Below are 70243 nucleotides of genomic sequence, written 5' to 3'. Positions count from 1 at the left end.
CGCTGTGCCCAGGGCTGCTCCCATCTCCAGATCCGTGTCTCCTGCTGTTCTCTCTCCCCCTCCCCCCCTCCCACGGGGCTCCACCAGCTCTCCTTAGTCCTGTCCCCCACGCCCATCCAAGGTCCGGGTCATCTCTCGGGAAACACGGGCTCTGCTGAGCCACAGAGTCCTCAACCCACCTCCTACCTCCCCCCGGCCGCTGCCCAGGGCTGCCCGGGCTGCCTGCACCGCCAGGCACGCTCTGAGCACCCCAGCCCGCGGGCCAGCCTTGCTGCCGCCCCTGTGGTCTCCGGCCAGTAGGAGCTGGTGAGTGAGAAGCACTTTGGTGACCGCTTCCCTTGGGGCCTCCCTCCACGAGGGTCCCTGGGGAGCCTCAGCCCCCCGGGAGGTTTAGGTGCCCTCCCACAGAGCAGGCCCAGCACCCCTTCCCCACCCAGATGGCGCACCTCGGAGCCATGCATTTGGAGCCCACAGAACATCAGGCCACCTTCGTGCCGGTGATAAATCCAGCCTGGAATCACTCGGGTGGGGGGCAGCGTGGAGCAGACCCACAGCTGCTGCCATGAAGCCCCGTCCACCACGGCCAGCTGGGGCCCCACGCTCCGACCCCTCTGTGTCACTGGACAGGACCCCACACTCCGACCCCTGTGTGTCACTGGACGGGACCCCACGCTCCGACCCCTCTGTGTCACTGGACGGGACCCCACGCTCCGACTCCTCTGTGTCACTGGACGGGACCCCACGCTCCGACCCCTCTGTGTCACTGGACGGGACCCCACGCTCCGACCCCTGTGTGTCACTGGACGGGACCCCACGCTCCGACCCCTGTGTGACACTGGACGGGACCCCACGCTCCGACCCCTCTGTGTCACTGGACGGGACCCCACGCTCCGACCCCTCTGTGTCACTGGACGGGACCCCACGCTCCGACCCCTGTGTGTCACTGGACGGGGCCCCACGCTCCGACCCCTGTGTGTCACTGGACGGGACCCCACGCTCCGACCCCTCTGTGTCACTGGACGGGACCCCACGCTCCGACCCCTGTGTGACACTGGACGGGACCCCACGCTCCGACCCCTGTGTGACACTGGACGGGACCCCACGCTCCGACCCCTGTGTGACACTGGACGGGACCCCACGCTCCGACCCCTCTGTGTCACTGGACAGGACCCCACGCTCCGACCCCTCTGTGTCACTGGACGGGACCCCACGCTCCGACCCCTCTGTGTCACCCGGACCAGCGTCTATGTGTGTCCCTGGTGTGATCACAGCTTCTGAGCAGCTGCTGAACCAAGGCAAAAGTTGCCTCCCTGGGTCTCCAGGAGACAGCCCCAGGGTCCGTCCTCCATCCTCGGGCACAGGCCCCCTTCTGACTGCCCCGCCCGGTCCAGCCCACCGCAAGTGCCAGCCTGGCCTGCCTCCCACCTGGGACCCCAGCGTCCCTGGCCACTAACTGCGGCAGTGGCTTGCTGGGACCTTCCCAGATTGTTAAGATTCATAGCCGCTCCCTGACAGCTCTGGCCACACCAGGCAGCCAATCACCAGCCCCTCAGCCCCGTCAGGAGGGGACCTGTGGTGCAGTCCTGCTGAGACTTCTGTCATGGTCAGGAAGAAGGGTCCGGAAGATCTGTTCTCCAAAAGCACCCTGCAGCCCGTCATCAAATATTGATGAAAGGCGGGGGAGAGCGCTATGCAAATGACATCGCTGTTCCCTGGGCTCAGGCAAGAAAGGGGGGCGGCGGGGGGGGGGGGCCTCCCCTGCCTGCCCTGGCCTGGACGTCCCACAGGAGCTGGGAAGTGACCAGTGGAGACACAGTGACCTGGTCCAGTCCGCTGGCTCCGCTGCTCGGAGACTGAGGGCCGGGCATTGTTTTTAAATAAAAGCATTGGGACTTACTTTCGCTATAGAACAGTTTGTGTCGTAAATGCTTAAAACTTGGCAGCCACGTGCATGCTATTGAAAAATACCCTTTGTGAAAAACACCACACAGAACTGAATTTCTGTCTATTTAAGGAGCAGCAGTGCTGGAGCTTTCTGGAATAAATGGCCTCTCCCCCCGTGAGGACAGCGGCCCCCGAGCCCAGCCGCCGGGCGGAGAGGAGCCACTGAGGGGCCAGGATGGCAGCGGAGGGCAGGCTGCCAAGATGGAGTCTTCTAAGGGATCCCTGCCCACGCCCCCACACTGTCTCGTAATCCTCAACGCGTCCCACGCCAGCCCCGACTCACGGCTCAGCGGAGTCTGGACCCCTCCTCAAGCCCATGTGTGTTGACGCGCATCCCCTCCTGCAAGAGAGAACCCCTCAAGTGGGGCCACGCTGCCTTCCAGACTGCACGCCGGGCCAATGTCCTGGTCCCGCAGAGGACGCTGGCCCGCTGGACATCCAGGCCTGAGCTGTGGAGAACACAAAAAGCCACACCGCATGCCCACACCGCACCCCCACACCCCCACACTGCACACCCCAACACCCCCCCGCACCCACACCCCACACCCCAACACACCCACACTGCACACCCCAATACCCCCCACACCCCCACCCCACAGCCACACAGCCACACCCCAACACACCCACACTGCACACCCCAACACCCCCCCGCACCCCCACCTCACACCCCAACACACCCACACTGCACACCCCAACACCCCCCACACCCCTACCTCACAGCCACACCCCCACACCCCACACTGCACACCCCGCACCCACACCCCTGCACCCACACCCCACAGCCACACCCATACCCCCACACTGCACACCCCAACACCCCCCCGCACCCACACCCCACACCCCAACACACCCACACTGCACACCCCAATACCCCCCACACCCCTACCCCACAGCCACACCCCCACACCCCACACTGCACACCCCGCACCCACACCCCTGCACCCACACCCCACACCCCACACCCATACCCCCACACTGCACACCCCAACACCCCCCCGCACCCCCACACCCCACACCCCACAGCCACACCCACACCCCCACACTGCATGCCCCAACACACCCCGCACCCCCACCCCACACCCCACACCACACAGCCACACCCAACACACCCCCACACCTCCACACCGCACCCCACACCCCACAGCCACACCCACACCCCCACACCCCACACCCCAACACACTCCCGCACCCACACCCCACACCCCACACCCCACAGCCACACCCACACCCCCACACTGCCACCCCAACACCCCCGCACCCACATTGCACACCCCAACACACCCCCGCGCCCACACCCCACACCACACAGCCACACCCCAACACACCCCCGCACCCCCACCCCACACCCCACACCCCACAGCCACACCCCCACCCCCACACTGCACGCCCCAACACACCCCACACCCCACACCACACAGCCACACCCCAACACACCCCCACACGGCACACCCCAACATACCCCCACACCTCCACACCGCACCCCACACCCCACAGCCACACCCACACCCCCACACCCCACACCCCAACACACCCCCACACCCCCACCCCACACCCACACCCCACAGCCACACCCACACCCCCACACTGCACACCCCAACACACCCCGCACCCCCACCCCACACCCACACCCCACACCCACACCCACACCCCCACACTGCACACCCCAACACACCCCGCACCCCCACCCCACACCCCACACCCCACAGCCACACCCACACCCCCACACTGCACACCCCAACACACCCCGCACCCACACCCCACACCACACAGCCACACCCACACCCCCACACTGCACACCTCAACACACCCCCACACCTCCACACCGCACCCCACAGCCACACCCCCACACCCCCACACTGCATACCCCAACACACCCCACACCCCCACCCCACACCCCACACCACACAGCCATACCCCCACACTCCCACACTGCACACCCCAACACACCCCACACCCACACCCCACACCACACAGCCACACCCCCACACTCCCACACTGCACACCCCAACACACCCCACACCCACACCCCACACCACACAGCCACACCCCCACACCCCCACACTGCATACCCCAACACACCCCACACCACATAACCACACTGCACACCCCACAGCCACACCCCCACCCCCACACCACACGTCTATACCCCAACACACCCCACACCCACACCACACACCCACACCACATACATCCCCATACCGCACCTCCACACCCCCACACCACACAGCCACACCCCCACACCCACACATACAGCGCCCCCCCCTTCTCCAGGCCGGGGTCCAGCCTTAGTCCCACTCCCAAGATCTCTGGGGGAGACATGGCTAACACAAAGCCCGAGCAGAGGCAGCAGAGGTACAGATGGCTACGACCTGCCGAGCCCTGCACCCAAACAGAGTGGCCAGAAGATCAGGTTCCAGAGACTGCAGCCAGAGCAGAGCCAGAGAGAAGAAAGCGGGAAGGAGGGACGGTGCCACGCAGAGAACCGATAGAGGCTGACTGCCAGGAGCCCGTCCACAGGTGACTGAGCCTCGGACCCAGGGCCGGAAAGGCCGGCGAAGCCCGAGCCCGGCCACGCGGCCCGCGGGCGGTGGGGAGTGAGCTCACGGCACAGGGCAGCCCGCTGGGGAACCAGAGCGACACGTCCGGAGGGAGGCGCTGGTGCTGCCAGGCCCGAGGCTGGGCGGAAGCTGCTAGGCTTTCTGCGGGCTGGGGCTCGCCGTGGCCTTGCTCTCGGCCGGGACCCTGGCTGACTCCACAGTCTGGAGTCTAGGGCCGTGCGTGCTGTCACTTGAGCCTCAAAGCTTGTGCTGTTGGCACCGGGGGTCTCCAGTCCTCCTCTGGAGAAGTGAGTTGCGGTCTGGAGCTGTGTGACCGACAGACATCGCAAAGACCCCCGGGCAGGGCCTCCATCGCGCGCCCTGCCTCGGCCCTGGGACGGCCTGGGGACACGCGGGCTGCCCTGAGGTTCTGATGCCCCCTTCGGGCTCCCGGTAAGGAACGGCCCCCATTGGGCCCAGACATCGAGCTGGGTTCTCGGCCCGGTGTGCACAGCTGTAGCTAAGGTGCCTGGAAACTGGTGTGGGCTCCCACGGAGAGCCTTTCCCTACAACAGGAATGCTGCCGTCCGCCCCTGCGCCCAGGGCACCGCACTGGCCGCCGCTGCCGGCCGCCCTCCCCCTCCCTCCCTCCCTCGGCCTTGACAGGCCCGGGATGCCCACTGTGCCGCGGGGAGGCCGGGGTGAGGCTTCCTAGGAGGGGTCCCAGAGCCCCCTCTCCTGAGGAACCCCATGCAGCCTCTGAAGGGGGGCTAGCCACGTGGGGAGGGCCGGGGAGGGCCTAGGCTCAGAGCGCCCACCCCCAAGCTGGCTGACCTCCACCCGGTCCCAGCACGCAGCCAGGCCCAGCCTCTCTCCTTGACTCATAGCTCCGTCTTGGGCAGACAGATGGGCAGTGCAGGCCCCCAGAGGAGCCCAGGCTGACCCCGGTCCATCCCCTGTGTTGTGCAGCCCCCATACGGCCTGACACTCATAAGCAGGGGCTGGGCAGCGCAGGGACAGCCTCCCGCTCTGCAGACCAGGAAACGGAGGCAGGGCCCGGCAGAGGACTGGAGCTGAGCACGGCCGCCCGGTCCCAGAGGCCAGCTCCCCAGCCAGGCAGCGCAGGGGCTGGGAGGCAGAGAGCAGAGGGCACCGTGGGGTTTGGAGGCACAGTCCAGGAGCAGGGCCAAGCGCAGGTGAGGACGGTTCATGCTGGGCCCCGGCCTGCCTGCCAGGGTGGACGGGCAGAAGGCAGGAGATGGACGGGCAGAAGGCGGGAGGCGTCCCCCACCTCCAGCTCCCAGGCAGCAGCTGCAGAGGCCAGCAGGGCTGGGGAGGAAGGCGCTTCGCGGACCCCAGTCGGATGCCCAGGCTCTGTCCCCAGCTTCCACGCACTACGGTGGCAGAGAGGCAAACCATCGGCGCACGTGGCGGGCAGTGCGGGGCTGCGGGCGCTGCTCACCAGCAAGGACACCGGTAAGGCAGCACACAGCTCGACGCTGGACCAGAAGGGGTGGGGCCTCCAGGCTGGAAGACCCCTGCGTCTGAGCTAGGCACCACAAGAGGCAGGATGCAGGCTGTGCGCCAGAGCACGCTGGCAGACACACCTCTGCCAGGCCAGCCGGCCACACCTGCGCCCCTAGGCCTGTGCCTTCCACACTCGGCACACTCCACCCTGACAGAGCACAAACAGCCCTCCTCAGAGGACCCCAGGCCCGAGCCACAGCTCAGCCACAGCCTGGGCGGGTCTACTGCTCGGTCTCCAGCCCCTCCCCCAGGGCTGTGCCAAGGGCCTGTGGCCACCCCACATGAGCAGGTGGCCTCACAAGAACTCTGCTCCTCATCCAGCATGAATGGGGATCCTTCTCCCAAGTGAGCAGCAGCCTTGCACCCAAGTACAAACACGCATGCACACTCATGCATACCTGCATGCACGCACACATGCAAAAATACACTGCACACTCGTGCATACCTGCATGCACGCACACATGTACAAACACATGTGCACACTCCTGCATACCTGCATGCACACACACATGTACAAACACACGTGCACACTTGTGCATACCTACATGTATGTACACATGTACAAACACACGTGCATACTCATGCATACCTGCATGCACGCACACATGTACACTGGTGCACAGGCACACTCATACACAGATACCCACATACACACACACTCATACATCATGCACGCACACCACATTGCACGCTCACAGTACATGGGCGCACATATGTGCAAACACACAAAGGAGCTCATTAGGAGCAGCCAGAGATGGGCTAATTGCTGAATTTACATTAGGCCACCATCCACCCCAGTTAGACTCATAATTGGGCTTGGCGCTGCCGGCGGCCAGGATGGCGTTTGATCCTGGGCTGGGCCAGGGCTGCCTGGGGATCTGCGCTCGGCGGTAATTGGCGTCTCCTCCCTCACACTTGGCCTGCCGGGCTCCCTTTCATCTGGAGAGGGGCGGCCTCTCTCCTCTCCCCCGCAGGCCCGGACATCACAAGGAACAGACCAGCCCCCCCCCAACACACACACATCAGGGAGCAGAGGGCCCGGGAGCCCGCGCTACTCCCCGCGCCAGGCCCCAGGCGCCCCTGCTGCGCGCCTCAACCCACGCTGGCCCGAGTTCCTGTGCAGAAGCGGAGCCGTGGGCCTCTCTGGTGTGGTGGTTGGCGTTCACCACTGCCGTCCACGCCGCAGCATGGGGTCGGTTCCCGGACAGTCACGAGCTAGAGCCCGCAGCACACCTGTGCAGATGCGTGAATACGTGACCATGCGCAGACCAGTCCTGAGCGGCTCCCTCGGCCGAGCGCTGCTGACACCCCTAAAGCAGAGCCTCCGGCTGCACAGACAGGGCCGGAGGCGCCCCCGCCCCAGCACGGACCACCCCTGCCCAGAACCGCCAGCACCAAGTCGGAGGAGAGAGCCAAGGCCTCCAGCTTCGGCACCGGGCTCAGAAGAGGCGTGACCTCAGAGCGGCTCGGAAGGCGTGACCTCAGAGCGAAGGCGTGACCTCAGAGCGAAGGCGTGACCTCAGAGCGAAGGCGTGACCTCAGAGCGGCTCGGAAGGCGTGACCTCAGAGCGAAGGCGTGACCTCAGAGCGGCTCGGAAGGCGTGACCTCAGGGCGGCTCGGAAGGCGTGACCTCAGAGCGGCTCAGGGACAGCTGAGGCATCAGGCACCCCCAGGGTCTCCTCAGAAGTCTCCAACAGGTGCAAAGATTTCAGGGGAAGACAGGTGTCTGTCTGTCTGTCTGTCTGTCAGCCTGCCTGCCTGCACACCAGTGCTGAGTCCTGGTGCAGCTGAAGTCCTCTGGGACAGCAGCTGGGAGCCCTTGCCCGCTTTCCATCCCTGCCAAGGAGTAAAGGCTAGGACGAGCAACAGAGGAAGGTGGAAGGAGAGCAGGAAGGGCGCGGCCTCCCCAGGACCCACAGCCCTGCAGGCTCTCCCGGGAGGGGGACCACCAGCCCCTAGAACTTCACAGGACGGCCAGCTCAGGACAGAGCCACGGCCTCGCTGGGCTCACCCGGCTGCTTCAGGACCAAGAGCCCCCCAGCGTCTTCAGGATCCTGCCCCAGGTGGTCCCCATCCAGAAGAGGAAGGCGGCCCGGCAGGAAGCCCTGCACCGCTATCGGCTGGGGACGCTCAGGCCTGAGGCCCGTGTGTCCAGGATCGGCAGCCCAATCCAAGGTGAGCAGAGCCCCAGCCTTCACAGAGGGCGTGGCCAGGCAACACAAGCAGCCTCCCCCAGCCCTGCCAGCCCCCTCGCACTGGGCACGCCTCCCCAGCCCCTCCTCCCCGAGCCCTCCCAGCTCACTGCCCATGGCACCCAGTGCCTAGTCCAGCCCTTGCTACATGCCCCGCACATGGGGCAGACCTGGGCTTCAGGCCACACCAGGGCCGTCTCTAATCCTCCTGGCCCTCGACCTCCCTTTCTAAAGACCCCAGGACTCTGACCTGAGCCAGTCCAAGTGGGTTCCCATAGGCTAGGACCAGAGCTGGGAAGCTGTGTTGGAAGAGCTGCTAGGGGGAGGGGGAGAGGAAGGAGGGAAGGGGGAGAGGGAAGCCAAGGGGGAGGGGGAAGGAGGGAAGGGGGAGGGAAGCCTGGGGGAGGGGGAGGGAGGGAAGGGGGAGAGGGAAGCCTGGGGGAGGGGGAGGGAGGGAAGGGGGAGAGGGAAGCCAAGGGGGAGGGGAAGGGAAGCCAAGGGGGAGGGGGAAGGAGGGGAGGGGGAGGGGAGGGAGGGAAGGGGAGAGGGAAGCCGAGGGGGAGGGAAGTGCGCACCAGCTTCCTCACTGGTGCTGCCAGCAGCAGTACTAGGTGCTGGGTACACTTCCACAGACACAGGTGCGGAGTCACATGGCTGGTGGCCTTCTTGTAACAGTCAGTCCCCACGCAGCTCTGGGAATCACATGGCAAGAGACAGGCTGCGGCACGTCTCCTGGTCCTCTCTTCCCATAAAGCCAGCAATCTCAAGGCTCAACCCTGAGGCCCCCCAATTCCACCAGCCCCGGCTTCCACCCTCCCAACACCTCAGAAGCCTTGGGAGTCAGGCAGACCATCAACCACACAGAGGCCGGCAGGCAGGCAGGCTGGCAGGATGGATGGATGGATGAGGAGATGGGCAGATGGATGGATGGATGGATGGATGGATGGATGGGCGGGTGGGTGGATGGGTGGGTGGATGGATGGGTGGATGGATGGATGGATGGATGGATGGATGGATGGATGGATGGATAGATGGATGGATGGTTGGGGGATGGATGGATGGATGGACGGGTGGATGGATTGATGGGTGGATGGGTGGATGGATGGGTGGGTGGGTGGGTGGGTGGATGGGTGGATGGGTGGGTGGGTGGGTGGGTGGATGGATGAATGGATGGATGGATGAATGGGTGGGTGGGTAGGTGGTGGGTGGATGAATGGATGGATGGGTGGGTGGGTGGGTGGATGGATGGATATAATGAAGGAAACAAGAAAGAAGGGAGGGAGGGAGGGAGGGAGGGAAGGAGGGAGGATAAAGAGGCAGAGGCTCCTGGGAGAATGCCTGCAGGAGCCGGGAGCCTCGGCTTCCTGACCATCTCATCGTTGCCACCTCGGGTGCCCACACCCCTCCCCTCCAGCCACCCTTGGCTGCCGGCTCTCCTATACTGAGCACCAGGCAGCCCTCCTTGCCTGAGGCCTCAGGAATAGCTCCCGAGATGGGGAGAGCCCCCCTTGCCCGCACCAGCAGGTGCCCTGTGGCTAGGACCCATGGCTCAGTGCCGGGCAGAGCCAGAGAGCCCCCAAAAGCAGGTGTGCTTTCTACAGCTTGGACTTCATCCGATGCTCTGGACAGACAGAAAGCAGGTGTTCTGGGAAGAGCCAGGTGTGGGCAGAGGAAGGGAGCCACGGTGGGGGGGCGGGGCAGAGCCAGCGCCAGGCTGCGAGGAGAGCGCCCACCCCTCCCCCCCTCGGGCCTGTGGGCACCGCCCTTGGCCAATGCTCCCAGAAGCCCCAGATGAGAAATTCGGAGGCCTCCTGAGCACAGAGCACCCAAGGATGGATCCCTGGGTCAAGCAGGACTGCTCCTCCCTGACGCCCTCCAGGTCCTCTTCCCTCCCTTTGCCCAGAGGGTCTCTCCCCCCCCCCCCCTGCCCACCAGCCCTGAACCTCACCACCCCGGTTTTCTCCTGTTGTCAGCCCCACCCAGGGCTGTGTCCACAGCCTGTCCCAAGGCAGGATGGGCAGACAAGATGCCCCTGGCAAGCCCACACTTAGAGATGACCACAGACCACCTGACCAGCAGCCGTCTGTCCCTTTGTTCAACCCACACCTTAGCCCTGACGCCATCCCATGAACGCCGGGCGAGGGGGAGCAACTGGCTGGCGCTCAGCTGGCTGGTGTCGGCTGGCTGGTGTTCAGTGGCTGGTGCTCGGTGGCTGGCACTCAGCTGGCTGGCGCTCGGTGGCTGGCACTCGGCTGGCTGGTGCTCGGCTGGCTGGTGTTCGGTGGTTGGTGCTCGGTGGCTGGCACTCGGCTAGCTGGTGCTCAGTGGCTGGCACTCGGCTGGCTGGTGCTCAGCTGGCTGGCGCTTGGTGGCTGGCGCTCAGCTGGCTGGTGCTCGGTGGCTGGCGCTCGGTGGCTGGAGCTCAGTGGCTGGCACTCAGCTGTTGCCCATCTGGCTGGCGCTCGGCTGGCTGGTGCTCGGCTGGCTGGCGCTCGGCTGGCTGGCACTCAACTGGCTGGCGCTCGGCTGGCACTCGGCTGGCTGGCGCTCGGCTGGTTGGCACTCGGCTGGCTGGCACTTGGCTGGTGCTCGGTGGCTGGCGCTCGGTGGCTGGCACTCAGTGGCTGGTGCTCGGTGGCTGGCGCTCAGCTGGTGCTCGGTGGCTGGTGCTCGGTGGCTGGCGCTCGGCTGGTGCTCAGTGGCTGGCGCTCGGTGGCTGGCGCTCGGTGGCTGGCGCTCAGTGGCTGGTGCTCGGTGGCTGGCGCTCAGCTGGTGCTCGGTGGCTGGCGCTCGGTGGCTGGCGCTCGGTGGCTGGTGCTCGGTGGCTGGCGCTCGGCTGGCACTCGGTGGCTGGCACTCAGCTGCAGACAGTGCAGATCCCGTCTTTCATGATCAGACCGGGTCAGCGGCCGCCTTGAGTTCAGCAGGCGACCCACGGCGGCAGGAGCTGCCCGGCCAGCCGGTACCCAGTGCATGGGGTTCTCCCGCGGCTCGCCCCGTGGGGCCAAGGTGCCGCGTAGCTGTGTGTGGGCACAGCATGCCCGGGCCAAGGGGCGCGTGGGCCAGCCTCAGGGACCCGGAGAGCTGTCCACACCCTCCCGAGCCCGCAGGCCGGCCCGGCATGGGGTCCGGTCCACTCCCCCAGCCCTCCGCCATGCCCGTCTCTCGGGGGTTATTGGCTGAGGGGGCCCTGGGTGCCCGTGGGAGGTGGCAGAGGGGTCACACTCGAGAGGACAGGACACGTGTCTCACACCACCTGGAAGAGGAATCTGCAGACGCCCGAGGACAGAGCCACCCGGCTCTGCAGAGGGCTGTCGCCGCTGTCACCTCCTCAGGGCCCACCCCCACCCATGCCAGCAGGGTACAGCAGGGGAGCCTGGGGGGCTCTCCCAAGCCCCCACCCGGCTGCCCCTATCCCAGGGCATGTAATTGGGTGTCCAGAACTGAGCGGCCATGCTGCAGGGACACAAAGCACCCACCAGCTGATCCCCAACAAAGACGTCCCTGCCCCTGGGGGTGCCCAGGTGCCCAGGCTGGGCTGGGCCCCACTAAGAGGCCCTAATTGGGAGTTCCGGACCAGAGTAGGTCCGCGGGGAGTTCTTGTGGGGTCACTGCAACCCGGAGCACAGGTGCGGGGAGGAGGGGGGAGGCGGGCAGAGCCGGCGGGCCTGGCAGCTCCCATCCCCATCCTCCCAGCCCCCAGCCCCCCAGCCTCCATTCCCCACTCCCAGCCCCCTTCCCCCATCCTCCCACCCCTCCATCGACCCTCCCCCACCTCCCCTCCCAACTCCCCACCGCTCTGGACCTGCGCGCCTGCGGCCCCCCATGCACCTGCGCCTGTCGACCAGAAACAGGGCCACCCACCCTCACAAAGCGTGAGACACGGCCTGGAGCCCCTTGCTGGGGAGCGGCCGGCCCCGGTGTCCTGGGCTCCCCACAGCTGCCATGGGCAGGGAGGGCCTGCTTCCACGCCGGCCGCCTGTCACACACCGTCTACCCCTGTGCGACTCTGCGCATGACCGCCGTGCCCAGGCCCACTGTGGAGGCCCGGCCTGGCCTCTTGTCTTGACCCCCTCATCCAGGCCGCCCCAAGAACAGCAGAGCCCATTCCCTAGTCCTCCTGGTCCTGAATTCAAGCCCCCCTTCCCCCGCCCCAGTTCTGCTTGGCCCATGGCCTTGAGAACACACCAGCCCACACCCATCCCAGGGCGGAGACCCAGCCCCGCTGCCCATGGTGGCGGTGCCGGGGCAGGAAAATGGGAAACACCAGCGTACACCCCACGCGCCAGCACGGGAGCGGATCCCCCACCCCCCGCCTCCACAGGGCGGGGGCAGCTGTGCAGAGTCCTCACTACCCTGCAGGGGGCGACTCTCCAAGCAAGACACCCCCTGGGAAACTGAGGCAGGCCTGAGCCTGTGCCCAGCGCTCACCCAGGGCCCCAAACCGCCAGGCAGAGGCCGCGTGGCTCCCTCGCAGGGTCAGTGAAGCTCCACGGTGCTTGCGACAATCTGACACATGAAACCTTTCCCAACAGAATCTCACAAGAAAGGGGGCTCACGCCGGCCCCAAAGATTTAAACCTCCACACAGGAGTGTCCCGCCCTGGCCCAGGGCGTCGGGAGCCTGGGGTCACGCGTGGGGTTAGGAGGGAAGGAGGGCCTTAACACGCGCGTCCCCCACAGGGCCTTCCCATCTGCGGCACACAGACAGGCCACAAATAGGATTAGGGCACCATTTCCTGAGGAGGAAATGAACCGGGCTTAATGGGAAACCCTAAGGATGGTCCAAGACCCATTTTCTTTAAAGATTTTTCTAGCCAGAAAGTTCTCCCGAATCACATCCCAGGATATGCTCACAGAACACCTGCCCCCATCCCCGCAGGACAAAAGCCAGAAGAGCCCGGGGACCCAGATGAGAGGCGGGCTGGGGGAGGGGGCCAGCACCAATTACACCATTGATCCACCAGCAAAATTCACTTAGCAGCTTCGCTGGGGGCTTGATTACTGCGAACAACTTAATCCTTCACCCTGGAAGTCCATCCGGGGCCCCGGGGGACCGCCCTCCCCGCCGGGCCCCGGAATGAGCCAGCTGGGCACACCGGAGGCACCGGCTCCTCCGCCCGGCCCTCTCCCGGCACTCGGGGGCGAATCGCCCCTTGGCTACCAGCAGTGGCCGCGGTGTGGCCATCGGTGCCTCACCCCTGAGTGCGGAGGATGGGCAGGCTGGCACCGCGTCTGCGGCATTTCCGGAGCTCGGGCTTCATGGACTACCTGGCAGCCAGGCTGGCGGTGCGCTCTGTGCCCAGCACCAGGCGGGGGCAGGGGGAGGAATGAGGGGAAGGGAGGCGGGGCTGGGACCGCTTGAGCACCACCGGGAGCCATAGAAGGCGTGTGAGCAGAGGTGGGGGAAGGCCATTCCCCCAGCACAGGCCGGAGGGGGGCAGGGGTGCGGGCCCACCGTCCGCATGCCCCATGCCACCCCACCGCCGTCTGGCAGCTCTGCTTCTGCGTTCCCTCCCACCACTGCAGACGGATGGGGGAGGGCTGAGCCACACCACCGGGCCGAGCAAAAGCAGCACAGAGGCCCAGGGCCGAGCAGGCGCTGGAGCTGAGCACAGCTGCCTGACCCCAGAATGCGCAGGGGAGAGGTGTGACCAGCCAGACCGCCCCCCCCCCCCCCGCCCTGCCTCTCCAGCACACCCGGTGTTTACATCATTACCATCTCACAAACATTTCTCAGCCTGGGCAGCTTCTGCACTGCAATGTGCCACACACGCGCACACGCACGCGCGCGTGTGCACACACACACACACAGAACACTTGCCCCGCCCGGCCTGGCCTCCGGGGCTTCCCGAGCCACGAGGCTCCCAGTGCTCCAAGGCCTGGAGTAGACGTGGCTTCCCCTTCTGACACCGCAGGAGGAAGCAGGTGAGCTCCCTGCCACCATCCACCAGCTTCTTCTAAGAGCAACTCAGATCTCTAAGACACCAGGGTTTGAGCTGCAGTGGCACCAGAAAGGAAGCTCCCCCCTGACCCCCTGCAGGAGGAAGGGGCCCAGGCCGGTCCTCAGGCCAGGCCCTGGCCTCTGCCCCACCCTTGATGAGGCCAGGAGGCTGAGCCCCAGGTCTCAGGCCCCCCACACACACACTCTCTGAGGCCAGCAGGTAAATGGGGGGCCTCAGCCACCCCCCCTCTCCTCGGGGCCTTGGGCGGCCTTGGGGAGGTCCAGACAGCCTCCCAGGAGAGACTGCGGCCCTGCCCGGTGCCAGCAGAGCCCTGCCCAGTACAAGCCGAGCCCTGCCAATGCAGACTCATTATGGAAGCGATTAGTGCTAACAGCTTTGAGCCGGGGCAGAGCAGCTCCAGGAGAAATTAACCCTAATTACGGCAATCACCGCCAAGGCTGCCCAGCCCTCCGCCCCGGGAGGGCTGCCCAGAGCCCCGGGGCGACCCCCAGAGGCCCGGCTCTGGCCTCAGCCTTCCGACCTCAGGGGCCCTCTCTGGGGGGTGAAGCACCCCTTGTCCCAAGGGCTCTGGCTGGCTGTCCCCTGCCGACCTTCGTGCTCCCTCAACCCTGCCACCCACATCCCCCTGTTGGGGGTACAGCCCTCCCTCGTCTCCTCACTTCTGCCCCAGCCGTACTCTGCATGGCAGAGGCCTTTCTACACCCTCGCTGGCCTTGGACACACACCCCATAGAGACAGCTGCACCCCATAGAGGCTGCCCCTCACCCAGGCCCGGCCTCCCAGCCGCTGGCCCGGCCTGGCAGCGATGGCCCGCGGGTAGGGCCCTAACTGCCGCCCTCCCCTCCACACAGCTCGCAAGGTTTGGAGCGGCATGACAGCAACAGAGGCCCGAGCATGAGTAGCGGGGCCCCGTCTCCTGACGTGTGCCGGTGAATGGCTGGGTCAGGACAGGGCGCGGGGCGGGCGGGCAGGGACGGGTTCCCGCTGGGACGTGCTGCCATCGGCCCCCACAGCAAGCCCGAGGCCCCCACAGCAAGCCCGAGGCCCCCGGGCTAGCCGAGGCAGGGCAGGGGCGGGGAGGAGCGGCCCAGGCCAGGGAGGCAGGCAGCAGGGATGGCAGCTCCCTTCTGAGCAGGAGCTACAGGCTGGAGGAGCAGGGTGCTGGATGGGGGACGGGGGACCGGGAGGAGTCTGGGAGGCCCCAGGACGTCTGAGGAGGCTGGATCTGGAGGGGACGGCTGGGCCCAATGCCGCCCACCGCCGGTCAGAGGGCCACGCCGGCCATCCTGGGGCCCAGGCTGAATGATTGACCCTCCCAAAATGGGTGCATTCACGCTCTAACCCCAAAACCTCCCAATGCAACTGTCTTCAGAGACAGGGTGACTGAGGTACGGTGAGGCCACGGGGCGCGGCTACTCCGACATAGCCGGCGTCCCAGGCACAGAGATCGGGCACCGACACGCACAGGAGACAGACCCACAGCCCATGGGGATGCAGGAAGCCAGGCCCAGAGAGGGGCCAGGGGCCGCCCAAGGCCGCCCCAATCTGCAATCCTGAGACATCAATTGCTGTGGTGTCTTGCCAGGGAGACTGAAGCGGGTTTGGGTACAAAGACCGGAAGCTCAGGCTGAGGCCAGCAGGTGAACGGACAGACAGACGGAGACAGAGGCAGGGTGACAGTACTTGACTCCTCGCTCTTGCTGGGAACCTAGCCATACTGCCCAAATGGCCGCCGCTCCCTTCCTGCTGTCCTGACACTTCCCCGCGCCATTCCTGCTCCAACAAGCCTCTCGGGGCTCACTCTCGCTGTCTGTGCACCCCACAGCCCACAGCCCACAGCGGCCGGCCGCAGCTCAGGCCCCGGCCCAGGCCTAGGCCACAGGCCCGCGATGTGGGGCAGAGCCCTGGCCTCCCTCGGCCCGCCCCAAACCCGGCTTTTGCCAAACAGTCAATAAATTATTCAGTTTGCAAAATGCCATTATGTGTGAGTTTACTTAATTGAATAGAATAATTTATGGTAAAACCTGGGGAAAGAAAGATCGATGAGGAAGGGCACAGAAGAATGATTGAGCGGGTGTCAGCGGAGGCAATTTGATTTTTATCCCTCATTATAATAATGTTAAGGGGAAAACATCAACTTGGGTCAGAATCAATATTTGCAGAGTGGCTGGACCATGAATTTTAACGGGAGGTGGCAAGGAGGTGGCTGGGCGTCAATAATTAATGTCGCGTCTGCCGCCACGAGTAACGGCTGGGTTTGGGTACAAATGCCCGCTACCCACACATTTGCCGGCGATCATAAAAGATAATTTAGGAACAGTCTGTTGGTGAGGCTCGTGCAACACGCCCAGCATGATTCAGGACACGGTTACACGGCGGCTGTCCCACAAATCACTCGAGACAGATGAGGCAAACCGCCCCCCCACTTCCTGCCCAGCCTGACTTGAATCACAGCCATTGGGCCCGCTCTGCCCTGGACTGCCCTGCACCCAGCCTCCAGAGGGCGGCAGAGGGGCGGCAGGAGAGTCACAGGGCCACCCACCTGCCTGGGACAGTGTGCTGAGGAGAGCCAGGGCCTGGCTGGCTGGTGGGAAGCGGCTTCCTCCTCTCCCGACTTGCTCTGCACAGCACGGCACCCCGCTGTGCAGTAGTCCTGCCCACAGCTCTGGGGAGGAGCAGAATGGCTAAGGCCCCTGAGGCCCCCAAAGTTCCCAGCCCAGCTTTCTGCACCCACTGCCAGAGCCCTGCCAAGCCCCCCAAGCAACCTGCGTACACACACACACACACGTACACACACACTCACATGGGCATGCAAACACACACACATGCATGTGCACAGATGTATGGGCGTACACACACATACACAAACTCACACAGGTGTGCAAACTCACATGCACACACAAACTCACACGGGCATGCAAACTCACATGTGCACACACGCACATGCAAACACGCACATGCAAACACACACATGCACATGAACAGATGTGTGTGCACACGCACAAACACACTGACATCCAAACTCATATGCACACACACGCACACAAACTCATGGGCATGAAACACACATGCTCAGATGTGTGCACACGCACACACACACACACACACACACACACTGTCAGCCCTGGGAGTGGGACTATTTGAATGCAGACTTCTCATAAGTGAGAAAGCTGGGTCATAGGAGATTGAGGGTCTGGCTGCCAGGTGACAGAGCCAACCCCAGGTCTTCTGGGCTCTGCCCCACCTCTAGATGACCTGAGTCCTTCCGGAGCAGGGTCCTTCCAGAGCAGGGCTGGGCAAGGTGGGCAAAGTGGACGCCCATGCCCCAGGCGCCCGGCAGAGTCCAAGTAGTCCAGTGCAGACCTCTGGGGCACCAGGGCGCGCGAGCTCTGAACGCAAGGTGGTCACGGCTGTGGGTCCTCCAGGGGAGAGGCCGCCCGACGGAGCTCACCACCTGCCCTCACCGCCCTGGCCCACCCAGTCCGGGCTCCACCGCCATCAGAGCAGCCTGACACACTCAGACCATCACCATTCCCGTGATGCCTCTCTGACTGACTGAGGGCCCCAACCACCAAGAACCAGAGACCCCACCACAGCCTTGGGTCCCGAATGAAGTAAGGTTTGATGCTCTCTTGATGGGCGGGTGGGCGGCCGATGCCCAGATGGTGGAGAGAAGGAAGGATGACAGGCACATGATAATGGTGGAAGGTGAATGGATGACGGGAGTGTGGAAATGGATGGGTGAACCGCTGACAGTGGGCGGGAGGAAGGGGAGATGGGGAGGTGGAAGAAAGAGGCTCCAGGGGAACAAGGACCAGGACCAAGCAGACACCAGAGTCTACTTCTCCATGAGCAGGTGCGTGTACCTGGGTGGAGAGCGTCTGCCACAAATCCAATGCTCCGGTTCCATCCACAGCTCCAAACACAAACAAGAGCATGCTGGAGGCTGAAGGCTGGAGGCTGTAACCGCCTCCCTCCTCCCCTACCAGGCTGCTGTAACCGCCTCCCTCCTCCCCTACCATGCTGCTGGATGGCTGCGAGGGAGACATGGAGACAGTCCTCAGGGCCTGGGCCCCGGAGCCCCCTCCATGACAGGGGCCCAAGGGGGCAGGTCTGAGCAGGACCCCTGCCACGCCCTGCCGCTCTGGTCTACATTGGCGCAACATGCTCCTCAGCCTCCCTCCTCAGCCTCCCTCCTCAGCCTCCATCTGACCCCAGGCAAGTAGACTGTGCAGCCTTGGAGGAAGCCTGGAGACGGGCTGGCCTGCACACACCCACGATGCCCCTGCAGCTTCCTGCTCCCACCCAGCGCCCCCCAGCAGCTTCTCAGCAAGCACCTACCATCGGGGGCAAGAAAAGGCAGGCTCTGGTGCCAGGTGGTAATGCAGAGGGGCTGACCCTGCCACTGGGGTCACAATGGAAGGGACACAAAATTGGCTTGCAGGGAAATTGGAGGGAGCCCCTGACGCTGCCTCCCCTCCCCTCCCCCTTCCCACCCCCGCCACAGCACCCTCCCTCTCCTGGCTTTGGCCCTGTCTTTAGTGAGCTCTGTCTTTATAATGCCCATCCTTCGGGGCTGGGAAGGTGGCTCAGTGGTAGAGCGCTAGCCTTGAGCTGAAGAGCTGAGGGACAGCCCAGGCCCAGAGTTCAGGCCCCATGACCGGACCCAAAATAATAATAATAATGCCCATCCTTCCCTGTGCCGCCCTCGACCTCCCCCCGTGCCCGCCGCCTTCTTCCACCCCTGAGTGCATCCAAACATGCTCACCTGCCTGGCAGACTTCCTCCAGGAAGCACCCAACAACAGAACCCCACCCAGGCAAGCGTGGCCTGCGCACTACTGCTCCATGAGACGGGCGTGCAACACACAACGATCAAGAGCACATACAAGGCTGCACTGTGAGTTCCACCCGGCCCCGTCTCCCACCGAGGGCTCCTCTGACTGGCAGCCAACCCCACGGCTCCCGTTCACTGCACCGGAGGGAACTGTCATTGTCATTAAACGTAAGGTGTGACCCGCTGTTCAACCGGCTCTCGCTCTCACACAAATTCAATTCACTCAACAGAGTCTGCCAGCGCCCCGGTGCCAACCCACAGACTCGAGTTAGTTTTCCTAACATGGCAGGATTGAGACATGATTTGATTCTTCATTATTTAATGACAAATATGTTTAGCAATTGGCTCTAAAAACTAAAAACTTAGCAACTGTGACTTGGCAGGCAGTAGGAGCTGGTGCCCGCACCGTCTGCCAAGCAGGAGCTATGGGCAGACAATGGCTAGGTGGATGGGTGGATAGACGGATGGGTAGATGGATGTCTCAACAGATGGATGGATGGACTAATGGACGGATGGATGGATCGGATAGGTAGATAGATGGGTAGATGGGTGGATGGGTGGATGGGTGGGTTGGTTTGTAGGTGGGTGGGTGGTGGTGGGAGGGTGGGTTTGTAGATGCATGGATGGATGGTGAATGGACAGATGGATGGATAAGAGGACAGACAGAGTCTTTTCCACCACAGGACACTGCCCTGAACCACATAAGGTGCATCAGGCTGAGGCTGAGTAGGCCAGGTCCCTCCTGCTGTCCCAAGCAGCTAAACCAAAACCACCGCGGCATGCAAGACCCCGGCCTCCTTCTCCCCCTCGCCACACTGGCCTGGCCCCCCAAGACGGTGCAGCCCACTGGACAGTCACCGTCTGATACCTCCTCTGTCACCTCCTGACACACAGCAGTGCTGAGCTAGCTTTGAGGAATTCAAGAAAACCTCAGGACCACTGCACACCCAGGACCACCCCACACCCAATCTGCAGGTGATCTTCTATTTACAGAAGAAATGGCTCCCCAGCTACGATGAGGCGAAAGCCCAGCCCAACCCGTCTCCCCCAGAGCCCGGGCACCCCAGGCACTCTACCCAGCCTGGCAACGCGAGACCTGCATCTGCCTTCACCCCTGCCAGCTCCGCTCCTCACCCATCCCCTGACAGATGCCAGGCCTCATCCAGAGGCCTCCCGGGACCACACAGAAACCAGGACAAACATTTGCTTCCTTAAAAGAAAAGACTCCCCACACATTCACGAAGACATACATCGGACAGACCACAACCTAGCACTTGGGCTGGTCTGCAGCAGGAAGCGGCTCAGATCAGACAGACCGGCGGTGCCCAGGGCTGCACTGCACGGGCAGGGTCAGAGTCCAGGGCCAAGAAGGCCTGTTGGTCTTTGTGAATGAAATGCTCAACTTTCAGCAAAGAGGACCAGACTGAGGGTTCACAGAAAGATACTCCCCAATCCTGTGCTACTACAGCCCCTCCTCTCGGCACTGGGCCTCCTCTGGGCTGCCCTGAGAGCCTGAAGCCCACCCCCCCACAACGGTGCTGGGGTGAGGTTGGGGTCTGAGAGGCTCTGTGGGGAGGGGACCGCCGAGCAGGGGCCCCAGAGGCCTGGGTGGGCCTGCTGTCTCTCATCTCTGAGGATGGCCAGCCTGCTGGGCTGGCCCAAATCAGAGCTGGAGAGGGAGACAGAGGGAGGTGGACCGTTGAGCCCCGCCCTCCCAGGTCCTCCAGGGCCTGGCCGTAGTCCACCTCCCTCCTCCCTGTCTGGGGAACAGCTCCCTCCAAGGGCAGGAATGCAGCCTGAAGAGGCCGCCTGACCCTTACCCCCATGGAAGTGGGTGGGAACAAACACTCCTCCACTACCTCAGGCTCAGGCTCCCTGTCTTGGCGGCAGGGTCTGGGGCCCGGCTCAGTTCCTGGGCTCCCCTCAGATGTGGGATTTTGGGGTTCATCCTTGGCCTAGCAGAACCACCCCAATATTCCCCAGGTACATCCTGCCCTTGGGAAATCTCTGGCCACCCATACCCAGTGGGGACGGGAAAGGAAAGGGATCTGGGGCATAGCAGTGACCTGTTCAAGGAGAGAATTGAGAGCTACAACACTGAGGTGCGCCCCAGAAACCCTCTAGGGCAAGGATGCCAGCCCACAGCTGCTACAACAGGCCTGAAGTCCTGGCTGACGGAGGCCACTGGGCCTCAGAAGGATGGCACCTCATCCACGCACCACCCTCCAAACAACACACAGCCCACTGAGGACGCGCACATTCCCACGGCCCGGGCAGGCTCGGGGAGGCCCGGTGGTTCCTCAGCATCACCCACAGTAGAAGGAGAGAGGTCACACACCTGCTCTGCGGGGCTTGGACCGTCTTGCCTGGACAACCCGGCCTTTTCCGCAACATTCTGCTGAGCCTATCGAAAGGCTGGATCTCAGGCACACCAGGAAGAGAGATCCCATCAATGTCCACACCCGGAGGTTGAAGCCAGCTCCCCTCTCTGCAGGGTGGTGCCTTGGGGACCAGGCCGATGAACACCTAGATGGGGGTACACTGGGTGTGTGTACAGAGACCCAAGCGCCTGGGAGGAGCACCCAGCAGGCCTGGCGGAGTAGACCCTGGTCAGGGACCTTCTTGAAGCTGGTACAGGCAACCAACCACAGCGTAGCCAATGGGCTGAGGCTCTTCCCGCCCCCGCTGCACCATAGCCAATGGGCTGAGACCCCCACTGCACTGTAGCCAATGGGCTGAGGCTCTTCCCGCCCCCACTGCACCGTAGCCAATGGGCTGAGGACCCCGCTGCACTGTAGCCAATGGGCTGAGGCTCTTCCCACCCCCCGCTGCATGGTAGCCAATGAGCTGAGCACCCCCCCCCATTCCCACCACACCATAGCCAATGACCCAAGGCCCCAGCCACACCATAGCCAATGGGCTGAGGTCCCCGCTGCACTGTAGCCAATGGGCTGAGGCTCTTCCCGCCCCCACCACACCATAGCCAATGAGCTGAGTCTCCACCCACCCCCGCCGCACTAGAGCCAATGAGCCGAGGCCCCAGCCACACCATAGCCAATGGGATGAGCTCCACCCCACTGTGCAATAGCCAATGAGCCGAGGCCCCAGCCGCACTGTGGCAAATGGACTGAGGCTCCATGTAGGTCAGAGGTGAAGGGCTCAGTGGGGCCCCAATAGGCATGGGTGGGGCTGGCAGTGAGACCACCAATGTCACTGGTGCATGACAGCACCAGCAAGGACACAGTGCCACGCAGTGGGGGCCGGCGCCCGCGCCAAAGCTACCGCCCATCAGAGGGCTGGCTGCTCCCGGGGGCTCCACCTTGCCCTGCCCACACCTTCAGGAGGCCGCTCTGCCGAAGGGCCACTCGGCCAACAGCCTCAACATGACCAGCACTGACGCAGGCCTGCTTGGGACCAGCCCTCATTGCACTGGGCTCCGGAATCCAATCCGACCAGAACTGCATCGGACTGGTCCATTCCAGGAGGCTCTCAGAGGACAGCACTTTGTTCAATTTGTACCACATCTGGGGAAACCAAGTCCCTGGCAGGTGATCGATTGCCAGAAACAGGAGCCCGGACCTTCCACCCAGGAGAGATCCACAGGCTTCCCTGGGAACGGCCACCTGCTGCCTGGGGGTGGAGGGTGTGGGCCGAGACAGCAGCACTGGGCCTGCAGGGAAAAAGGGAAGCTGGGGCCGGGCGTGGTGGCTCACGCCTGTCATCCTAGCTACTCAGGAGGCTGAGATCTCAGGATCGCGGTTCAAAGCCACCTCGGGCAGGAAAGTCCGGCCAATAAACCACCAGAAAACTGGAAGTGGTGCTGTAGCTCAAGTGGTAGAGTGCTAGCCTTGAGCTGAAGCGCTGAGGGACAGCGCCCAGGCCCAGAGTTCAAGCACCACGACCTACAAACAAACAAACAAACAAAACAAAACGGAGGGGGGAAGCTGGGCAAGGTGAAGTACCAGCCGAGGCTGAAATGCCTCCGCTCCTGCTGCTGGGGCCCAGAGCTACAGCCACGCTCCTGACAGTGCAGAAGCACAGGACACCTCTCCAGCCAGCCGGCCCAGGCCAGCACTGATCCAACCTTCTTCCTTAGCAGAGACACCTCCTCCCTGATCCCAGCAAGAATGGCTTCCCTGGGGACAAGACCCAGCCTCTGCCACCTGCCCTCTCGGCTTGTCCAGGAAGCCCACACTGCACAGCTGCACTGTGGGAAAGTCCTTCACAAAGTCGAATTTCCAGGCTCCCAGAACAAGCCGCACCAGAGGCCGCACCGGCCTGTCAGCCCAGGCCCGACTTGGAGCTGACGCAGGCCCAGCTGCGGGAGGCGGGTATGCGGGTAGACCGGCAGGCCGGGGTGCCCAGGGCTGTAGATCAGGCGAGCCTGTCCCGGCTCCCGGCCCAGGCTCCTCTGCCTCGTAAAGATGCCATGAGCCTGCGCCACCACAGCCAGGCCCACAAATCAGCATGGGGCAGGATTTAGAGCATCACCCACAGCTGGGCGGAACAGCTCTGGGGACAGACATGGAGGCTGTAAGAAATACTGCCGTCATCCGGGAGGCTGGAGAAACCGAGAGATTTATCCCCGAAAGGGCCCTGCGTCCGAGCCAGGATGGCTCAGACACAGCCAGACAGTGGCATTGCTACAGGAGCGGAAGTCGAGGCCCGGGTGGAGAGAGCCCCACAGAACCCACGGAGCTGTGGGAATGACTGTTGGCAGGTCCCTGTGGGGCTCCCTGTCTCAGGCCCCCGTCTTGAGTCCTGGCTCCCCGCCTGAGTGCCCTGAAGCTGTCGTGTTAACCGCAGCCTCCATCCCTGCCACCCCACAGGGAAAGAGGGGGCAGCCTGGCCACCCCAGTCCCTCCAGCTGGCTGCAGGAAACCGCTTGGCCGAAGCCCACTGGATGGCAGTGGGAGGAGCCGCCCACTGCTGGCGGCGTTTCCTGTCTGACCTCACCCTCCCCAGGTGACAGACGCAGCGTGAAGGCGGTACCGGGTGACCTCACCGAGGGCTCTCAGGGACGTCAGTGCCCATCTCCCGGCCCCAAGGCCAGGCCGGGCTGCTTGGGCCATGCCAGGAACCACACTGGCATCACCTTGCCCCAGGCCTCAGCCGCCTCCCACCACACCCCTCCCCTACCCTGGGCCACCGAGTTCACTGGGAGACCTGAGCCAGGCTGGGCCGCCGGGACGCAGACAGCCCCAGGGCTCCGCCCTGTGTAAACGTCCCAGAACAAGAGCGCCAGGGAGGGTCCCTGCCAGGGCCTCCACCGAAGAGGCATCTCTGTCACCTCTGTCCAGGACGCAGAGATGACGGGGACCAGGAGGGCCTGGCCTTCGCCTCGGGCAGGCGGGGAGCGTGTCTCAGCCCTTGCACCTCATTCTAGGTGTTTGGGACCAACTAGTGAAGCCTGCGGGCTCGGGTTCAGGGCTGTCAAGGGGGAGTCTGCAAGGGGGCTGGGGACGGTGGGGGCGAGCCCTCTCAGGGGCTGGGGACGGTGGGGCTGAGTCCTCTGGGTGTCAGCCATGCCTGAGGTGCCCAGGCCACGCTGCCCGCCTGTCCCCAGATGGCAGGCCACGCCCAGCCCCTGTGCCACAGCTGGGGTGGGAAGCGAGGGTGCCCACCGGAGGGGCGGGAGGGAGCCCCCAGCAGAACACAGTGCCCACAGCCGCTCCCCGCGGCCCGAGGTCCACGCTGCTGTCAGGAAGGCACCAGGGGGCCAGCTCCACACGGAACTGGGGGTCACGGCGGGGGCGCCGTCCCTCACCCCATCCCTCACCCCCATGGCGGCCCAGGTAAGAAGAGCTTGAGAGGAAACTGGATCAGTAAGCGCAAAGCCTGTGCTTCAGTCTGTGATGTGGTACTCATCCTGGCTCACTGGCTGGGAACGCCCCACAGAAACGAGAAAGGCAGTGACGGAGGGGTCTGGCCCTCTCATAATTCCAGGCGTAAATTGAAGTCATTTTAACAGATGATTCTGAGCTGGGCGCCAGTGACTCACACCTATAATCCAAGCTACGCAGGAGCTGAGATCTGGCAGGGAGCAGTTCGAAGACACCCCATGCAGAAAAGTCCATGAGACCATCTCCAGAAAAACCAGCCCCAAAATAAAGGTCAGCTGCCCAGGCCCCCAGTGTGAGCTCTAGTACCAGCCACAACACAAAGGACAGTTCCGAAACAGTACCGCCGACGGGCAGGGCAGCCATGAGCGCCGTCCCAGGCCCAGCTGGCCCCGAACCCAGAACAGGGCAGTGCTGTGGAGGGACGGACAGAGAGGACAGAGAGCCCACCCCCTCTCCCCCGAGTCGCAGCCTTGAGACCAGGCGCGTGCAGCTGCCCTGGGCCCTGCAGAGGGGAAACGCTACGCCTCTGCCCCACTCCCTCCTCAGCTGGGAGCAGACACCCAGGCCAGGGCCTCAGTGTCCCTAGCAGAACATGAACTGGGGGACGCGGGCTCCCAATGCCGGGGTCTGAGCAGGTGTCACCACACTGGCCTGGAACCCTAGGCAGCCCTCCCGGCTCTCCGATGCCAGCCTGAGACCCTCTCCCACCACAGCCACCCGGCCCCCAGCTCCTTGTCCGGCTCAGGGAATTCCTTCCCAGCCCCTCCCGGCCTCCTTGGCTTCCTGTGTGGAAATGGGTCTGGATCCTGCCTTGCGAACACAATATCGGGAGGGAGTTTCCTGTTTGCTGGAGCAAATCCCAGAGTCCTCGGGGCTCGAGTCCCAGGAGAGGGGTCCTTCTGCCCTCCCGGTCCAGAGCTGCAGGGGCCCCAGGAAGCGCCCCAGCCAGAAAACCCCGAGCACTGCCCCAGGCCACCAGGGCTGGAACGGAGGCAGACCCAGTGGGGACCAGCACATGCGTGTGACCCTGGGACAGGGGCAAACCGAGGCACAGAGACAAGCCAGAGCCAGCCGTCTCCCGCCCCCGGCTCCAGGGAGGCATCGGGGGTGGCAGTACTGAGGAGCAGAGGCTCTGTGCCCTCCTGGGGATTTTTCTTAAGTATAAAGTTCATTTCGAAAGGACACTTTACCGGGCACGGTGGCTCACACCTGTAATCCCAGCCACGCAGGAAGCCAAGAGTGGGAGAATCATGGTTTGAAGCCAATCTGGGCAAAAAAGTTCACAAGACCCAATCTTAACCAGCAAAAAGCTGGGCACAGCGGTGAACGCCTGTTACCCACACCACAGCAGAAACAGAAACGAAGCTTTTGCTGGGCCCAGGGATAAGCCCAAAACTCTATTTAGAAAGGAAACTCGGAGCACAAAGGGCCGGATGCATGGGGGGGGGGGGGGGGGCTCTCACCAGCCACCCGGACCCCGAGTTCAAATGCCAGTGCCACAAAAGACAACAGACGTTTTTAGGGTTCTTCCCGGGCTCAGCCATAGAGCTCAGGGGCAGAGATGACCCCGCAGAGGCGTCCCACAGGTCGGACAGGCCCAGCCGCCCAGCTGGCCCTCAGGAGCAGAGCAGGGCATGCCCTCTGAGGACCCCAACCCTGGGCCACACCCACAGCCGTCTCCCAGCCGCGCAGTTCGGCTCCGTCGCCCCTGCCCACCACCCAGCCCAGCTTGGGCCTCTTCCCAGCTCCCCGCTAGGCCCTGGGAGCCTCCCACCCCCCTCCTCCCGCTTGGCCTCCGGTGCCAAGGCTGGGTGGGCAGGGCCGACGGCACAGGCCTGGGCTCGCTGCATGAGTCAGGCGGGCACCTTGAGAGAGAAGAGCGGATGGCCACGCGCCAGGCTGGCTCGGAGGCCATGGGAGCTGGCCCCTGAGCTCGCGGCGCGTGTCCGCTCCCAGCCCGGGCGGGTGCCTGCCCCTGCGCCCCCGCCCCATCCCAGGCTCCCGGCGACCCGGGCTCCTCCGGTCTCTTGCCCTGAACAGCCGACTGCCAGGGCCCCCATCCCAGTCCAGCCTTGCAGGGTCCTGACAGCCCCAGGAATGCCCCCTTCTGCCTGCTTCCACTCAGGGCTGCCCGCCCTCCCTGGGCCTGTTTCCCCAAATGGTGGACACATGCACACGGATCTCTTGCAGGTGACCTCAGACAGGCCACCCCGGCTTTGGCTGCAGTCAAAGAGCTGGGCTCTGGGCGGCTGCAGCTTTCCCATCCATAAAATGGGTGCACGGGGCTCACTGCCCCCACAGGGCGGGCAGCCTGTAATGACAGGGCCCGGAGCTTTGATGTACAGATGAAAGCTCCCGGCTCCCGGACAGTGGGTTCCTTGTGCAGAACGGCAGGGCCTCTCCCAGGCCTGGCCACCGCAGCCCCCAGGCCTGGCCTGGCCATGAGGAGGAGGTTCCGGCCGGCCCGCCATACCAGCCCGGCCTACGGAGGGCCATGGCCAGGATGTGTGTGCCCTTTAGGAAGCAGACTCTGGACCCCTCCGGTGACGGGGGTGGCGGGGCAGGGAGGTGGCAGGTGATCTCTAGAAGGGTGTAGCCAATCCCCACGTACCCCACATCACCCAGGCCGCCTGGGCAGGGCATGCTCCACTCCACGCAGACCCAGTACTGCCCGATCCTGAGGACAGCACCTCCACGCGGGCCTCGGATCCACAAGATGACGGACGAGGTGGCTTGTCACCTCCCTCCCGAGAACCGATCCCCCCGCCCCCGCTCTGCCCACCCAACCTCCCCATCCCAAACCCCTCACCCAAGCCCCCCCCCGAGCCACAGGGCCCTGGAGGACCCCGGGCTGGCTGGCCAGAGCCTCAGCAGGCATCTGCATGCTGTGGGGGCCGTGTCTGTCCTCAGACAGCGGAGACCTGGATGCGAGGGAGCTGTGCCCTGCTTCCCACCGCCATGGGACCCCGTCCCGAGGTGCTGGGACCCACGTTTCGGCCACAGCCCTGCAGAGTCCTGCGGCGGATCCCCAGAGACCACCGGAAGGCTGGGCTCTGCCCTGGGACGGGAGCGAGGCCTAGGCAGGAGGCCCAGACCAGGCAAACTGCCGAGCGCTGTCTGCGGGGCCTGCGGCTTCTCTCCCAACCAGCCCCGTCATTCCTTTGTTCCTTCCTTCCCGCCTCCCCCAGCGCCACCCAGCCCGCACCCAGCCCCGCCGTGTGAAACTGGGACTGTGACTCAGCCCCCACCCCACCCTGGGAGACAGAGACCACACACACTGTGATGGGCCACACGGGGGAGGGGGAGCAGGGCCCCCATGGGGCCCCACAGGCACTGCCCTCTGCCAGGAAAGGGCCCCTGCAGAGCCAGCCCTGGAAGGGGCTGCGGGGAGGGGCAGGGCCAGGGCGGCCGAGGTGGGGGGGGGGGGTCTGGGAGGCTCTAGGAACGGGAATGCATTTCCCAGGGGACAGCCCGAGCCCGGCCCGAGGAGCTCAAGGGTGCCCAGGCTGGGGGCTGCAGCTCAGCCAGCTCCAGCATGGGCATCCGGCCAGGGGCAGCGGCTCTGGACCCACGGGCTTGGGGACTCCAAGCAAGTCCTGAGTGGGGGCTCTTTGGTGCCCACAGGGACGTGTTCTGCCCCGTGGAGGCAGGCGGGGAACTGACACAGTAGTAAGGCCCTCCTGGGGGCCGGTGTCGCTGCCTCAGTTTCCCCAGGTAACAGAACCCAAAAGAAGAATGTACTCTACCCTTCCAGGATCTACAGGACCCAGGATCAGACAGCCACGGTGGGAACTGAGCCTGCCCCTCACTGTGTGGGGGGAGGGGGAGATGGGCTTGAGCTTGCCAGGCATGAGCCCTCCCACTGAGCCACGCCCCCAGCCCTCTTCTGCCCGAGTTATTTTTGAGGCAGGGCGTTGCTTCCTGCCTGGGTCAGCGCCAGGACCCCAGTCCTGTCACGTGCCTCCGGCCCGGCCGCCGCCGCACCCAGCTACTTGCACTGTCCAGGCTGGCTGAAACGTTGATCCCCCCAATCCCAACCTCCTGGGCAGCTAGGATTACCAGGCATGAGACACGAGCTCACGGCTTCTCACCACCTTCCGATCGCCCGCACTGTGGCCCCTGCGGGAACGCCGCTCCCCAGAGTCCCCGGGTCCCACGGACGCCCCCGCCCCAGGGACGGGCACACCCCATAGCACCACACCAGTAAACTCAGAGCCACGTGAACAATCGGTGCGTCTTTTATTCACAAATAAAAATGGCAGCAAGATATTATCTACACATTTGTACAAAGTCTGAACACCCTATAAAACACACAGTGGCTGGGATGCACGAACCTGTCGTGCAGGGCATCTGGTGGGTGGGCAGGCTCCACACTGCATCTGAAAACAAGCCCCTTCCAGGGGCCCCCATGCTGCCCACAGGGCGCCCCAAAAAGAACCTGCCCCCCACAGCGGCCAAGATCCCAAGGAACACCGTCCATAGAAAACCGTAAAAACCTAGATCATTTGCCCTCAAATCCCACTGCGAACTAGGCGCGTAGACAAAATGATACAAAAATAGGAACCCAACACAGAACTCTTACAAAACCCACACCCTGTCTCTGTGGCTAGTGGTTTGTGACATTGTGTTTTCTGCTTATGGTTTTGGTTAGCATTCCTGCCATGAAGAAGGCATCACGTGTGCAGGCCCCAGGGCCCTTAGGACCCAGCAGGTCTGTCCTGCTCTGAAGACCCCGCTGCTGCGGGCTACGGGGCATGGAGGCCTCCAATGCCAGCTGTGCCCAGCGGAGGCAGCTGGGAAGGAGCAGCAGCCCCGCCAGGGCCAGGGCGGCCACCGCACACGGCCCGCCAAGAGGAAGGCGAGAGGAGACCACCTGCCCCAGCCCGGCCCGAGCAGTCACACCTGCCTGGGTGCGGCCGGGCCGGCGCGCACTGCTGGTGTCTGAGTCTGTAGCACCAATTGGAAAAGAGAAAAATCTAACTGAAAGTCAAAGGCACTTGCGTGGCGGCTGAGCGGCCACAGTCTTCCGGTCCCTGTGCGCGAGCTAGCACTTTCCGTGGCCAGCCGGCCCCTCCCCGCCCGTCTCCTCAGCCCCTCCCCCAGCCTCCGGTCCTCCCCCAACCCCACACATCCTCGCTGCGTCCACATCCCACCCCCACATCCTGCAACACTCCCGGCCTCCTGCACGCTCCCACCCCCACACCCCTGCACGCTGCCCCAGCCTCGCACCCCTGCACGCTGCCCCAGCCTCACACCCCTGCAGGCTCTCCCGCCCGCCTCAGACATCCACCTCCTGTGGCCCGGGTCGGGCCGGGGCTGCCGTGAGGCTGATGTCGAAGCAGGTGACCATCATGACATGGGCCTTGCACAGGTTTACACACTGCTCCAGGGCAGCCGTGGCTCGCTCCAGCGCCGCCAGGTACTCGGCGGACTCGGGCTCCAGCTCGGGGTCCACCTCAACTGGGAAGGGGTGGAACAGGGCAGGTCAGGGTCAGGGAAGCAGCAGGGCAATCCTCCCCCTCCCACCGCCTGCGTCTGGAGAGCTGCACAGCCAAGACAGAAGGTGGCCGCGCGGGCTCGGGCCGGGCACTCACACTGCTCCAGCCAGCGGCCAGGCTCCACCATGAGCCGGCCCTGCGTCTCCGCCAGCTCCTCACACAGATGCTCGTGCCGGGCCTGCACTTCCCGCAGCCTCTGCTGCCGGCGCTCCACCAGCCGCAGCCTGGAGCCGACACACACTAGACCCTGGAGACGGGGGGGGGGGGGGGAAGCACGGGCTCAGGGGTGCTCACGAGAAGGCTGGCGTCCCTCCCGGGAATGGCCAGCCCTCCTCACTGGCCACTGCCGCCCGCCGCCTCCCAGGGGCGTGTACACACTGGGCTTCCAGGGAGGGCGGGCGGGGCAGGCGGGTCTACGCCACGGTGCCCAGATGCTGCTCCACCTCAGGAGACAGGGCCCTCAGGCACCTGCCTGCCACACGTGAGTGCACCCGTGTGTGAGCACATATACATTTACACGTGAGCACACCTGCCAGCACATGCACATTCGTGAACACACAATGCTCTCGTGAGCACATGCACGTGAGCGTACATACATGCATGAACACATGCCTGTGCGCACACACGCACACACGCGTGAGCACACACGGGAGCTGTTGGAGGCCTCCACCGCTCAGGGACAGTCCCTACCTTCTCCACATCCGGGGAGGCCTGTGGGTAGAGAAGGTGCGGTCACTGCCTGCCTGGCCGTGTCCCTGGGGCGTCCCCCCGCTCTCCTGCTACCTAGGGCTCCCGGCCACCAACCCCCGTGTGCCGCAACCCCAGACCTGGGCGGGGTCCTCGCGGGGGGGCAGGCGGTGCCTCTGCAGCCGCTCCACATCATCGATCTCATACACCTTGATCTCGAAGGGCTCCTTCAGAGAGCTGGCCAGCGGCGGGGGAAGGTCCACCCACTGCCCGGGGAGGCTAGGCTTGCGGCCCAGGGCGGCAGCATCAGGCAGCGGCGCCGGGATCAGCCGTCGCCTCTGAAGGCCTGGAATGAAGAACGGGGCCCTGGCTGAGCCGAGACCGGGGCCTGAACCAGCCGCCAGGCACCCAGACACCGCGCCACTCTCCCCGGCCCCGGCCAGGACAGGCAGGGACTCACTCACTGCGTCCCGGCAGTGCCCGTAGGGCCGACCAGGACAGGCGGGAAGAGGACGGCCCAGAACCCAGTGCCCAGCTCACGCCCAAGCTCTCCCACCGCACAGCCTACATGAGGACCAGATGCGGGCTGAGCCCCAGCCCGCGGGACGGCCTGGGGACCGGGGCATGTGCTGGGCCCACTGGGGACCGTGCGCGTGCCCAACAGCCCAAGCACACAGGCCCTGTGCTGGGATGGCCGTGAAGGCCACACTGTCTGGCCCCTTGTGGAGACAGGCTTACAAACTGTCCAAGGGGGGTGTGCCTGGCGTCTGTCCGCCCGGCCTGCAGGCGTTTGCCAGGATTCCAGTTAGGCGCCCACCTGTGGCCCTCTTCTTGGGGGACTTGAGGCTGCGTGCCCGGGCGCCGGGGGAGGCGGCCCCGCTCTCGCTGGTGGAGTCGGGGGCGGAGGAGGCGCTGCCCGTGGCCTCGCTGTCCCGCATCACGCTCTCGTAGCCGCTGCTGCCGCCGCTGTGGTAGAAGAGTGCGGTGCGGCCCATGGCGGGCGGCAGCTCCCCGCTCAGCACGCTGCTGTTGTCGCTGCCGTGGCCGCTGCTGTAGCGCTGGGGCCGCCGGGGCGCGGTGACCTTGCTGTAGGGGGAGGGCAGGGCGGCGCCGGCCGGGGGCCGCTCCTCCGCCACGTTCACGCCACTGTCGTTGCCGCTGTCCGAGTCAGCTGAGCCCCACAGGGGGCCGTTCTTGCCGGGAGCCCCGCCGGCTGCCAGCTCGTGGACGCGGCTGTGGGCGGCCCGGAGCGCCTGCTTGGTGCCCATGACAGTACCCCGGCCGGCCTTGGAGCCCATGCCAGGCATGGCCCGCGAGGCGGGCCGGGGGCTGGTCACTGCGCCCCCGGAGGCCCTGCCCGGCGCAGGGGCCAGCGGCTTTGCCGGAGCCCCCAGGGCCCGACACCCACTGGCCACCGGGCTCCGGCCCTTGGCCCCGCTGGCAGGTGGCCTTCCAGCGCCCGCAGCCTTGGCCGAGCCGCCCCTGCAGGCAGCAGACGGCTCAGGGGTGGGGCTGGCAGGCGGCACACCCAGCCTGGGCACGGCCCGGGGTGGCCGCCCAGGGCCCTCTCGGCCCTTGCTGCTGTGAGCCAGGCCCTCATACCGCTCCAAGGACATGTGGCCGGTGGGGCGGGTCGCCATCTCCACCTTGCCGGCCCGGGCTTTCAGGCTGGACGTGGCCTTGGGAGCCGTGTGGTCGGTCCGGCTGTTGGGCCTGGCCTCCTCCTCCCCGCGGAGGGCAGCAGCGGCACTGGGCCGGGTTGAGCCGAGGGCCAGGTTGCTCTGTTCCAGGCTGGACTTGCGCACGGGCGGGGCGGGGGGCCCTGCCCCAGTGGGCCTGGGGAAGAAGCCCCCCCTGGGGGCTGTGCTCTTCCTCATGCCAGGAAAGGCCTTTGCGCTGCCCGGGCAGACCCCGCCCTCGGCAGAGGATTCTCCGCAGGACACGGTGACCGTGGTCACCCCCAGCGTGGTGGCCCCCCTCCGCAGGGGCGGGGTCCGCACCGCCACCTCTGGCCTGCGGGTGGCCCTGGCAGCCACCTCGTGCCCGTCCGCCACCCGCTGGACGCAGGCCAGCATGGCCTGTGCCTCGGGCAGCCGGGGGTTGCCGGGTGGCGGGCTAGGGCCATCGCTGGCTGAGGCCACTTGGAATGCGTCACCATCATCTGCGCGGAGCAGCCAGGGGTCCTCAGGGGGGCCTCTGGGGCTGAGGGGACCCCGGCTCGGGGCAGCGCAGCCTGCGCGGCCGGCTGCTGAGGTAGTCCTTGGCTTGCGGGGGAGGCTGGAGTGGATGGTTGGGGCCAGGGCCGTCCCCTGCAGAGCCCTAGCCCAGGGCTCCCTGCCGGGCTGGGCCAGGGCTGCCACAGCTGCCTCTCTCGGGTGAGGGCCAGGCTCGCCGGGTGTGCCGGGACCCAGGGCCCCGAGGCTGCCGTCCTCCAGCGAGCTGCCCGAGGCGGAGGGGTCCAAGGGCCCAGCCGCTGCTGTGAAGTTGGGGCTGAAGGGCGGCTGCAGCGTGGGGCTGCAGCTCAGGGCTGTGCAGACTTCGACCTCGCTGAGCCAGGAGCCGATGGAGGAGCCGGGACTGCCGCCTGCCCAGGCTGCCCCCTCCAGGGCGCCCCCCGGAGCACATGGACCCCCGGGGGCCTGGGAGGTGTACGCGTCGAACTCATCGTTGATGCTGCTGATGATGCTGACGGGCCGCGAGCCCGAGGCCAGCGCCTGCAGGGAGCAGTCGCTGCCGAAGCTGGCCAGGCTGGAGGGCCTCGCAGCGCCCGCCAGCGGCCCCAGGGGCAGCTCCTCCACCACCGTGAACACCAGCTCATCCTCGCCGTTCAGCTCCACGGGCTGCTGCACTGTCACCGTGGTGGTCAGCAGGCCGCGCTCCACACGGCGGCCGTGAGCGGCCGGGCAGGGACAGGCCGGGTCTGCAGGGAGCAGAGGCTGCTGGCCCTGGCACACCTGTCCACTCATGCCCACGGGGGGCGCGCGCGCCATGCCGTCAGCACCCCTTCCCCCAGGCTCCATGGGCGCGCCCGGGGGTCCTGGCTGCCGAGGAGGGGGAGGGGCTGGACCAGGCAGCGGTCGCCTGCCGCCCCCTGCCGGGGTCTTGTCCAGGGCTGGCGGCTCGGGCCGGGCGCACCAGTCTACCCTCTGGTCACCCTGGGCGGCAGCCCTGGGGGGCTCAAAGGCGCCCCCGCTGCTATCTGCCCCCTGGCTGCCTCGAGGGGTGCTTGTGGCCATCGGGGGGCCCACAGACTTCCTGGGGGACGCGGACTCGGGTGGCGAGGGCCTCCTGGCCCCTCGGACGGGACTGGCCTGCGCCCCCTCCGAGCCCCCCGGGGGCCCCGGGAGGCCCTCACTGCCGTCGATGCACTCCAGCCGCTCCTGCAGCTCCGCGAAGGTGCTGCAGCGGAAGTGGTCGGCCTCTCCCGGGCCTTCGGAGGGCCGGCGGCGGCTCAGCACGGGGATGATGGGCACGAAGTCAGGCGGGCCCTCGTTGTCGGTAAGCTCCCGGTCAGACAGCGCCGCCCCGCCAGGCCCCACGTAGATGACGGTGTCGCAGGACTGCTCACTGCTGGAGGAGTAGTCCGGATCTCCGGGCAGGCCGGGCGCCAGGCGGTCACGGTCTGGGGTGGCGGAGCGGGCATGGAAAGGTCGCAGGTGTGGGGGGCGGCGGCTCCGGCCCTCCTCACAGGAGCTCTCCCCGCCCGAGGAGCTGGAGGCGCACTGGGGAGGGCAAGGCAACACCTGAGCGGACCGGCCTCCGCCTGTGCCCAAGCCCCGCCCCTCCCCTCCCTGAGCCGGCACCCCAGCCCATCCCGCCCCTCCCCCTCCCTGAGCCGGCACCCCAGCCCATCCCGCCCCTCCCCCTTCCCTATCCCCGCACCCCATCCCTCCCCGTTCCCTGTCCTGAGCCCCTCACCGGATCCCTTCCCTGCCCTACTCCCCTGCAGCCTGTGGACCCTACAAAAACACTGCCTGAGACCACAAGCAACACCTGCCACTGTGGACACTACCCCCGGGCTCAGACAGGACTCGATCCAGACAAGTGCACCCGCACAGCCACACAGAGGCACTGTCACACAGAGGCACTGTCACACAGAGGGACCGTCACACAGAGGGACCGTCACACAGAGGGACCGTCACACAGAGGGACTGTCACACAGAGGGACCTGTCACACAGAGGGACCGTCACACAGAGGGACAGTCACACAGAGGGACCGTCACACAGAGGGACCGTCACACAGAGGGACTGTCACACAGAGGCACTGTCACACAGAGGGACTGTCACACAGAGGGACCTGTCACACAGAGGGACTGTCACACAGAGGACCTGTCACACAGAGGGACTGTCACACCCAAGGACCTGTCACACAGAGGGACTGTCACACAGAGGGACCGTCACACAGAGGGACTGTCACACAGAGGGACCGTCACACAGAGGGACCGTCACACAGAGGGACCGTCACAGAGGGACCGTCACACAGAGGCACTGTCACACAGAGGGACCGTCACACAGAGGGACCGTCACACAGAGGGACCGTCACACAGAGGGACCTGTCACACAGAGGGACCGTCACACAGAGGGACCGTCACACAGAGGGACCGTCACACAGAGGGACCTGTCACACAGAGGGACCGTCACACAGAGGCACTGTCACACAGAGGGACCGTCACACAGAGGCACTGTCACACAGAGGACCTGTCACACAGAGGGACCGTCACACAGAGGGACCTGTCACACAGAGGGACTGTCACACCCAAGGACCGTCACACAGAGGCATTGTCACACAGAGGGACCTGTCACACAGAGGGACTGTCACACAGAGGGACCGTCACACAGAGGGACCGTCACACAGAGGGACTGTCACACAGAGGGACTGTCACAGAGGGACTGTCACACAGAGGGACCGTCACACAGAGGGACCGTCACACAGAGGGACTGTCACACAGAGGGACCGTCACACAGAGGGACCGTCACACAGAGGGACCTGTCACACAGAGGGACTGTCACACCCAAGGACCGTCACACAGAGGGACCGTCACACAGAGGGACCTGTCACACAGAGGGACCGTCACACAGAGGCACTGTCACACAGAGGGACTGTCACACAGAGGGACCGTCACACAGGGACCGTCACACAGAGGACCTGTCACACAGAGGGACCGTCACACAGAGGGACTGTCACACAGAGGGACTGTCACACAGAGGGACTGTCACACAGAGGGACCGTCACACAGAGGGACCTGTCACACAGAGGGACCTGTCACACAGAGGGACCGTCACACAGAGGGACCATCACACAGAGGGACCGTCACACAGAGGGTCTGTCACACAGAGGGACTGTCACACCCAAGGACCGTCACACAGAGGGACCGTCACACAGAGGGACTGTCACACAGAGCGACTGTCACACAGAGGCACTGTCACACAGAGCGACCGTCACACAGAGGGACTGTCACACAGAGGGACCGTCACACAGAGGGACTGTCACACAGAGGGACCGTCACACAGAGGGACCGTCACACAGAGGGACCTGTCACACAGAGGGACTGTCACACCCAAGGACCTGTCACACAGAGGGACTGTCACACCCAGAGACTGTCACACCCAGGGACCTGTCACACAGAGGGACCTGTCACACAGAGGGACCGTCACACAGAGGGACCGTCACACAGAGGGACTGTCACACAGAGGGACTGTCACACCCAAGGACCTGTCACACAGAGGGACTGTCACACCCAGAGACTGTCACACCCAGGGACCTGTCACACAGAGGGACCTGTCACACAGAGGGACCGTCACACAGAGGGACCGTCACACAGAGGGACTGTCACACAGAGGGACTGTCACACAGAGGGACCGTCACACAGAGGGACCTGTTACACAGAGGGACCATCACACAGAGGGACTGTCACACAGAGGACCTGTCACACAGAGGGACTGTCACACCCAAGGACCTGTCACACAGAGGGACTGTCACACCCAGAGACTGTCACACCCAGGGACCTGTCACACAGAGGGACCGTCACACAGAGGGACCGTCACACAGAGGGACTGTCACACAGAGGGACTGTCACACAGAGGGACCGTCACACAGAGGGACTGTCACACAGAGGGACCGTCACACAGAGGGACCGTCACACAGAGGGACCGTCACACAGAGGGACTGTCACACAGAGGGACCTGTCACACAGAGGGACCGTCACACCCAAGGACCTGTCACACAGAGGTCACACAGAGGGACCTGTCACACAGAGGGACCGTCACACAGAGGGACCGTCACACAGAGGCACTGTCACACAGAGGGACCGTCACACAGAGGGACTGTCACACAGAGGGACCTGTCACACAGAGGGACCGTCACACCCAAGGACCTGTCACACAGAGGTCACACAGAGGGACCTGTCACACAGAGGGACCGTCACACAGAGGGACCGTCACACAGAGGGACTGTCACACAGAGGGACTGTCACACAGAGGGACCGTCACACAGAGGGACCTGTCACACAGAGGGACCATCACACAGAGGGACTGTCACACAGAGGACCTGTCACACAGAGGGACTGTCACACCCAAGGACCTGTCACACAGAGGGACTGTCACACCCAGAGACTGTCACACCCAGGGACCTGTCACACAGAGGGACCGTCACACAGAGGGACCGTCACACAGAGGGACCGTCACACAGAGGGACTGTCACACAGAGGGACCGTCACACAGAGGGACTGTCACACAGAGGGACCGTCACACAGAGGGACCGTCACACAGAGGGACCGTCACACAGAGGGACTGTCACACAGAGGGACCTGTCACACAGAGGGACCGTCACACCCAAGGACCTGTCACACAGAGGTCACACAGAGGGACCTGTCACACAGAGGGACCGTCACACAGAGGGACCGTCACACAGAGGCACTGTCACACAGAGGGACCGTCACACAGAGGGACTGTCACACAGAGGGACCTGTCACACAGAGGGACCGTCACACCCAAGGACCTGTCACACAGAGGTCACACAGAGGGACCTGTCACACAGAGGGACCGTCACACAGAGGGACCGTCACACAGAGGCACTGTCACACAGAGGGACCGTCACACAGAGGGACTGTCACACAGAGGGACCGTCACACAGAGGGACCGTCACACAGAGGGACCGTCACACAGAGGGACCGTCACACAGAGGGACCTGTCACACAGATGGACCGTCACACAGGGACAGTCACACAGAGGGACTGTCACACAGAGGGACCGTCACACAGAGGGACCTGTCACACCCAGGGACTGTCACATAGAGGGACTGTCACACTGAGGGACCGTCACACAGAGGGACCTGTCACACAGTGGGACCTGTCACACCCAAGGACCTGTCACACAGAGGGACTGTCACACCCAGAGACTGTCACACCCAGGGACCTGTCACACAGGGACTGGGTCTCGCCCAGGGAGGGAAGGGGCTTAGGCAGATGAGAGCAAGCTGCAGCAACAATCGAGGCCCACCTAGGACTGAGTCCCACCTCCAGGCAGGCCTGAGCCACGTGGCTGGGGTCTCTTTTTGGAACGCACTCACGCTCCACATGCCCCAGGGTCTGCCACTGGGGCCAGGCCACCACACACCCCACACAGCAGGAACTGGGGGCGTGGGTCCCTTCTCCCTCCAGGCAGTGTTAGGTGACACGAGGACCCACAGGGGACCGACAGGGGAAGGTGCCCCTCTCCCCACAGCAAACAGAAGCCTCAGGTGAGCAGCAGGTCTGGAGCCCACCTTGGCCTTCTTCCTGCGCAGGCGCTGGATGCGTGCGGCCAGCTGCACGGTGCTGAGCGTCTCAGCGTGGTGCGCCGGGGCGTCCGAGACATGGGCGATCATGGTGGTGCGGCAGCCGCTGGCAGCCAGGGACTCCCGCAGCAGCATGGTGAGTCTGTGGTCCCTGGAGTTGAGGAGGGCTGGTCTGTGAGGGTGGGAGGCTGGGTGCAGGGTGGGCTAAGGGGCCAGGGAGGGGAAGACTGCTTCTCTCCAGACCGGGGCTGTGCCTGGAGCACCAGGTCTGCCCGGGGATCCTCTTCCCTGCTCATCTGCCCTGTCCAGCACCCAGGTCCCCAGAGGGCCAGCTGTGAACCCAGAGGCGGTGCTGGCCAGCTCCCGCCCCGGGGGCCCACTCACCTGTAGGGCACGTGCTTGGCACCATTGACCAGGGCTAAGATGACACTGCCCAGGGCCGACAGGGACAGGCACAGGGACCCCCCGGCGGCCTCTGCACCCCTGCCGGGCGCCGCCTCACAGCTGCCCAGGTCGATGAGGTGCAGGCGGCTCCGGCCTCCGGACACTGGAACAACAGTGCAGGTGATGCTGGGCAGCCGTGTGTCCCGCCCTCCACCCCGTGGAGAGGTCCTCGGGGAGGCCCTGGGGGGGAGATGGGGGGAGGGCGGGGGGGGAGTGGGTGCACCTACTTCCTCCCTGGCCGCCCTTCTCCACGCGATACTGGTAGACATGCAGGGTGAAGAGCAGGTGGGAGCTGCGCCGGGCATCTTCCCCACCAGCAAGGCCGGAGCTGCGGGCAGCCAGGGCTGCATCCAGGTAGAAGGCAGCCTTCTCCGCGGTGGGCGCCCGCAGCTCACTCTGGTTCTGGAGCTGTACGAGAGCAGGCGGCAGCGCCTTTAGAGGCGCAGGGTTGAGAGCACCCCCTGCCCCACAGAGGCCCGGGGGTGGAGGCCTTGGCGAACCTGTGCCCCGCACGCGGGGTCCTCCCGCAGGTACACGCCTGGAGACTGGGCATCCTGCAGGCTGTCCGAGGCCACCGAGGCCAGCAGGTCGCGCAGGCTCTGGTCGCGGCCGCACACCTCCACCGCGGAGACCCGGATGGAGAAGCGCGCTCCGGTCCTCTCCTTGCGCTCCTCGATGAGCCTGAAGAGCCAGGAGATGGCGCAGGGCACCACGCCCAGGCTCTGGGGCGAGCTGTCCTTCCCAATCATGGTGTAGGACTTGCCTGGAGGATATGGGGACAGGTGAGGGCCACCCCATCGTATGATAAGTCCTCAGAACCCTGCCACGCTGAGGTTCCCGGAGGGCCGCTGAGACCCCGGCCTCCGCGATCCCTTACAAGGCCTCTGCCGGCAGCTCGGCAGGTTGGGGCGTCTCTACGGGATTCCCACATGGAGGAGCCCCTCCCCTGCCTCCACAGTGGCAGCAGTGGGGATGGCGGGATGGCGGGGAAGGCAAAGCACCGTCAGGGACCACTTACCAAGGCTCCCGTGGCCGAACGAGAAAATGCAGCCATCCACCCCACTGACCACAGACTGCAGCACATCAGCCACGGTGCCCGAGCAGACCTCGGCCTAGGAAGGAACCCAAGGGTCAGGCAGGGGCCGGCGCCAAGGGCCAGGTCACAGACTTCAGCCACGTCTGTCCTGCCACACGGGCAGGCAGTCCTCCAGGCAGCAGCGCAGGCAGGCAGGGCTGAAGCACCATGCTCAGCGGCCCCACATGCACACTGGCTGTGCAGCACAGACCCCGATACAGCACAGGGGTACGGCAGCTGCTGGGACACACGTCTGGGGGCATGCACACACTTCCGAAGGTGGGAGGCTCCCGGAACACCCCCCCCCCCGACTCAGCCTGAAGACTGGGGCAGGAGCTGTGGAGACAGCCCAGGCCAGGGCCCTCAGGCAGGAAGTCTACCCCTGACCCCATGCCTTGGGGTGGCCTGGACTCCCCGCCCTGCGGCTTCTAGCTACTCTACCTGTTCTGAGTCCTGGGGGAAGATGGCGTCGAAGGCAAACATCTTGGGAACGGCTGCCGTAGCCGTGCGCCGGAGGCCCGCACTGCCGGGGGGGCCGGCAGCCGGGTCGTACAGAGTCACCTGCTTCTTCCGGGGGTCCACCTTCAGGAAGGACGTGGACTCGGCCGATCGCTGCGCACCCTGTGCCGGCCAGATCCGCAGCATGACCTTCACCTGGGAGCGGGGAGAAGCTGGCATGGGAGAGCTGCCCACCGCCCAGCTGGCTAATTACAGGGCAGGAGAAGCAGCAGCTCGCGAGTCAGGACAGCGGACCAGGCCTCGGCGCAGGCACCTGACGCCGCAGGAATGCGGCCAGAGCAGATCCCATATGAGGTCAGCGGGGCCCAGGGTGGGGTGAGGCTGGGGGGCAACGCCAGGCGGCAGCACAGGGGTTAGAGACCGAGACTAGGGGGGCAGACCCAGGCGCTCTGACGCACCCACCGTGGGCCTGCAAGGCAGCTCCTCTGCTGAGGCAGAAGGGCCCCAACCCCCTGTGGATGGCCCATCTGAGCGACACACAAGCAAATCAGCCATGGGAGGGCAGAGGCCTGAGAGGACCCGGAGGCCGCATGGAAAAATCCCCAGGTCTCGCTGCTTCTGACCCCAAAGCCGGTTCAGGAAGCCAAGCTCACAGCCCATACAGCCAACAGGAGAAAGGCCACAGGAAAGCAGCCGAGATCCTTGAAAAGACAGGAATGCTGAAACCCCCTGGCCACACAAGCCCCAGGACAAGCTAGAAATAACTGAAGCAGGATGGGGTAGGGTGGGGGGTGGAGGTGGGGAGCAGAGGCAAGAGAACAAAGCCCAGGGTGGTCCTGGGCTTCTGGAAAGCAGCCGTCAGCCAGGGCTACAGCTGAGTGGACACTGTGCCTCCAAAGTATGGAACAACGCCCCAAATGTGTGCTGTGCTGGTGTCGGGGTCTGCAAGGCCCCACGGCACCTGCTCGCCATAGAGAACATGGCGGTCAGGACAAGATGCCAGCCAGCATCCAGAGCCACAGCACTGCAGACACCCAAAACCTGTGTGGCAGACACCGGTACCGTCGCCAGGACCTCCAGACTGGCACCTCGCAGCCAGCCTCAGGCAGCACTCCTCAGGGCCGGGCCGCCACCGGCCGCTCCCTGTCCGACTTCTCGCAAGGGTGTGAACCAAATGACCCGAGACTGATTTCAGGGCCAATATTTTTCAAGGGTTTAATTGTAAGTGACAGATACATAACGCTACAAAATTGGTTTCTCGAGGGCAGCTCCCGCCCGCGCCAGCCACTCCCCTGGCTGTGCAGAACCTGGAGCCGGGCGTGGCGTCAAGAGTCCCCCCCCCCCCCTCCCCGGGAAGAAGCAGCCCTGGCGCTATGCAGAGCCTGGGCTCCATGAGGCGAGAATTGCTGCTTTTATTCCCCAACACGAACAAAACGAGTTCATTTCCAAACGCAGCTGAAACACAGACAGGAAAAAAAAAAAATGTGCCGCTTCCCAGTAATTTTGGGCAATTTTTTTCCAGCGTGAGCTCCCCCACACGTGAGAAGCCGAGCGGGTTCCGGAGATGTGGGAGAATTCCCAGCAGGAGGAGGGCCTGGACAAGCCACGGCTCAGCTCTCTCCACGCCTCCTGGAGCTAATCCCAAGCCGACCTCCAGCCAGCCCCGGAGGGGACCAGGCAGGGACATTGCTGTCCAGCCTGCCCCCCCCCCCCGGCTGCATGCAGGGAACCTGTCATTACCTCAGGGGAAATGATGGGGTCTTCCAGGAGATGAGTGCATCAAGTGCCCCCCCAGACGGACAGCTATCACAAAGCCTGGCTGAATAGCTGCCTTCTGGGGAGGGGAAAAATGCATTTGGCATTAAAAAAAAAAAAAAAAGCGCTTCCCGCTCCTGGCGTGGCCCCCCGCTGCGAGGCGGGGTGCGCTGCCTGCACCCACCATGGAAGGGATGTCTTCTTTAATACCACAGTGTGATGAATTAGCTTAAGTAGCACATTAATGTCAGAAATTGAACATAATCTAACTTCTTCTCTGTGACAATATTAAACGCCTTTCAGCAGGCGTTTCTACTGTGTGACATTATTGCTAATAATGCCAGCACGCTGGGTCTCTGGGGAAGTGCTGAGTGATTCGGGCCACCAGAAAAAAAGGCTGAAGCTTTACCACCTGCGTGCAGCCTGGCCCCAGGGGTGGGAGGCAAGCTGGGCCCCAAGCCACAGACACAGAGAAAAGCTGCAGCTTTTGCTCCGACACCCAGAAAGGAGGCCCCCCCCCCCCGGCCTACCAGGCAGACACTCCCAACGCCCCCCAGCAGGACCAGCCCCAGCAAGACAGGCAAAGGGCCAAGGCCAGGGTGCAGACGCACCATGCCAGACCCCAGCAGGAAGGGGCATGGACAGAGGTGGCACCAAGTCCACCCAGCACCCTGAGGATCCTGAGGCTCGGGCAGGTGACCCCATCAGGAAGCAGGGTGTGGCCCAGTCCTGGCCCTGAGCCACGGGACGGAGCAGCCGCTCCAGATGCAGACACTGCCCAGCACTTTCAGGCCCCACATCAGCACAGTGACTTGGGGTGCAGTGGAAGGCAAGTTGTTCAGATCCACACGGCTGTGAGGCCCTGAGTTGGGACAGTCACCAACCAATCTCTTTGCTCCTGGGGCAGGCACAACGCTGGGCCACACACAGCCGCCACCCAGGCCAGAGGGCACTGGGGGCCCAGGGAGCACAGGGTACAGAGCAGCCTGTGCTGACTGCTTGTGTGAGGTCAGCCTGCAGCCAGTGCTGGGCCAGGGGCTGACCTGAACCTCCAAAAATGTTACTCTCGGGGCACAGAGCAGGCCAAGGACAGGGAAACCGCTGGGTGTGTGAGCGGGCCCAGGCCGGCCTACAACCCACAGCTGTGAGTGCGGCTTCCCACCTCGCGGTGCCAGGCCTTCCTCACCCAGGTGAATGCACAGCTTCTCCACGCAGGACCGCTTGGAGCTGGCAGGGATGAGGTGCGGGGGAGAGAGTTCCCCAAGTCTAGAGCCCAAGTCAAAACTCTTCAGAAATGTAAGGAAGGTCAGGGCCCTTGACCTGTCTGGGCCTGACACCCTCTGAACCCTAACATACCATCACCCCCATTTCTGCTCATCCGCCCCGGGTCCTGCTGACCAGCCCCCTCCAGCCTGGGAGCCGGAAGCAGGCCCTTCCATGCCCCACTGCCAGGCCACCAGACCCAGGGCCAGGTCTACCTTTCCGAAGCCTGCGGGGTTGTCCTTGGCCTTGGCTGCCCTGAGCAGGCAGGGGGGCGCCGGGGGTGGCCACAGCTGCAGGATGCCACTGAAGTCCGTGGGGTAGGTGCAGGTGCTGCGGGCGGCAGGGGCGGGCGGCGGGGCGGGCTTCTTGCGTTTGGAGGCCAGGCTGAGCTTCTGGGCAGCCCTGTGGAGGAGAACCGTGTCCCTGTATGCACCAGCGGCTGCCCGCCGCCCCACCACCGCCCACGCCGCCAGCCTCCCTGCAGGCCCCGCCAGGCACCCAGCGCAGGCCAGGGGACAGGGCCTCACCCAGCATCCATTCCCGACCGCAGGACAGCCAGCACCAAGGCTGTGGCAGCCACACGGGCGCTCACCGAGCCTCCACAGGCCTCCATCTTCCAGAGGGATGGTAGGATGCCAGGGGCGGGGGGGACCAAGCTAACATGTTCTCAATACAGAAGCCCCCAACAGGACAAGCTCACTCAGCGCTGCTTCCAAGACCGCTGTGTCCAGTCCCCAGAGCAGAGGTCGCCTCTCCCCTCACATACCGAGCCCGCCGGGTCACCAGGGGCTCGCACCCCAGCACACCACGCATGCGCACACAGACCCCCCTGGGGGACCCCGCCTCCTGGCCGGTCGCTGTGTCGGCTCTTACCCTGGGATAGGTGGCCCCCAGGACTACCTCCCCTGGAAAGCCGGAGCCAGCAGCCCTCCCCTCCCCATCAGGCCAGGTGACCCTGGGCCGTACCAGTGTGACACTGGTCACCCTGACCATCCCCAGTCCCTGTGTCTAGCACGACCTTCCAGCCAGGGACCCCCAGTGTGCCAGGGGACCAGAACAAGAGGCCACAAGCCAGAAGCTTCCCAGCACCTGGCCGCCTGTCCCACACCCGCCTCCCAAAGTGCCCGCTCCTTCTTGCCCATCCCCCTGGGGCCTCCTTGGCCCACTCTGTCCCCAGAAGAATCCCATGGAAGCCACGCCCAGGCTGCAGGGCCTCTGCCAGGCCTCGCACTCCAGAGCCGCCGAGGCTGGCGTTTTGCTAACTCCTCTCATCTTTAATAGGAGTTGTCTTTTAAGAGGCCCAGGGGACAGCTTCCTCCGAGTGAGGTGTCATCACGGAAAATAAAAGTAATCTACGACGCACGGCGGAGTCCTTAGCGGAGCCCCAACGGCACCCGTGCGCGCCCAGGGCAGGGCCGAGGTGGAGAGCAGAAACACACACAGTCTGGCTACCAGGCTGTGGCCTGGGCTCCGTGCTCAGTGCCCACGCCCTGGACCGTGCTGCCTCCAGCATGCAGCCTCTCCTGCCTGAGCCGGCGTTGCAAACCTCACTCAGCCGTAGCACACAGCGACCGGAGGCCGATACCGTCCCGTGCGACTGCAAGAGACCAGGGTCGGCAGGGCCCCGACCCACACCCCGCGTCACTCCTGAGAGGGCAGGGGGCGCAGGGGGCCCCCAGCCAGTGAAGTGAACAGCACGAACCCAGGGCTCTTCCTGCCTCCTGCTACCGCAGCCTTGGCCTCCCAGCCTGTGCCCCACCCCAACCACCTGGGTCACCCCCAAACACCCCAAGCAGCCTCCCTAGGCAGAAGCTGGAGCCCCACCTCAGCAGACATTAGCATCTCGGGGCCCCCACCCAGCTGCCTGGCGCTGCTGCCTGGGGCACACTTGGGTAGGCCTTGCCACGGGGCGGGGGGGGGGGGGGGGTTGCAGGCGCTGGCGGGAAACTCCCAGGCTACCCTGTGCAGGGCCAGGGCGCTCCCCACCAGGAATAATTTCTTCAGCTGTGAACGGGCACCCCAACCCTGCTCCCAGTCCACACAAGGAGATGGCATTGGTCAGCACAGGCGTGGCCAGGCTCACCGGGGGCTGGGCCCTCCCTGGATCACGTAGATCAGGGTACCGCCAGCTCTGACACAGGCCACAATCCCATACCCATGCCCCTAGGCTTCAAGGACACAGGAAGGCCAGCAGCGGTCCCCGGGAAATGAGCATGTTCAGGGCCAAGAGCAAGGTCATTTTCGCTGGGCTGGCCACTGCGGAGCTGTGCCCAGCTCTGCCCTCAGCCACCCTCTCAGGAGCAGCACCCTGGCCACCTCCTGGGCAGGTGGAGGTCTGCCAGTGCAGAAGCCTGGAGGTCACAGCCCACAGTCTGAGGCAAGTCAAGAATCCCTCTTTCCTCACTCACCGTCAGCCCAAGAGGCTGGGAGCAGACAGCCCTCCCCGCCCGCCCAGCCCCCGCGCCTGTTTTTATGGCTCATCCACGGGCATGACTCAGGCAACATCACCCCACTGGGGCCCCAGGACCGGCACTTTCCCTTTGATGAAGCCCAGGCCCCTGTGAAAATGACGCCCATCAGCAATGCCAACACCCATCAGGAGAGGCTATGGAGTCTGCAAAGGCCTTGGGTGCTGGGCCCAGGCTAGTACCCGGGGCCCCTAGTCTTCTGAAAGCTCAAGCCTGGCTTCCGAGCAGCAGGGCAGAGACAGGGAGACGGGGGAAATACAGGGCCAAGAGACCTCTCCACCAAGACCAAGTTAACAGAGGGCCACAGACACCAACCCGACAGTGCTGCTGGCAATGGCAGCCCAGGGGTGGGGAGCACTGGAGAGGAGAGCTGCATCCGAACCTGCCGCAGCCTGCTGCCCGATCCTCAAGCCGCATTCCCCCAGGTGCTCAGGCTGACCGCCCCCACCCTCTGTCCTAGCCGCTTCTGGCCAAGCCCAGCACGCACCTGTGCGAGGTGCGAACAAGCTGTGTGGAGCGGGCATGGTGGGCTCTGTGCAAGGTGAGCACGCCAGGCGGGCCTGCGGGTCACCTGAGACTCCAAGCAGGCGAGACTCTTCCAAAAAGCCCTCCAGCCCAGAAGCCGCAGCTCACTCGGTAGAAACCAGGACGCCCCAGTATTCCAGGGAGTCCTTGTGCCAGAAGAAAAGCAGGGAGACGCTGCCCAGCAATCTTCCCCAGACATCTACATTCCAGGTCCCAAAGTGACCTGGACTTCCCCGCTGGGGGCGCTAGCCAGCTCCAGACCACCAGTTCTAGCTAAGGGGATGCCAGACAACCAAGGCTAGCCCCTGCCCGGTGGGTGTTAAGGAGCTCCTGGGCTCCTGGGGGACCGTGCTGCCCTGGCTGTGCCCACGGAGGCTGTGCACATAAAAGGCAGAGGTGGGGGTGGGAGACAGAGTCCAAGACTCAGCCAGGATGGCCAGGTGACAGCACGGCACTCCTGACCTACCCCGCCATGCCTCAGACTCCTCCCTCAGCCGCAAGCCCACTCTCTGCCCCATGCACCCCATGAGCCAGCCCATGCAGATGCACCACCCTGGAGCCTGAGACCGCCAGGACAGGGATGGGCTGGGGCCAGCGCTGCCCCTCCAGGCCCTGGGGGAGGGTGGAGGAGGAAACAAAGGAGGCACACTCCCCACGAACCACCCGCAGGCAGCCACGGTTCCATTGTCTCCTGGTGCACTCTGAGCCTCGTCTCCCACCCACAAAGCCTGGGAGCCAGCACGCGCCCCACAGCACCTCCAACACCATCCCCAAGGGGCTAGCCACCACTGACCCCAGCCCCGGGCCCACCTGCTGGCATGGGCCCTGCCCAGACACCCACTCCAACCCGACCCATGGCCTGCCACCTGCGCAGAAGCCAGTGCAATTCAGTGAGTCTAACAGGCTGGAAGTAATGGCAGCAGCCCCTACCCCAGTCCTAGCTTGTTTCTTTGTTTCTATGGTAACTGCCCAAGGTCAGCTCTCAGCACGGGCAGAAGCAGCTCCAGCCTGGGCTGAGACAAAAGGCGGCCGGGCCTGCTCAGCCTGCTCTGCCGGGGGCTGCCGGGGGCTCCCGGGAGCTAATGAGCCGGCGTGGGGGGGCAACACCTGCCTGCACACTTCCAGGAGACCCCACCTCGCGCCGGGAAGGGGGGAGGGGGGCTTGGACTCAGGACCAATGGCGACATAAGGTCTTTCTTCTCAGCTCTAAGCATTTCAAATCCTGCCGCCAGCACCGCCCTGAGGAACGTGACAGCAGCAACCACAAAGCCCAAGCAGAGGGGGACGTGGCCAACTGCAAGTCTGCCCCTCCAGCAGCCATCCACCCCAGACAGCACCGCTGCCACCAGCCACGGGGACTTCCGAGCCGGCTAGGAGGGGCTCCTGTCCCCGCCCCGCCCACCAGTTCCCCAAGGACCCCAGCCAAGCTCTCTGCCCCTAATTGGGGTGAAGGCTGAGGCCACAGCAGACACGGGAGGGAGTCTGCACAGCACGGCAGCCGGCTCATCAGCCAGCGCGACAATGCCCTAATCATATGCCCTGTCACTCCCCAGTCAGGGCCCGCGTCCCCCCGGACCCACGCTGAGAAGGCTCCCCCCTCCCTGCCTGCCTGCCTCTGTGATTCATGGACTAGCAGATCAGCACCCGGGCCGGCTGCTAATGGGACAGTGACCCGCAGCTGGGCTGCCATTACCACTCATTACCGAGATGACATCCTGCAATCCTCGTCCCTCAGGCCACCGGGGTGAGCGTGGGACCGGGCAGACCCAGGCTCTGCACAAGCCGCGGCTGGGTCCGCTCCCCGGGCCAGGCCCAGGAGGATCCACTCCCACCTCCCCCTTCCAGAGCCATTCTCTCCGCCCAACCACCCATCCACACAGTCCCGGCTCCAGGACCTGGGCTGCAGGCTAGGCCTGCAGTGAGACCTCGGGAGGCCCAGAGGCCGCAAACTTCTGGCCCAGTCCACCCCAGGCAGCTGAGCTTCAAGCCTGGGACTCAGGGAGCCCACGTGCTCCAAGCACGGCCCGGCAGGCGGGCCAGCCATCCGCTGAAAGCGGCGGAGCAGCTGTGGCCCCAGACAACCCCCACCCCTCCACTACACACGGGCAAGACCACAGCCCTCCCGGGGAGAACCACAGGCCACCGAGTCTCCGAGGGGCCTCATTCCTGTCCACGCAGCCGCATCCACGCCACTGCCCGGGGCCCAGGAAACGTACCTGATGAAGAAGGAGGCTGCGGCAGACGCCGCGGAGCCCCCTGCGGAGGTGCCTGGGGCCGGGGTGACCAGGGCCGACGTGCAGGCCCCACGGCTCCACGGCCCGGCCGTGCCGTCCAGGCCCGCTATGGGGGTGGCATCGCGGACCGAGTCAGCCACAGCCACGGCCGCCACGGCCGCCTCCGCCTGGGGGAGTGGAGAGTCCGGGTGAGACACAGGACAGCAGAGGCACCCCCCACACGCCCAGACCTGCACTCTCAGGCTCGGCACCCTGGCACTCTTACCCATGTGGCCAGAAGGCCCTAGAAATCAAGGCGAGGCCACTGAGGCCCCGCAGGGGAGGCCCACAGCCCCGGCTCAGGGCTCTGACGGGCCAGCCTCGGCGGGGGCCTGCAGACCTGCCAGGACTCTGACTTTCCAATCCTCCCCCTCACAAAAGACAGTGACCACAGGGGTCAGGTGGATGGACTCCCCGTGCCCTTTAACTCCCGGGCCTTTTGGGAGCACCCCAAGGCATAATTAGACAAGAACCCACAACAACTGTTTGTCATGAACGCTAATTGCTCCACGCATGATCATGTACCGTGTTCCCGTTGTCTGAAATACTATTGTGGCATTTCCAACTAATTAGCTAAAATAAATTCCACAGAGGGAGGTGGCCTCGTCTGAAGCACGGACGTAATTAAACGCTCCCCAGGACAGTTTCCACCGAGGTCCTGTGTGTACCTTGGCCCCGGGCTCTGGAGGGGGAGGGGACGCAACCCCAGCAGGGCAGGACGGGACACAGAGGCCCCCGGGGGCTGCCGTCCCGAGGCCTCCACAGCACCAGCAACATGTGCTCCTGAGAGGGGTCCACACCCCTGCCCACAGTGCCCCAAATCCTGGCGGGCAGTGGATGGGGTTCCCAGGCTGAGAAGATGTGCCCGGATGTCCCAGGGTACGGAGGCCAGCCAGAACCCCCACGCCAGGCAGGACTGGAGACCCTGGCAGGCGGCCCTGCTGTCAAAAGGGCAGCTGCCCTCACCACAGGAGAGGGCCTCATCTCGCCCACTCCACGGCCAGGACCAGCCTCGAGATACTGCCCGGGACACAGCAGGATCAGCTCAGTCCTCGGAGTGTCCCAAGCATTAGGCCAGTGTTAGCCCAGCACCCCCATGGCCTCTGGGCAGGGAACACTCCCCCAGAGCCTAGAGAAGGAACGGCAGTGCCAGCAGCGGCAGCAAAGGGCAAACGTGGAGCAGGAGGGTGAGCCCGGGGCAGCTCGCTGGGTATGGTGCGGCAGACCACACTGGCCACCACCCCTACATGCCCTTCAGAACCCAGCCTGGCCACCTCCCCTCCCAGCCACCCCGCGGCCTCATACTCGGATTCCTGTGCACCCAGTAACGGGGACTGTGAAAGGCCCAAACGTTTTCTCTGAGCCTGAAGTGACAGCACAACAACCGTGAAGCTATGCTCACTGGGAACCACGCTCCTCAGAACAGAGCGGGGCTTCACTGAGCACAGCGGCGGCAGGGTGCGGCTACAGGGTGAAGATGCACTGCCTCCTGCCTCTCTGGTACCCTCGGGTGGGCTGCACCACCGGGCCGAGAGCCCCGGCCAGGCCCGACAGCCCAGGACATGGGCTTGCTGCCGGGCACAGGAGCAGAGGGCGAGGCTGCTGCCGCTGCCCCGTGGGGCCACTCCACCCACGCTTGCGGGGCCCAGCCGCCCCCCAGCATCCCCAGCAGCATGTCCGCTTCCAGCTGGACATGTGTCCCAGCAGGCGGCGCATGCCTGCGAGGCTGAGCCTCCACACTGACCTGTGCCGGGAATCCCGCAAGCGCTCAGCTCCACCGTCCCACGAGCTGCCGTGACACGGCTGCGTCCACCGGGACGGCCACTGCCAACTCCTGCCAGAAGCAGAGCCCAGGCAAGCGCAAAGAAGCCATCCCAAAGCAAGGGCGGAGTGGGAGGGCCGGCCAGAAGGAAGACCACAACACGAGGGGAGAGGAGACGGGGCGGGCACCAAACAGAAAGCGTGATGGCACACAGCAGCAACGGAAGGAAAAGCATGAAGAGAGGAGAGAGCGTGAGCGGAGCCCGGCCAGGGCACGGCTGGCAGTGCAGGGCCCAGCCAGCAGGGCATCCGCGTCTACTCACAGTGGGGGACCTTCCCTACAGGCCTCCCCACACACGCTGGCACAGGCCTGCCTCCTCTGAGCCCTTGGCCTCCACCACCCCGGACTGGCCTCCAGCGAGCCCAGGCAGCCCTGGGGGGGGGGGGGGGGGGGCGGGGGGAGGTGAGGGTGGGCAGCTCAGTGGGGGAGTGAGGTGAGGGCGGGCAGCTCAGTGGGGGGGTGAGGTGAGGGTGGGCAGCTCAGTGGGGGGGTGAGGTGAGGGCGGGCAGCTCAGTGGGGGGGTGAGGTGAGGGCGGGCAGCTCAGTGGGGGGGTGAGGTGAGGGCGGGCAGCTCAGTGGGGGGGTGAGGTGAGGGTGGGCAGCTCAGTGGGGGGGTGAGGTGAGGGCGGGCAGCTCAGTGGGGGGTGAGGTGAGGGCGGGCAGCTCAGTGGGGGGATGAGGTGAGGGCGGGCAGCTCAGTGGGGGGGTGAGGTGAGGGCGGGCAGCTCAGTGGGGGGGTGAGGTGAGGGCGGGCAGCTCAGTGGGGGGGGTGAGGTGAGGGCGGGCAGCTCAGTGGGGGGGTGAGGTGAGGGCGGGCAGCTCAGTGGGGGGGTGAAGTGAGGGCGGGCAGCTCAGTGGGGGGGGTGAGGTGAGGGCGGGCAGCTCAGGGCTGACACAGCAGCCCCCCCCCTCTGTGCAGGGGCACCGCCCGTGGAGGGAAGGTAGGGCTCGAGCCCAGCTGTGCCATCTCACCGGTCCATGAAGCCCTGACTTATCACCCAGAGGCTTCTGGGGCAACCCCAAGATGGGAAATCTGAGCCCACAGGGCTTCGTCCTGACTGAAACAGGCCTCCCACAGGTGGGGGGCGGGGGGGGTTGTCCCTCTTCCACAGAAAGTACACTGAGGCCCACCCTAGCAGAGTCCAGGGCACCAAGATGGGGCCCAAGCCTAGCCAGCGCCCTTTCCTCCCAGCGTCCAGTCGGCCCCGATGGCTCAGTGGCACCGAGTACCGCACAGAGCTCTGAGTGCAAGGCAAGCAGGCAGGCCAGGACGGCAGCAGACCCCCCCCCCCTACGCACCACCCAACTGTCATGGCGGGAAACCCGCTCCCAGGGCCTCCCCCAGGCTTCCGCTGCAAACCAGGAAGACGGGAAGGGCCTGCCTGCGGGGCGGGGAGCGGGGCCTGCCCGCGGGGCAGGGAGCGGGCGGGGAGCAGCGGGGCCTGCGGGCCGCATTCTCAGGGCAGTCAGGGTGGGGACAGTGGCTGACTCCAGCTGCCACTGGCTGACAATAGGGAAATAACAGCCTGGCTGGCTACCAGAGTTCCAGAACAGTCTGGACACTAAGCAGGCAGAACGGACCAGACAGGGCCCCTCTCTACGCTCAGGAAAATAACACGGACTGTGGGGCTGGTTTCAGCTACACTGGCTGCAGCCAAGGCACAAGGCAGACTCTGCCTGAGGCCCAGGACAACCCCGGTGCCCTGGATGACTCCTCTCCTGGTGATGGATGTCCAAGTCCCCCCTTCCTCTGCCTCCACAGAGAAGTGTCTACTGTGCTCACGGCTGCTCCCGCCACCCACACCCCGTGCTGGAACCACTGCAGCCCCCTCCCCACCCCCCCATTGCCCACCCACACCCCGTGCTGGAACCACTGCAGCCCCCTCCCGCCCCCCCACACCCCGTGCTGGAACCACTGCAGCCCCCCCTCACCCCCATCGCCCACCCACACCCCGTGCTGGAACCACTGCAGCCCCCTCCCACCCCATCGCCCACCCACACCCCGTGCTGGAACCACTGCAGCCCCCACCCCCCCATCGCCCACCCACACCCCGTGCTGGAACCACTGCAGCCCCCTCCCTCCCCACCCCCATCGCCCACCCACACCCCATGCTGGAACCACTGCAGCCCCCTCCCCACCCCCCCATCGCCCACCCACACCCCGTGCTGGAACCACTGCAGCCCCCTCCCGCCCCCATCGCCCACCCACACCCCGTGCTGGAACCACTGCAGCCCCCTCCCGCCCCCATCGCCCACCCACACCCCGTGCTGGAACCACTGCAGCCCCCTCCCCACCCCATTGCCCACCCATACCCCGTGCTGGAACCACTGCAGCCCCCTCCCCACCCCCCCATCGCCCACCCACACCCCGTGCTGGAACCACTGCAGCCCCTCCCCCCACCCCCCCATCGCCCACCCACACCCCGTGCTGGAACCACTGCAGCCCCCTCCCACCCCATCGCCCACCCACACCCCGTGCTGGAACCACTGCAGCCCCCCCTCACCCCCATCGCCCACCCACACCCCGTGCTGGAACCACTGCAGCCCCCCCTCACCCCCATCGCCCACCCACACCCCGTGCTGGAACCACTGCAGCCCCCTCCCACCCCATCGCCCACCCACACCCCATGCTGGAACCACTGCAGCCCCCTCCCCACCCCATTGCCCACCCACACCCCGTGCTGGAACCACTGCAGCCCCCCCCACCCCCCCATCGCCCACCCACACCCCGTGCTGGAACCACTGCAGCCCCCCCTCACCCCCATCGCCCACCCACACCCCGTGCTGGAACCACTGCAGCCCCCTCCCCCCACCCCCATCGCCCACCCACACCCCGTGCTGGAACCACTGCAGCCCCCTCCCCACCCCCCCATCGCCCACCCACACCCCGTGCTGGAACCACTGCAGCCCCCTCCCCACCCCCCATCGCCCACTGCCCAGACAATCCCACTCTCGCCAGGGCCTACATTTGGTCTGTGACAGATTCACAGCGCTACACTCCAGAAGTGTTTAATTCTAGAGTGTACGGCAGTGTTTTATCACTCCAGGGCCGTCTCTAATGATCGATGTCACGGTGTGGAGGAAGGAGGGGAGGAAGAGTGCATTACCTCATCTGAACCCTAAAGTTCTATTTATGGTTCTAATAATCTCCCTATTGATTGTGGGGACTGTTCTCTAATTATAAATCCATTCCTACCTACCTGAACACAATCGATGTGCACATAAAGCGAGGAGGGGGTGTCTTAAATGCCCGCGTTTTATGGCATTGCTGCACACCGGGCCCCACCACCAGCACCACAGTAAAGACCCCATGTCAGCCTGCTCAATTTGGGGTCAGGCATACTGGCCAGCCATGGGCATCAGCATGGGGACATGGGAGGGAAGATGGTCAGTGAGCTTCTTAACTCTCAGGCGTCACCGGTTTCCCTCGGGGCCTGCCCCCTCCAGATGTCCACCGGCACCTTCTGCACCACACGGGCAGCTCCTCCCAGGAGGCCCAGGAGGCCCAGTCCCCGCCCCAAGATCCCTTCAGGTTGATACACAGAGGAGCCCTGTGCTATCATACCAGGAGCAATGAAGCCCCTTGCTGGATGAATCAGCCAACCAACAAGATGCCATGATCCTCCTCTGTACCCTAACCCTAGAACAGAATGGCCTCAAAAGACTGGCCTCAACAGGCAGCTCCAGAACCAGCTCCAGAGGAGCCAGGCAGGTGGGTGGGCCTGTCAACTGAAGAGATCTCAAAACATTGTCTGGAGGGTGTGGGGCTTCCCTGAGCCTCCGTCCACCCTCCTGGAATGCCTGCTGGCTGGGAGACCACGGGTGAGGGCTGGCTAGCCCATTCCAGTCTCTCACACCCACAGCCAAATACCTGGAACACAGATCCTGTAGAGACAGTGCTCCTCGCACCCACCTACGGCCTGGGACTCCCCCTGGCCTCTGCCCCCTCCTACAGCCTTCCCCATGGGAGCCTCTCATGCCTCTCCTAGCTCTGCTGGCCATGCATTCCACCTGCACTAACCAGCACCCCTTCCCCAGGCTGGGCCTCTGGCTGGGGACAGGCAGGCAGCCCCAGAGCAGTGTCTTGAGTTGGGCAGGGGCTGTGCAGAGTGGCTGACACAGCCACGTGGCCACACTCCCTAAACTCAGACCTCGCTCTCCAACATCCCAGAAAAGTCCCCCTCCAAACCCATTCTCCCAGCTGGAAAAGAGACGGCACAGGATGCTGGGGACACCCAGACACAGAGTGGCCACCGAGCCTGCTTCTCAGGCCACGTGGCCGCTGTCCAGCCCCATTAGAGGCTCTCCAGGGAGCCCCTAATGGTGGGTTCCGTGGGGAGGGGAAGCCAGAGGGACCAGGCCCAGCTTGGCAGGCGGGCCTGCAGCCCTACTGTAGACCAGGGGCCTTGCCCTTGGCTCCAGGCGGCCCCTGTCCATGGAGACGATGGAAGGGGGGCAGCCTAGCTTAGCTCGCTCCTCACAGGCAGGTGCTGCCCGCTCCCCACCCCAGGAAGGGTCTGGACTCATCTCAGCCAAGCTTGGGCCTCTGCCAATCCACAGCATCACAGGCAGGCTGGCCAAAACCATCTGCAGCCACTCCTAGGGGTGAGAGACCCTTCCCACCAGCGCCACGTCCGGGGACCAGCGCCAGGCCCAGGGACCAGCACCAGGCCCGGGGACCAGCGCCAGGCCCGGGGACCAGCGCCAGGCCCGGGGACCAGCACCAGGCCCGGGGACCAGCACCAGGCCCGGGGACCAGCACTGCCCAGGGACCAGCACCAGGCCCGGGGACCAGCACCAGGCCCGGGGACCAGCACTGCCCAGGGACCAGCACCAGGCCCGGGGACCAGCACCACACCCGGGGACCAGCACCAGGCCCGGGGACCAGCGCCAGGCCTGGAGACCAGCACTGCCTGGGGACCAGCGCCAGGCCCGGGGACCAGCACCAGGCCCGGGGACCAGCACTGCCCGGGGACCAGCACCAGGCCCGGGGACCAGCACCAGGCCCGGGGACCAGCACCAGGCCCGGGGACCAGCACTGCCCGGGGACCAGCGCCAGGCCCGGGGACCAGCACCAGGCCCGGGGACCAGCACTGCCCGGGGACCAGCGCCAGGCCCGGGGACCAGCACCAGGCCCGGAGACCAGCGCCAGGCCCGGGGACCAGCACCAGGCCCGGGGACCAGCACCAGGCCCGGGGACCAGCGCCAGGCCCGGGGACCAGCACTGCCCGGGGACCAGCGCCAGGCCCGGGGACCAGCACCAGGCCCGGAGACCAGCGCCACGCCCAGGGACCACCTCCCACTTCTGGGCCCCATGGCCGGAAGGCACCATGCCAAGCCCCCAGCTCTGCTCAGCCCACTCGGGCACTCACCAGGCAGGTGGGGGGCAGGAAGCTGTTGATCCTCGAGAGACCCCACACGCCCTCCAGGCACTGCTGGGCCTGGATGGTGACGGTGCTCAGAGCACCCCCAAGGCCCGCGGGGGCCACAGACACCTGGACGCTTGGTCCGGACGGCCAGGCTGGGCCTTTCCTCCTGTCGGGCCCTGCTGGGGGCTGTCTCCCCGCAGGGCCTATCGGCCCAGGTGTGTCCTTGGAGTTGGTCATGGTTCCGGGGCTGGGGGCTGGGATGCCTCCTCGAAGGACATCAGGGCCACCCCGGCCGGCCGGGCCCTGGAGCAGGTGCAGGGCCTCCCTCGTGAGCTGGTGCAGGTGTGCGGCACAGGTGTCACAGCGGCTCTCGGCCTCCGGACGGCATGCTGGCAAGACCCCGGGTGCTGGGAGCTTGTCGAGAAGCAGAGCAGACAGGCAGGGATCCTGCGGACAGCAAGGGACAAAGCCGGTCAGCGCCAGGACTCACAGGAGCCCGCTGTCCAACTCGGCCCCCACAGCACAGCAAACTCCCACACCAACCCAGCACCATCCATAACCGACTAACAAGCCTGAACCATTTCATCCATGGGATCTCAGCAGGAAAATAATTATCAGAGCTTAATGGTGAGGTCTGCAGGGCCCTTGGTAGCCTCCTGCTCATGGCTACGATGTGCTTGCAGCTCCCGGACAACCAAACTCGGCAGCAGAGATGCTGGGAAGCTCAGTCAGGAAGCCAGTGAGTAGAGACCAGACCACAGGGCCTCCTTCGCCCTGCTCACCAGGCAGGGCGGGGCCTGCACAACACAGGCCGCCCTATTGCTCCTGAGAAAGAAGTGAAATGTGGAGCTGCTACGTGTGACCCCGGGCGGGAGGCCACCCCATCCCTGAGCCAGGGATGCGGGGCTCTGCACAGTGAGGGCACTGGGCAGAGATGGGCAGGAGCAGGAGCCGATGCCCACTGGGGAGCAGGGTGGAGGGCCACACCTTCCACAGTGGCAGAGGAGGAGGCAGGGCCTCAGTGTGACCCCTCCCCCCTACTTGGCCAGGCTCCGCCCACCCTCCCTCCGCAGCCCCTCAGGGCCAGAGCCCGAGCCTGGCTGAAGCCAGTCCTGCTCTTGAAGGCACGGGCCAGCCCCAAACACAAGGCAGGGAGCCCTGGGTCACACGGGCAGACGTGGCTGTGACGAGGCTGGAGTGTGCGCGTGACAGCTGGCTGAGCTCCAGGTCTTCCCTGCAGACCACTCCGCACACCCCAGCGGCCTGGCCCGGGCACCCCTCCCACCCTGGCCCAGGCAGACCCCAGCGCTCCGCCGGCCACACACAGGCCTGGGCCTGATCCAGCCACCCAGCTGGCCACGGAAGAGGCGCATTCATTCCTCAGATGTGGAAACCGAGGCTGCTGTCCCACAGGGGTGACATTCTCTGGGCCTGCTGTGTGGTCAGCAGCCGTGGCCACAACGCACAGGAAGCTCGCACGGGCCACAGCTGTGCCCTGGGGCACCCAACACTGCGAGGGGCAGGGACCCACCATGGCAGGGTCCTGGGGTCTCTCTCTTCCTCTGGCCCCCAGCTCCACGCCACATTCTGCAGCCTAAGCCCTTCCCCCACGGCCCCAGACAGAGGAAGGGGTGACCCCTGCCAGGCCCAGCACACGCCAGCCGCCTGATTTGTGGGCCATTCCGGAAGGCCTGGATTGTCTCCAGGCTCTGAAGTGCCTGGCAGGCCTGGTCCTGATTAGCCAACACCCCGCTCCTCCTGCGCCCCAGGGAATTCACCGGCCTCAGCCACAGGGAGCTCTGCAGGACTGAGGGCCGGGCAGGAATGCTGCCTGGTGGGGCCCAGCTCCAGGCTGAGGACAGCTGCCCATTTTCCTGTCCACTCCTTTTTGATTGGGCTGGTTTTTCCACTCAGCAGGGGGCTGTGGAGGAGAAGGAAGTACAGCCTGCTGGAGCCATTAACCCAACTTAAAAGACTGGGGCCCCGCCCCCAACTCCAGCCCCAGGCCCTGGACCAGCAGCCCAGCCCAAACCAGCCCAGCCCAGCCAGCCCTTTGTTCTGGGGCCTCTGGGGGATTCCCTCCACCACCCCAGCTTCGGGATCAGGAGGGCAGCCCTAAGAGTAGGGCAGGGGCCAGGAGGCAGGTCTGAGGGCAAGGGCCAGGTGGGGCTCTGAGGCCACAGCCCGGTTTGGGGACAGGATCTCTGCTAGATCAAGGAAGTCCATCTCCTGGGGACGCTAACTACCCCACACTCCCGGGCCCGCCAGCCCCAGGCTCAGGCCCTGCGGGGTCACCTGTCCGTCACACAGCAGGGACACCCTGGGTCCCTCAGGCGGGCCAGGCTGCAGTGGGGGACAGAAAGGGGAGCACAGGGACCCAGAGCCTCTGATCTGGTCTCACCATACTGTTTGCTCCAGGGGGATCAAGACATCTCCCCAGGGGCGCACACGGGTGCAGGACAGGCAGGACAGCAACCGCAGGAAACAGCCCCGCGCCTGCCCGACCCTCACGGCTCCACAGGGGCCTCCGAAGGGCGACACCCCCCCAGGGCACCCGCTGCTCCCCGCGAAGCACCACACTGAGCTCAGACCCCAGCCTGCGTCCGGCTGCTCTGCCCTGTCTGCCCTCCTCCAGCCCACTCCCCCCGACTCCCGTGGCAGCCGCTTATGAACTCTGCTCCCTCCAGCCAACATCTTGCCCCTGGTGGGACTTGGCACGTCTAGAGGAGGAGCCCAGCCCGCGCAGCCAGACCCTTCCCCAGCCCCTGCCACAGCCCCAGGGTCAGCCCCCACGTTTTAAGATTTGAACCCCTGAAAGCCGGGCGCCCAGCCTGCTACTCACCCCTGAGTCAGTGGTTTCAGAAAGACAGTAATTACTCCACTGCAAAATATTACTTTTAATTTCCTCTTTATGGTCTAATTAAACAGATATTTTACTTGCGCTTGGAAAGTGTTTTTCTTACTCTGATTCAATTGAACGCTGCGCTCCCCACACGCCACACAGTAGGTTTTGGGGCCTCTCTTACTTGAAAATGATGACTTTCCAGCTTTTATTTTGTTTCTGGGGTCTCCGAGCTGCTGTAAGTAATCCTTCCATTTCCTTCTCCGTGCACAGCCGGTGCCTGGCCTGGAGATGTGTGGCTCCAGACTTGACCCAGCCTGACCAGCAGAACAGACACCCCCCCACCCCGCCATAGCAGACCGGGGGCCACCAGCCCCGAGGGAGACCCCCTCGGAGCTGTCACGGGACCCCAGCTCCCTCAAGCAGGGTGGCTCAGGGGAGACAGGCCAAGGGCCTGAGACCCTGGCCTCTCCTGCTGGACGCCACAGGGTGTGAGCAAATAGACAGCCAAGCCCAGGACCCCGCTGCTGTCCTGCTACCGACCCCTCCACCGCATCCTCCCTTCCCTTCCCAAACAAAGCCTCTAGGCTGTGACCCCTAAGCTGCTCTTTCCGGAGTTCACAACAGGTCCAGGAAAGGACTGGGGCTGACTGCGGGGCCAGGGGCTGCTCCAGAACATTCCTCTGTCTCTAGCAGCCTGGTGGAGCTGGGGGCCCAGGGGCCAGGGAGTGCTGAGTGTTCCAGCCTGGAAATTGCCAGTCGGGCTCTGCCCTGGGCCCTGCCCACCCCTTCCAGCCTCTCACTCGAGGCCCAGGCTGCAGGCTGTGGATCTGCAGGTCTGAAAGTGGAGGGGCGTCCGAGGAGGCAGGCCAGCCCACCCAGCACTGCCCAGCACGCCACTCCAGCCCCGTGCCAGGCGCAGCCCTCCCGGACTGCTCCGGACAGATCCCCCCATTGAGACCTCCCCCTCAAAGGCCTGCCCTGTTCCCCGCCACTGGCCTCCCTGCCGGCAGCCAGGCCCTGGGACAGCAGGCCAGGCAGGCACAGGCAGCCTTGGGGAGGCCGAGACAGTGTATGGAATAGGCTGCAGCCAGGGGGTGAAGCACAGAGCCCCCCGCACCTCAGTTTCCCCACCTGAGCTTCGGGGCAGCAGTGAATCTGCACTGCAGGTGCTGGGGACCGGGATCAGAAGCTGGTCACAGGGGAGCCTGCCGGTGCCACTGGCTGGGCCCACAGAGGCCAGGCGCTCCCTAGCTGGCCATCCCGGGGCCTGCACACTGCCGAGCCAGGCCCCTGCTGCCGGGAGGAAACAGCACCACTAGCCGCCCAGGTAAGTGAGGAGCCGCAGACCTGCCCTGAACACGCTCCCTTCAGAAGACACCCGAGAACCCAGGCAGGGTCACGGAAAAGACCCGGCGCAAGGCCTTCCCCAGGCTCTGGGTAGGAAAGTCAGGCGCTGCAGACGAGAACCAGTCTGTGAGGGCACCCGGTCTCCAGCCTGCGGGCGGGCACCCTCCCTCCTCAGAGCCGCTACACACAGCTCTGGCGCTGACTGGACACGCTGGCCCTGCTGCCCACCCGCCCAGGCCGCCAGATGAGAGCAGGAACCCAAACCCACAAGAAGCGTCTGGCCCCAGCCCCAGCCCAGCCCAGACTCCAGGCAGCACAGGCCAACTTCCTCCCCTCAGAGGACCTGAGGCCACAGTCCCGCATCCCATCCTCACCCAAACTCAACAGCGAGGCCCCGCCCCACGCACCAGGGACCTGCCTCCACCCTGCCCCGTGGAGGGAACCGGTGCCCGTGTCACTCCGAGGCCCCGAGGCCCCAGCAGTGGACATGTGCAACCAGGTCAGGTGACTGTGGGGATCTACCCCAAGCTTTGCCCTGGCCACCGCCCGCTTCCCCCTCCTGGAGGGCCTCCAAGCCTATCCCCCCAGCCCAGCCGGTCCTGGGGAGCAGAATGGGTTTCTGGGCCTGGAGAGTGAGGAAACCAGGGTATCTATCTCCAGATGCCTTCCCAGGCAGGCGGAAAGTGTAGGTGCCAAGGAGAGAGGCGCCCAGAGCTGCCCGAGGCAAGCCAGGGAAGGCTGGAGGACAATCCCTCAGTCCTGGACCGCCAGGAATGGTGAGGCCTCTGGGCCGTGGCCCAAGGCCGCAGGCAGGGACCACAGCAGAGGGCAGGGTCCCGACGAAGGCCCTGCAGCCTGAGCCTCTCCCGGAGCAAAGCACCAAGCAAAGTCCGGCCTGGCACATTCCATCGGCCAACAGGCAGTGGCCCAGCCTGACCTCATCACCCAGGGTCAAAGGCTCACACACGCCACATGTCAGAGCGGCCACCCAGGACCAGCCACAGCAGGCGCCAGGCATGGCCCTGGGCCATGAAGGACCATACATCCACCAGCTCCACAGGCCAGTCCGGGCCCGCACACCCCCGCCGGCCTCCTCCCGCTGGAAGCCTGCCACCGCGCCCAGACAAGGCGGAACACTGGGTGTCTGCAGCCAGCCGCATACCCCGGAGAGCCCCACCTGAGATGCAGCCCTGGCTACAAGGACCCCCAGCCCAGCAGGAACAAGAGAGACTCCACCAGGGACCCTGCTCACAGATGGAGAAACTGAAGCCTCTGGGTCCTGCCCCAGCTCCACCTTCCCCGGAGAATTTCCTTTGGCACAGCGTTCACCCCAGCACAGAGTGAGAAGGTGGAGCTCCAGGGCAGAGGCCGGCCTGTCCTGCAGCTTGCAGAGGGCACCGAAGGGCTGTCTGGGCCTTCTAGACGCACCTTGACTGCCCGCGTCCCCGTGACCCGGCCAAGCTGAGCAGACCAGGGCCGGCCTCGCAAGACGTGCTCTGGCAGACACGCAACGAGAGCCGGTCACCGCTGCAACCCGCAAGAATGACCAGCTCCGTCAGACCAGCTTTGTCACCGCAACAGGACGGGAGGAAGGAGACTGATCTACCGTGAGCTTCCCGGCAGACAGGGAGAGGGGATGGCTCTTCCTCGCAGCCCTTCTGACTCCCAAAGGTGAGGCCCTCGGGAACCACGGAGGGAGCTGAGGGAAGGCCTCGGGGCCATTCCTGGCCCGCCCAGGCCACCGCAAGCCCCGCTCGCACAGCAGTTCGCACAGCAGTTCACGAGGCCTGTGTGGATTCCCTGCCTCCCCCCCCTCGGAAGAAGGGCAGTGAGGCCGGCGGCCACACTCAGTCCCTGCCCAGTCCCTGGTACGACAGCTGATTCCCTCACACAAGACAAAAAGCTATACCAGCCCCTGGACGGCTCCTCTACCAACTGTGACCCCTGGACATAGCTGACCCAGGAGAGGCCAGAGGACACCAGCTCCTATCTCGGGTCATCCTCTAACGTCCGCTAGCAATGGCGGCAGAGGCCTCCACCGGCAGCCAGGCCTCCACCAGCCCCTCTGCCTCCCATCAGCAGCCTGGAACCCCAAACTTCCCAGCTGGGCCCCAGGAGCAGACTGCTTCCCCGTGAATCACCCTGTCCCCTGCCAGCCCAAGGGGCACTGCCCCCCCACACCTGCCCCAAGTGCCACCTGGGCTCAGGTGGGAAAGAGCAGATGCCGCCCAGGCCCCACCCCGCAGTGCCCCAGGCGGCCAGCCGGCCAGCCTGCAGGCAGCAGGTGGAGCCCAGGCCTGGCTCCCCACAGCAGGGAAGAGGGGGGAGGCAGGGGAAGGGGGGATGGCAGGGGAAGCCTCCAGCCTGGCTCCCCCACCCAGGGCTACACCTTGTCTGGAGGGCCACAGACCCAAGGTCTCAAAATCACAACGTAACATCAGAGCTGGGGGCCTTGCAGACAGCTCTCACGAGGCTGGGGAGAGGAGGACTTCCTCCCCCTCCCCCAGGTGGAAAGAGGCAACCGAGAACCACACACATGAGAGGAGGCCGTACAACACACACACACACACACACACACACACACACACACACACACACGTCCACCACACACACACACACACGTCCACCACACACACACACACACACACACACACATACACACATGAGAGGAGGCTGTACAACACACACACACACACACAGGAGGCTGTACAACACACACACACACGTCCACCACACACACACACACACACACACACACACATGAGAGGAGGCTGTACAACACACACACACACACACGAGATGAGGCCGTACAACACACACACACACACACACACACACACACACGAGAGGAGGCCGTACAACACACACACACACACACACACACACACGAGAGGAGGCCGTACAACACACACACACACACACAGGAGGCTGTACAACACACACACACACGTCCACCACACACACACACACACACACACACACACACATGAGAGGAGGCTGTACAACACACACACACACACGAGATGAGGCCGTACAACACACACACACACACACACACACACACGAGAGGAGGCCGTACAACACACACACACACACACACACACACACACGAGAGGAGGCCGTACAACACACACACACACACACACACACGAGAGGAGGCCGTACAACACACACACACACACACACACACACACACACACGAGAGGAGGCTGTACAACACACACACACACACACACACACAGGAGGCTGTACAACACACACACAAAGAGACCGTACAACACACACACACACACACACACACAAGAGGAGGCCGTACAACACACACACACACAGGAGGCTGTACAACACACACACATACACACACACACACACACACACAAGAAGAGACCGTACAACACACACAAACACACACACACACACACGAGAGGAGGCCGTACAACACACACACACATACACACACACACACAGGAGGCTGTACAACACACACACACACACACACACACACACACACACACAGGCAAGGCGGTCCAGTGGCTCTGAGGCACTTGGAAGGCAGGGAACAAGACCCAGCCTCAGATGAGCAGGAGGTTTGCAAGAGCTAAATGAGAATCGATCCTCTCCCAGTTGGGGTGATAATCAATTCAGTGCTGGTATTGACACCTCAAATGTCACAGGGTCTCCGGAGGAGCCGCCACCTCCCAGGGGCACGTGTGGCAGCAGCTTGTGACCCAAGCCCCCACCCCACCCCAGCGGAGAAGGGGCCTCTGCGGCAAACCTGAGCAGCGCCCTGCATGGGACAGTGTCCGGGAACAGAGCAGGAATCCGGCCCAGCTGCCCCCACAGAGGGGCAGGAGGAAAAGCTGTCCCTCAGCCACTCAGCAAACATCCCGTGGTCACTGTTTTCACCTGGCGGAGCTGCTGCCTGGAGTGGGCTGGGCTGGGGACAAAGATAAGGGGCTATGGAACTGGTGGCCATTTCGCTGTGGCAGATGAGGACACAGGACGGGGAGGGTAGCAGGCTCGGCTATGTCCAGGGGAAGGCCCTGGCTCTGGCCTCAGAGGACGGCACTGCTGTGCGTGGCGCGCCCCCTGGGAAGGCGCTATGAAGGACCACAGCAGTGGTGGCAGGAGGTCTGGGGAGAAGGAAGACATCTAAGACAGAGGAGGAGCGTGGTTCCAGACCCACAGAGGATGTGGCCCAGAGACCACAGGAAGCCAGGCCACAGGTGTGAATCCAGGCCACGCAGGCATCCTAAGCCAGGGGACAGGCCTGGGAACCTGGGGGGGGGAGGGGACACAGTGGGGCCCCACGGCTTCTCAGATGGGGCGGGACAAGCCTCCCCTGGGCGCTGGGCAGGAGGAGGATGTTTCCTCCCTCCTGGACTCAGAGGAGAGCAGCGGGCAGCAGGGCGTCCTGGGCACCACAGCCCGCCTTGCCCAACACCGGTCTGCACGGCTGCGACCAGTGCTGGAGCAGAGAAAGGGGACCAAGAGTCGGCAGAGTGAGTGACCGGCAAGCTCACGGTGACGCCGGCAGGCTGGAGGCCAGGCAGGGGCCCCCGGGGCACGGGTCCCAGCCTCACGCCACTGCTAGGCTGCGAGAGAGAAAGAGGCAGCTCCCTTCTCTGCAAACCCTTCAGCTGTTCTCAAGAGTTCATCTCCCTGGGACCAGAAATAAGAACTAGACCTCTCTGGAAGACCCTAGCCACGCACTAAATGGCCCAGGGCCCGTGCCTGGGCTCCGAGGCGTGAAAGCTGGACGCTCACCCTCAGCGGGCTGCACACGGCCTCCTTCGCCTCCCAGGAAAGAGCCTGTGCCACGTGCACTCTGAGCCACAAAAGCAACAGGACAGGACCCACGGAGGCAGTGCAGTCAGGCTCCAGGACTCTGTCCTCTGGAGAATGACGAGGGACCTCGCTGCCCTCAGCATGGCACTCCAGGCCAGCGGGCCATGCCCAGGTGACAGAGGAGGACACCTGGGGTGAGTGGGGCCCAGGGCAGCCAGAAGCCTGGTCTGCTGGTGCCAGTGCCGCCCAGGGCCAGGGGAACCCCCACCTGGCGCTTGTGAGCTACAGCCTGTCTCAGAGACCAACTCAGGGGTGTGGACCCTCCCCCAACTCCAGAGTCAGCTGGTATGGACTCCATCCCCCCAACAACCCTGAGCCTGACCCTGGCCAGCTGCCCTGGGGCCTGAGAAGCAGCACAAGGCAAAGTCCACTCCGCCATCAGGGAGGCCAGCTCCACCAAGGAGCCCCTCCAACCCTGGCCGGGCTCCTGTAGGGCCTCGGGAGCCCCGCCCATCCCTCCCAAATGGCATCTCTGAGGGAGCCCTGCCATCTTTTACGTTAGACTCAAGCCATCTGGGGTGCAGAGCTTGGCAAAGGAGCCACAGGGTCCTCCCAGGCCAGGCCCGCACTCTCTCCCCCCACACAGAGGCCGAGGCCTCCCCAGCCCCGGCCCGTCCCCAGGGGTCTGCCCCAGCCCAGAACCACACTCAGGGCGGCACCCAGACCACACCAAGTGCTTGGAGCACTGAGTTTGCGTTCAGTGGGACTACATGCACTTCCCAGACTCCTTCAAAGAGCTGCAGGTCAGAGGCCGCTTCCCCTGGGCCCGCAAACTTCCAGGCGTATTGTTCCTGGAACAATGGCTCCTTCCAGGCCGGCCAGCACCAGAGGCCTGGCCACTCACCACAGCAGGGCTGCAGCCTGGGAACCCAGGGGCCTGGCCACTCAGCACCCGTGGGAGGCAGAGAGGTCCTGGATGGGCATAACCCCCGTGGAGAAAGTGGGACTGGGTACCCCAGAGCACCCCCATCGGCAGGGGCAGCCGCCCCTTCTCCCCTGCCGGGAAGTCCTCCAGACCCAGGCCTGCCAGGGCCCAGGTGCCACGGTTCCCCCCACACCCAGTAACCTCTTCTGGTGGCTGGTGGGGCTCTGCCCTGGGTGGCGTGTGTGGCTGGCCACACACAGAGAGACAGGCACGTGGGGCAGACACACAGACACACACACACAGACACACACACACACAGATGCACACACAGACAAGTGGTTCCAGCTGTGGGACATCTGTAGCTAAGGAGGAAAAAAAACCCTCCTGCAAGCTCCCTCCACCCGCAGCGGAAATCAGGCCGCGCAGTCCCAACTCTCCAGCGTCACACGCAGGGAAACTGAGGCCCGCGGGAGGGGGCACCACGGGAGGATGCGCGGGCGCGCGGCCCGTGTTCCGCCGCGAGCCTCGGGCGTCCGGGCTGGGGTGCCCGGCCGCCCGCGGAGGGGCGCGCACTTACCCTGAGGGGCGTCCCGGGCCCGCCGACCAGCCTCCACGCCTGGCGCTTGAGCTCCCCGAGCTTGGTGTGGCAGTGGCGGCACCAGCCGCCCGCGCCGGCCGCGTGGCCCGGCTCCGCGCCCGCGCCGGCGCCCTCGGGGGCCGGGCGGCGGCCGCACGGGTCCGGGTCCGGCCGGGCGGGCGGCTTCGGGCGCGGGGACACCTCCAGCAGCGGCCGCGGCTCCCGGGCCAGGCCGCCCTCGGCCACCTGCGGGCGGGGAGGGGGAACAGTGAGCCTGGGCGGCCGGCGGCGGAGCGCGGGGCCGGGGGGCCCGGCGCCCACCCTCCCGGCGCCCCGCGGGGCCCCGGCGCGCGCGCGGCCCCGGCCCGAGGGGGCGTCCCGGGCCCCGCCGCCGCCCCCGGCCCGGCCGCGCGTACCTCAGGCTGCGCCGCGCGGAGCGGGGCCCCGCGGCCGCCCATCGCCGGCGAGGAGGCGGCGGACGCGGCTACGTGACCCGGCCCGCCGACGCCCCCATGGCCCGGCCCGCGGCTCCGAAGTTGGCGGCCGGGCGAGTGGCGGCGGGCGCGCGGCGGCGGCGGCGGCGGGCGCGCTCGGGGGCGGGCCGGGGCGGGCCGGGGCGGGCGCGGGGCGGGGACCGGGACGCCCCTCCCACCCGGCGCCCCGCGCGGCCCCGCCCGCGCCGAGGACCCCGCCGGGCCGACCCGCGCGGCCCGGGGCGGCGGCGTGGACGCGCGTCGCGCGCGCGCATGCGCCTCCGCGGCTCCCCGACGCGTGGGTCCGCGCCGCCCCCGGCCTGGCGCCCGCGACGGGGAAAGTTCCGCCCTCAGCTAGGTGGGGCCAGGTGGGCCGAGGCCGTCCGGGAAGGCTCCCGCCGCTGCTTCCGCACCCGGGCACACCGCGGGCCACTGGCCGCCCGGAGCGCCGCCTCGCGCGCGCCGTGCGGTCCCCGGCCCGGCCCGGCCTCTGCGTGTCTGGAGCGGCCGACGCGGAGCGGCCTGCGCGCGGGGCCGGGGCCGGGGATCCGGGCCGGAGGCCGGGGCCCGGGCCCGGAGGGCGCGGTACCTGTTGGCAGCAGGCCGGCAGATGGCAACTTCGCTCCGGAATTAATCGCCGGTTTGTCTCCGGCTGGGAGGTCGCCCCCTCCCTCTCCCCCGGCGGCCAGTTGCTCCCGCCCAAGCCCGGCCCCGACTGTCGCCGCCGTTCCCGCCTCCGGGTCAGCCCACCAGCCCAGGTCGAGCCGGCGGGCGCAGCGGCCGGGCTCCCCGCGACGCGAGCGCCCCCTGCCGACCCGCGAGCGCGCCGACCCGCGGCGGAGGGGGCCGAGCGCGCGGCAGCCCGGCGCGGACCCCGACCCGCGGCCCCCGGCAGTCAGACGCTCGCCCGAGCCCGGGACGGCGACTCTCCCTGTCCGCGTCGCCTCGTCCCGGCCCTCTACCTGGGCGGCCCTCCGCCCCACTCACGCCCGAAGAAAGTGGGCTGCATTCTCCTCCCCCGGCTCCCCAGCTCGGCCAGGACGCGCGGGGTCCGCCAGCCCGGCGGGGAAAGAGGAACGAGCCCGCGCCGGCGCCCCACTGCCCCTCCCCGGCACCGCGCAGGAAGGGCCACGCTGGCAGCGGGTGGCCCGGCACCCCTTCCCCGCCGGCCCCGCACGCGCTGCCCGCCCCCGGGCGGGACACACCCGCATGCACACACGCGCAGCCACGGGAACACCGCCCGGAGCCCAGGTCCCGAGCCCGCGCGGGCCGCAGCCGCAACTTCAGTTCCCCGCCGCCGCGGCGCTCGTGGAGGCGCGCGCGGCACCCCCGGATGCCCGGCGCGGACGGAGACGCGCCCCGCGGAGCCCCGGGGTGCACGCGGGCACCGGCCACCCCCGAGGCTCGGGATCCGCCCGCCGCCCCGCCCCGAGCCCTTCCCCGCCCGCCCGGGCCAGGCTCCGGGGGAGACCGGGATCCCGGTCTCGGGGCTCGGCCGGAGCCCCGCCGCCTCGTCCCCAGCCGCGCCTCCAAGTCGCGCAGCGGCGCCTCGGCCGCCGGCCTCACCTTGCCTCGCCGCCGCAGGAGGTGGCTGGTGAAGCCCAGGATGATCTCCGAGTCCAGGCACAGCGCCCCCATCTCCAGCAGGCCGGGGGCCTTGCGGGGCGCGCCGCGGGGCGGCTCGGGGGGCCCGGGCAGCGCCATGGAGGAGCGGAGCGCGAGGAGCCGCCCCGAGCGCCTCCCGCCGCGGCCGCCGCCCCGCCCGCGCGCTCCCTGGCCGCGCGCCCGCCGCCGCCGCGCCCCGCACGGCGCAGGCCGCCCGCCAAGCCCCCAGCCCTCGGCGGCCCGCGCCCCGGGCCCCGCGCTCGCGCCGCCCCGCGCCGCGCGCCCCCGCGCGCCGGCCCCGCCCGCCGCCCCGCGCCGACAGCGCCCCCTCGCCCCGGCGGCCGGCCCGGCGCGCGGGCCCGCGGAGGGGCGGAGGGCTCGCCGCCCGCCGGCGCCTCCGGCCGCGGACCGCGCAGGGGAGCCGGGGTGCGGACTGGAGAAGCCCGCCGAAGTGGGCGCCCCAAACTGCTGCTCGCGGGGGCCGCAGTTCCCGGCGCCTGTCCCGGACTCGCCGCGCCCCGGGACACCGCGGCCCTAGGGAGCCCTCGCCGCCTTCCAGCCCCGGCCCGCCGCCCCCGCGACCCCCGCGCCGCCACCCTTGGACCCCAACTTCGCCGCCCCCCGTGGCTTTCCCCGACCCAAACGCGTCCGGAAGTTGCCGGCGCCCCCGGCGGGCTGCGGGGCGCCCTGTGGGCGTCGGGCTCGGGCGAAGGGCCCGCGGGGACGCGGACTCCAGCTCGGATGCACCCGCACCCCCGAAGGGCTCTGCCTCAGTCTGGGGGGGGGGCGGGCAGGGAGGGTCAGCAGGGAGCCCCGGGTGCCCTCGGGAGGGAGGGAGAGCCGGGTGGCAGGGACGGGAGATGGATGAACCTTGAGCCAGGAGCCCCCTCATAGGCCGCGCTGCACGTCCGGCCAGGACGGGGTGCTGAGACGGCTGACACGCGCCCCCGGCCCTCCACGCGTGGGTCCCCGGCTCCGCGCCCCCCGACGCCCCCCTGTGGCAGCCGCGCCAGTCGTGGTCTCAGCCGTGAGCCGACCCCACCCCGCCGCTGCTGGCCGGGCCTGGCCCAGGGTGGCGGGTCACCGCGCACCGGGGCCTCTGACCCGAGAGGCGGGCGCTGCTCCCCGTCCCTGCCGCCCACCCCCGGCCCGGGTCAGGGTCGGGCCCGCCCGGCTCCCCCCCCCCCATCCTCGCGGATGGTTAGGGTCGTTGTAGGCCGGACAGTTAATCCTGGACATCTAGGCCGAGGGAGCTGAGCGGAAACCGGCCACGGAGCCGAGCCTCGCGGGTTCACTGCCCGCACCCAGCTGCCACCAGACCGGCTCATGGCAGTGTCTCGAACGGCCCCGATGCCCGGCCCGCACGTGTGGAGCCCGGAGCGGCGCTCCCACGTGGAGTCCCAGCCCCTGACACCCTGCAGGCCCC

At 65.7% G+C, this 70243-nt stretch overlaps 1 protein-coding gene across 1 annotated transcript; it reads right to left on the bottom strand.

Moving 5' to 3' along the window:
* Positions 1-30032: 30032 nt before the first annotated feature.
* On the bottom strand, positions 30033-67197 carry Kif26a (kinesin family member 26A). Its single transcript, XM_042696896.1, has 16 exons — positions 67156-67197; positions 66740-66985; positions 56261-56704; positions 49010-49194; positions 44016-44202; positions 40765-40977; positions 40267-40360; positions 39749-40011; positions 39476-39656; positions 39189-39351; positions 38793-38955; positions 31848-34752; positions 31171-31376; positions 31034-31054; positions 30440-30590; positions 30033-30305 (listed from the first exon to the last, which is right to left on the bottom strand). The coding sequence occupies exons 1-16, from the start codon at positions 67195-67197 to the stop codon at positions 30124-30126; spliced, it is 5646 nt and encodes a 1881-aa protein (XP_042552830.1). The 3' UTR covers positions 30033-30123.
* Positions 67198-70243: the final 3046 nt, after the last annotated feature.

This window comes from Dipodomys spectabilis, unplaced genomic scaffold, assembly GCF_019054845.1.
Source record: "Dipodomys spectabilis isolate Male_0828 unplaced genomic scaffold, ASM1905484v1 ptg000212l, whole genome shotgun sequence".
In the NCBI taxonomy this organism is placed as follows: Eukaryota; Metazoa; Chordata; class Mammalia; order Rodentia; family Heteromyidae; genus Dipodomys; species Dipodomys spectabilis.
The sequence above is the reverse complement of the archived record's forward strand: the minus strand, read 5'-3'. Positions and strand labels throughout refer to the sequence as shown.

Bases quoted from the DNA above. Each gene is read 5' to 3' on its own strand.
- Kif26a (XM_042696896.1), bottom strand. From the start codon at position 67,197: ATGGGCGGCCGCGGGGCCCCGCTCCGCGCGGCGCAGCCTGAG. The intron at 66,986-67,155 runs GTACGCGCGGCC...CCCCGCCCGCAG, and splicing joins TCCGCGCGGCGCAGCCTGAG to GTGGCCGAGGGCGGCCTGGC. The intron at 31,055-31,170 runs GTCTGGGGTTGC...CTCTACCCACAG, and splicing joins CCCGCGAGGACCCCGCCCAG to GCCTCCCCGGATGTGGAGAA.